The sequence below is a fragment of the Equus asinus genome, chromosome 17 (assembly GCF_041296235.1).
Source record: "Equus asinus isolate D_3611 breed Donkey chromosome 17, EquAss-T2T_v2, whole genome shotgun sequence".
Classification (NCBI taxonomy): Eukaryota; Metazoa; Chordata; class Mammalia; order Perissodactyla; family Equidae; genus Equus; species Equus asinus.
The window spans coordinates 14,724,160-14,796,248 of record NC_091806.1 but is presented as its reverse complement, the minus strand read 5'-3'; the positions used below and the strand labels follow the sequence as shown (position 1 = coordinate 14,796,248).

Genomic DNA, 72,089 nt, shown 5'->3' with positions numbered 1-72,089 from the left:
TAGGTCCTTGTTGCTTCAGTAAAGTAGGAGGAACACCTGACTTGAGATTAAACACCTGGGTCCAGATTCAGATCCAGATGAGTGATTTTGAGAAAGACACTTAAACTTACTTAACCTAAATTCCCTCAAATATAAACTGGAGATAACCTGCCAGCCTCAGAGAGTTTTTGTGGGACTTAAACATAATAATAAAACTGCAAGGATCTGTCCCATAAATTTCACTCTTATTAATGATTCTTTGAAAGAAATCTTTGAGGGTAAGCATCATTTGGAAATATTCTTGTATCCCTGGTGAAGACAGCTATTCATTATTTCCTTAAATAAATGAATAAGTAATGACTAAAAGAATGAAGTTATATTGGGTTTATGATGAAAATACAACTGTGTACTGTTTTTCAAATCTTTTAAATAGAGTGAGATTTCACATATGACCCATGAGTCTTTGCATTTTTAGATGAAGGTAAGAGAAATATCTTTCACCTTTGGTCCTCCAATTAGAACAGAATTTGTCAACATTACCACTGTTGACATCTTGAGCTAGACAGTTCTTTGCTGTGGCTGTCTGTCTTGTGTACTATGGTATGCTTAGCAGCATCCTTGACCTCAACTCATTAGATATCAGGACCACTCCTCCCCACATTTGTGACAATCAGAAATGTCTCCACACCTTGTCAAATCTCCCATAGAGAGCAAAATCGCTGGAAATGGGAGTGATTGAACTAGAAAGGATCAATATAATAGAGCTCTAGTCTCTTGAGGAACCTTCAATATTAAAATTTCCTGTATTTAAGAAGCCTTTCCAGCTACCCAGGTGCTCACATTTAGTTACTAATTTGATCTTTCTCCAGAATCTGTATTGTCTCTTTCAGAGACCCTGAATGTTAGGGCTTCAGGGGAACAGAATTATTCTCAATTTAGCATGGATAACTGTTAGTCTCCATATCCTAAGATAAGGACATATTTTTCATATCTAAAGACTGATTGTTTCTGTTTATTAGCGAAAAGGACATCTGCTTTACATTCAGCTTCACAAAAACTTGAAATGTTACATTTCTCTTTTGCTCCCAATGTTAGTTCATTGATAACACCCCTGGTCGTGTGGGAATAATTGAGGTGCACTGAGCACTCCTCAAACATGTCTGAAAAGAAACCATATAAAAGTTTCTTTTGTATTTCTTTAAGTGGTTTTGTTTTACATATTTAATCTGGTCACTTCCTTACTTTTTAACTATCGGAGTCGATATGTATTTCTGATTCTCTTACTAATAGCATCTCGATTTTCTGGTGGGGACCCAGCCTTACTTATTCTTGGTAGGTCTCTGTCTTTGCACCTAATGGGATTTGGGGAAGTGGTCATGGCCAGTAATCAAGAGACCCGGTGATTGGTTTCTGGGTGGACCTAGTAAGCTGGTGACTTAACTGTGCAATTTTGCTGGAATTACTGGAAAAGAAGAGTTTCTTTCTGCTGAGATTAATCCTTTGGGCAGAGATAGAAGGTCAAAACTGCTCATAGTTCTTTTTGCCAAGATATATATATACACACACATACACACACATACATATATATATATATATATTATTTCAGTATTATCTTTTTTCGTTAGGCAACACATTGTCTATAAATCTTATTTCCAAGTCTCAAATCATGCCATGGACTTCAAATCTCCATAGAATTGCTAGTACTGTTTCCTTCACTGTGTCTCATTCACTATTCTATAATTGACAAAATTCTTTATCATGAGTTCAGATTGTCCACCTTTTCTCTGTTTTGTACCTAGAACACTTCCTGGCAAAATATATTCAAGAGCAAATATATTTATTGACTGAAGATTCTCTGATCTATTCTGGCCTTGGATGGCCGAATTCCTTTTGAACATAAATACATATATAGCACATATCAGAGTCATTAACTTCATTCATCCATTTACATGTTTACTTTCAAGATCATCCAATTCTCAATAGCTAGACAGATACATTTTTTCTTCTTTCCAGTTAATTCCACCATCCTACCACACAGAACATTCTGATAGTTGTTTGACAAGTTGCTTTTAGCTAGTTAAGTCAAATTAGATAGAAAATATCAAAATCTAACATTACATATAATAACCTACTATTTTAAAGCCAAAATATACTTTCTGAGACATTCTCAGGATGTAGAAAAATACATTGCATCATTTCATTTTTTGTTTAATCAATTCCTCAGTAGAACTGCTTAATTGCTCACATATCATTTCTCACTGGGATTTGAATGTTAGTGTGTGTGTTCTTGGCATCTGAGGTGAGTTTGGAAGGCTAATCTCAAAAGAAAAAAAGCAAAATATAAGAGGTCTTGAATTATTCTGAGGAACAACATCAAGAACTGTCCAAATGTATTACAGAAAACGTCGCAATGGGTAAATTTTTTAAATTTTAACTGTCAAAATTTATCATTCCAGTGAAAAATAAACTCATGCTGACAACAGTGTAGTAAGAAGGTGAGTGAAAGAAAGATAGTGATGTTGTAGTGTTCTTAACATAATCCTAGGATATTAGAGCTGGATAGGATTTTAAATGCTCATCTTCTTATACTCACTTATTTGACACATAAGAAACTGATGTTTTGAGAATAAACATGCCTAGAGTGACATTTTTTAAATCCTCCAGGTATTTCCAACAAAAATAACAACAACAACAAAACACACTTATATGATATTTGTAAGACAATTCTCAGCATGATTGGACTCCAACTCGGAATGGAAATATAAACACAGTTCTCAGGATCTATCATTTCTCTTTGAAAGTTGAGTAGGCTTAGACATAAATTATAACTGACTTAAATTGTATATTCTTTATTTTATCATATAGTAATGCTTGGTATCAACAGTTATCAATACAACTGAAAGGACTGGGGTGGGATGAGGGAGTTGATTTTAAGGGAATAGAAAAAAAGTTTACAAAAGTAGTGACTAAGACTCAATATACAGAACTTACTGCAGCAATATATAAGTTTGCTGAACTCTTTCAGAAATCTCCATCTCCATTCTCATTTGTCAATTGCATAGAACAGATGATTTGGTTCCTCTTGGGACTCATTTTATTTTTTTCTTGTATTCTTTTCCTCTTCAATTGTTCCATTTGGCTTTCACATTTCATTTATGAATCCTGAAACTTTCTTTCAATCTTGAAGCATGCAACACTCTTGAAAGATTATTACAGGTAAATATTCTTATATAATTTGATTTCTTTATTACCTTTAATTCTGTGACTGGAAATAAAGGGTTTAGAGGAAAACAAGCTCATCAAACAAGTGATCGTTCCCCGTGACTCAGACTCCAAGCTTTTTTAAGCATTGCACTAAAGATAAGGCTCTTTCTTTGTTACTTTCCTTACAATAGTCATTTTTCATAATTACCAAAAGAGAGATAGTTTTTTATAATCACCAAAGAAACATTTCCATCCACCCTTTCCTCACTAACCACTAGACGTAATTTTGTCTTTCCCTTGCTTTCACAGCAGTGGCCATTGCTCCACTCCTAGGTCAGTTGGCAATCTTGTCTTTCACGTTTGTAGACATGTATAGATGGACTGGCACTCAATGAGGGTTGATATTTTCTAAGGAGGAAGCCACATGTATTTCAGGAAAAGAGAATTCCAAAGAGTTGACTGGTAGCTTAATGATGCTTTCTTTCTCCATTAACCATTTGTTTAGAGTAAAAAGGGATCTTGTTGATAACAAATTAATGCATATTAATATCTAGTGAAGCTCAAACTTTTCTCAGTGGTTGAAAGATAATAGCTAATACTTATTGAATGGTTGATATATGAAAAGCACTCTTCAAAATACTGTATCATTACAAATATTCCTAAAATACGCATTTTACATGTCAGAAAATTAAACCATAGAGTTACAAAGTTTTGCAAAAGTCATGCACATATTAAGTGGTAGAGCCAGATTTAGACCAGAAAATCTGACTCCAGGGTCCAGGCTTTTAAGCACCAAAACATACTGTCTCTGTAACTGTGTCAATAGAAGTAAACCTGCCAATTCTAGCAAATACCATAAATGAAAATTTAAGTTAGTTTTAAACTAATATTCCTATGTCAAATTTAGCACATTGATTTTTTGGAAAGTAATGATATTATTTGCTCCAATCTTCTTCCTAAGTTCCACCACATCAGACATATTTTCATCTCTGTGAAGGCAATGTTTATTGGGGAGTGCTTTAGCCCAGTGAGGCAGGATTTCCAATCAGTGGCCCTTGCACTTTGATAGCAAAACTATGCAACACTGGACTGATTAATTGGCCTGATCATCAGGTCCTTTTCAATATAATTGAGAGACTTTAAATTCTTAACATATTTTAAAAATCTGTGAGAATTAAATTAAATGTGAAAGTACTTTGAAAATTACAAGATAAAAAAAGTTAATGCTAGATATGCACATTTACCCAGAATTCACCTAACTTATCTAGAAACAGAACAAAGGTAGAAAATAAACTTTGAGCAATAATCCAGTATCCACAATCATTATTGTGTCTGTCTATCATTGTACGTACTCAAGTAATAACTTCCCAGATAGTTACACTCTGCTTATTAACTCTAAATATATGGAAAGTTTTAATTAAAAAAATTTTGTTCTTTTAAAAACTTGAAATAAATTGAGGAATAAGCAAGAGGGTAGGATTTTGATAATGTCATCAGTTCAGGTTCTGAGGTGGAGGATATGAAATAAACGTGGAAATATATGTCAAATCAGAAAGTATTTAAATTCTGAGCTTGTAGGGGACAGAGAATCCTTTAAGGGTTTAAGGAAGAAGAAAACATAATACGAAATCTATTTTATACAGGTAGCTCTTAAAGTGCTTTACGGATAAATTTTGTAGCATGTTTCAAAGTATAGTGGGAATTGACTGGAGGGAATGAGGTCAATTAAGAGGTTCAGTTGAGGAATAAGAGGGAAGAAATTAAATAATGGAATGTCAGTTATGATAAAGAGGAAATGTTGGATATCTGCCACATGTCTAAGGTTGAATCAATGGTTCTTGGTTGGTTTTTATGTAGATGAGGTTTCTTATTTGGACCAGCAATGTAGGTGGTAAGGATGTATACCAAGATAGGGGTTATAGAATGGACATAAATTATAGGAAGTGATACCAATTAAATTTTGTTTTAGGCATGCTGAAATGTACCTGTGCCTTTTTGATAGCCAACTTTGAGTTGCACAGATATTCTCAGAATGGGTCCATGAAAATTATCACTTTATAGATGGTATTTTTAAAAAGGGCACAGAGCGGCCAGCTTGGTGGTGGTGGCGTAGTAGTTAAGTTCGTCTGCTCCACTTTGGCAGCCCAGGGTTTGCAGGGTTGGATCCCAGGCGCAGATCTAACATTGCACAACAAACCATGGTGTGGCGGCATCCCACATAAAATAGAAGAAGAATGACACAGATGTTAGCTCAGCGAAAATCTTTCTAAAGCAAAAATAGGAGGATTGGCAATAGATGTTAGCTCTAGGCCAATCTTTGTCACAAAACTTTTTCTAAAAAAGGCATAGAATTATGTAGGAAGAGTATACATGGTGAGGGGAGAAGGACGTCAAGAATATAGTCCTAGGCAAGTGGCACCACCCATGAAGAAGGCTGAATATTGAGCATATTGAGCTTAGGAGTGAAATCAAGAGGGGAGTATAGAAGTCAAGAGAGGATGGAATTTTAAGAAGAAATAAGAGGCCAAAGTTATCACATGGAATAGAGAAATAAAGTTCATTACATGTTGAAAAATCTTCAGCTGTGACAGCTAGAATGTAGTTTGGGATGTGGAACAAAAAGGGTTTTAAGTTTTTGGGACAAAAATCCTTCTCAGTAGAATGAAGTGAGAAAGTGGAAACCAGTATAGATGCCTGTAAGAAAACATTGCAATGAAATGAAGGAAAACAAATGGAAGTGGATACAGGGTAATATTTTTAGAGATGAAATCAACTTAAACTTTGTTATGTGCTGAAAGTTTATGACAGAAAGGTTAATAGTGATAGTGTGTTTCTCAATTGACACCGACAGTCAAAATGGGATGCACAATCGAAGCGATTAATCTCAGAGGGAAGGAGTATGTTTTCACCAGAAAAAGAAGAGAAGAAGAGAGGGAGTCACTGGTGAATCCAAATGTTCATATAAGATTCTCCACAAAATAGAAAATAGGAATTATTCTCTGGGAGTGAGAAGAAGATAATAGAAGGAGACCTTAAAAGCATAGTGAAAGTTTGCAATAGTTATTAAATGTGGGAAATAGCTATGAGTGATATGAAGTATTAAAAGAACACTTACATATAGAGAGATGGATAGATCGATCGATAGATTGATAGATGACATATCTGTATACATATATCACATAAATTCTCACTTTTATGCAAATATAAAATGAGTATGTCATTCGTTTTACTTAATTCATTCATTAATTTAACTGTTATAAATGGTACAAAAGACAATTCAAAGAATCACAGCATTATAGATCAGGAATTCACAAGTAAATTTACAGATAGATACAAAACTGACTTTTTCCACTGTGAGGAGGGAAATCAGCTGTCTCCACACTGGACAAAATGGGCATGTCTATAGACAAGTGTCCCTCACATTGCTATCAGTTATCTAGAAGGTACAGATTTCCAAACTAGAGCAAGGACAATAAAAGGCAGAGATAACTCATAGAACTAGGTTTGTGAGCCTTTTTTCAACATCTTTTACAATTTTTCACCACAGAGGGCATGGAAACTTTCCTGGATATCATTATCGTATTTCCTGGGTTGAATTTCATAAATTTGCAAGCATGAGGATTTCTTTTGTTGTACTCTATAGCTTGGATTCCAGATAAAATAAAATAGATGTCTGAATTGACTCAGAACTGCTATTTGGCCAAACTTAGAAGAGTGAAGGAACAAGATAGTGGGGATATTGAGCTTGTAGAGGGAAATGCATTAAAACATAATATGAGGAGAAAGGTACTATCATTCTCCTATCATAGATGATGAAACTGAAACGCAGGGATGAGTTAGCCTGCCCAAGGTTTCTGAATTACTTAGTGACATACCTAGGATTCAGTCACTTATATAACTAAATTAGAAGCTTTCTTCTTTCTATTTTATCAGTGGATTTCAAATAACTCTAAGGCATTCCTTGTTCCTCAGAGGCAAAATCACATCGCAGGTTTAGAAATTAAGAACTTCTGCTCTTCTATCTATACAAGTCTTTGCCTGGAATACCAGTGCTTTTATCTGTTGTGGAAATGAACAAAAACAACACAGATGGGAGCAGAGGTTATTTACTAAGTGTTTGCTGTCTAGAAATATGGTTAACCACTATCATCTGACACTGGTGGAAGATGAGAAAGTTGAAGAAAGTAAAAGTGAAGCTCAGGATTAGAGTTCAGCAACCGGTTTAATGGTGGTGTCATTTAAAGTGAAAAACAATAGCTTTAAGTAATAGAAGTAGTGAATTATCAATACAATTTTAAAAAGTGAAAATTTATGCCTTACGCTATATGAACTGCAGATATGCCTAGGTGCTATCAGGATGCCCAAGTTGATTTAGAAGTACTGTTTTATTTATTTTGATCTTTCTCTTTTTTATTTTTCGTTAATGCTGAGGTTAGTATTAATATTGCCACCATCACTCTGTCACAACTTCAAAGTCCAGGAGCACTGCAGAGAATGGAGGTGAAGAATAGCACTGTGAATACTGAGTTCTTTCTCCTGAGATTTCGTGACCATCCAGAAGTTCAGAGTGTTCTTTTAGCTGTTTTTTTTTTTTTAATCTATTCTGTTATCCTTATGGGGAAACTTGGGATGATTTTATTAATCATGATCGGTTCCCACTTGCACATCCATATATACTTTTTCCTCTGCATATTGTCCTTCATAGATACATGCTACTTTTCTGTCATTGCCCCAAAATTACTTGTGGTCTTGGTTTCCAATAAGAAGACCATTTCTTACAAAGTCTGTGTTGCACACTTCTATTTTTTCTGCTCTCTGGTTGACACAGAATCTTTCCCCTTGGCTGCCATGGCTTATGACCGGTACATAACAACTGAATCCACTGCTTTATACTGTTATAACGTCCAAGAGGATTTGCTGACAGCTTACAATTGGAATATTTGGGGGGTGACACCATGAGCTGAATTATTAACACTACTAATACTTTACAGCTATCTTTGTGCTCCAAAGAAATTAACTGTTACTTTTGTTGTGTCTCCCCACTCTTCTCTCTGTCTTGCACAGACACTTACATGCATGACATCGTTCTGGTGGTCTTTGCTAGTTTGGTGGAGGCTAACTGCCTTCTAACAGTTCTTCTCTGCATCATAGCAGCTATTGTTACAAGTTCTGCTGAGGGAAGAAGAAAAGGATTCTCCACTTGTGCTTCCTGGAAACCAGACTGTGGTCACTATTTTCCATGGAACCTCAATCTTTATTTGTGCTCCAGGACTGATCATTCCTTGAATATGGACAAAGAGACCTCTGTGATCTATACATTTATAGAACTTATGTTGAACCCTTTAATTTGCAGTCTAAGGAACAAAGATGTCAAAAATTCCTTTAGGAAAGTGATTAGCCAAAAATTGCTTTCTTAAGAAAAGATGTAACTGAGTTTGACAATATTTAAACCCGTCTGTTTCTTGAATTTTGATTCTAACTGATGGAAAAGTCAGTTTAATATGGATGTTCCCTAATTCTGTGCATAATGAGGCCTCAACCACAGAACAGGGTCAGAGTCTAACCTCAGAACCAGGTCCTCTTACACCACTTGTATTATGTTTAATGCTTTATTGTTTTAAAGTTGACATTTTTATCACTCTTCTTCAATGTTGCTGGATGTGTAATTAGTATTGTATATTGAGGATAACTTGACATTTTCTACGGAGGATAATCCATCTAACAAAGGAAAATCAAATATGCTTGCACCATTTAAATCTGTAATTCCACTTTTAAGAATTGAACCTATAAAAGTTCACCACTTTCAAAAGTATCCATTGCATCATAGTTTGCAGTAGAAAATGATTGAAAATAAACTAAATGTCTATTAACAGTGGACAGGTTAAAAAATAAAGTCGAATTTTTCAAATATTTATTCCAGGGCCAGATTTACCCTGCACATAATGTTCTAAATCTCATATTCTTACTCCTTTTTTCTCTCCATCCTAAATTATTTTTTTGATGAGGAAGATTAGTTCTGAGCTAACACCTGTGCCAAACTTCCTCCATTTTGTATGTGGCACGCTGCCACAGCATGGCTTGATGAGCACTGCGTAAATCTGTGCCCAGAGTCTGAACACACACATTCGGGGCACCAAGGCAGAGCATGAGAACTCAACCACGACCCCACTGGCCTAGACTCCCAATCTAAATTTTTAACAAAGTTACTCCCAATACTGGATAAGCCATTGACATATCACAACCTTCTTTCTGTGACAGAAAATAGATGCAGTTGACTGAGATGCTTTTTCAATTAATTATTCCATGTGAATACATGCACCTTGTAGCTTAGCTGTTCAAATTGTACTCACTCTAAAAAACCTTCCGCAAATACTAACTCCTATATAATTTTTCTGACCACACTTCAATTATAGATAACAGCTCAAGTTCTAAACCTCACTAGAATCTTAAATGTGCTTCTTTTAAGACTGTCAGCTTTTTCTGTCTAATCATAAGTTATTTGTGTCTGTTCTAACCCTCTACTAAATATATTCATTAATTTTTATCCTTTATTTGATCCTTTGTCTCTTTATAACAGTATCTTCCCTAGTGTAGATAATGAGTAAATTTTTATGAAATAAGTAAGAGTAAGTTTACTTTGAATTATTTATAATTTAGATTATATGCCTAGAATAGGCCTAGTGTATATATGTCTCCTGCAGTTTTTTTGGTTCATCCTCCAGAGGAGTATTCTATGCACACATGACTATTACCTAATATTATGAAGTATAGTGAGATTTTTTAAAACTATTTGCATTTATCAACTAAATAAAAGTCTAGCCCTTAAAATATTTTCTCAACAATATATTCAGAGTGAAGTCTCTTGATTGGTAGGCCAAATGTCTGTGAAAATGTCTGAGGGAGACTATCATCTGAGAGCCAGAGGTTGGAAGTGAAACCAACAAATGGTGGGATGATAGCTTGGTCAGCTTCTGGGGCATGACCCATAGAAAAGGTATGGATGGAAAGACCAAAGTAAGTCTTAACATAAAGATGAGGCTGAATAGTGAGAGAGAGAATGAACTAGAGATTAAAGCCTTCCGATGATAACAATGTATGTTGGGTTCTAAACCTAGACCATAGTTCCATTCACCACGATGGAACTAACTTTAGAAGAAGAGTTTTGTCCATACAGATCAGTAGTGAGGCAGGGCTCTGGAAAATATGGGCTTTCAGTAAGGAAAAATGGAATGGTAGCTTGAGAAGGATAAGAACCAAGTGTTTCTACCTAAACACTGAGCAGGAAATATACTTTGAAGTACATGGGTTTATCACAACAGATAGATATTGGATCATTTGCAGCTAACTGTGCCATTTCAGCCATGGCCTTGGAATAAGAACATACAAAATGATATAAGATGAAGTACTCTCATGTCATGAAGCTCCAAACATGACATGAGGCTAGGATGGAATCTGACAGACTGGGTGAGCAGGCTCTAAAGTTAACATAGATGGATCCTGGAGACTCCCTTTCATCGCATGATGCCATGAATGATACCATGTTTTCCTTCAGCACTAGGAGTTTTGTACCTGATGGGGAGTTAGTTGTGTAAGGTCTGAGAGCTAACAAATAAATTATATTATAAGCATTTAAACTGAGGACAGTCTTACTTCAAAGTCTCTCCCATCTTTATCATTTTCTTAAAATGAATACAAAACAAACCCAAAAAACCTTTGTTTCCTGACCATTTATAAAGGCTATTAAGTCAAAGTCTTTAAAGGAAAAAGTAAAGAAAAAAAGGAATATTGTTTTCTTACACATTTATGTGAAACATGGTCAGTGAAGTTAATTTAACATAACCATAATAGGTTTAACTTTTATAGATATGATTATATTTAATACAGTTTTAATAAAAGATGTTGAGTTGGAAAGAGGCTTGGACAGTGATTGATAGCCCTCATTTGTGATATATTCTATGAATAACAAATATATTATTGATATTGTGAAAGAAATTTTTATGAGATAATGAAATGTTCTTGCTAATACTGTTCACTTCATAATGCAAGAAAATAACCTGTTGAAAATTGCATGTTTTTAATACGTTGTTTCACTCCTTATGTTTTTCACAAGTGGATTAATTACTAATCTGAACAGCATATGTGATTAACTTAATTAGGTTTTTGGAATAGATTACAGAATTACCTAACATCCAACCACTCAGTGATGACCACTATTAAAATTTTGCTTAGAATATGGCCCCAGTTTATTTCACAGATACACAGACAGCCAATATAAGTCATTACAGATGGAATTCTATTAAATATTACTTTTCACATTTTTTCCCCAAGGAACCTATATTTATGTCAATAACTCATTTACCTCAATAACTCTTCCTTTAAAACTTAAACTGTATCAATAAAGCATTTCATTTTTTTTGAACTAGTATAATACTTCAAACACATCGAGGAGATGCAATTCTGTTTTCCAGCGGCTTTTGGAGAAGGTCCAAGTCCTTTTTCCCCAACTTCTGTTCACACAGTTTCTATACCATTTTCAATACCAACATATTTTTTCTCCAGGGTGAGGGCAAGAAGGGAAATACGCAGGCTGAAGTGAACTCTGTGGAGTGCAATATAAATCTAGAACTGATAGTCCTGGGGATGTCCTTTGATATAACTGAGGCAGAATGTTGAGGAACAGTCTGAGAATATTTTTACAGCAACTAATCCCTGTCCTAGATTCTGATTTCATCCTAGGCCAAAAGACAACAAGTGCAGATGTATTTCATCTAAAATGAACATAGTTGAATAAAATTAAAGAAGGGAGTTCTTTTTCAGTAAATTTACAGAGGTTTATTTTTGCATCAGATCTTCAGGCCACAACATTCATTGATTCAATAGATAGTTTTGAATGGCATACTGTAGCTGAGCATTATAAATAATAATGCAAAACAAATGGTAAACAAGACAGCCAAGTGCTATCTGGAACTTATAGTCCAGGGAAGGAGATTTCTTTTATACCTATTTATTCATTTACTACTTACTGAATTCTAAGTATTATGATGGAACATTTACAGGGTGATACTAGTATATAGGAGAGATACAAACAAACATAAATTAATCCAGTAACACTCCCTTCTGGCTGAGCAAGTCGATTAAACACATCGTTTAAAAAATATATATTGAAGCCTAATGGAGGGTAAATTGAATTGACATGAGGGTTGTAATTTTTTTGCCCATTCTATCTCACTGGGACATACCCATGAACGCAGAAGGGAAGTATAAAATGATCCTCTTTGCAAAACAGCAAAGTAAACCTATTAGTACTCTTCCTTAGTGTTGAGAGATAATTTAGATAAATAACGACCGCTCCCTACACTTGATCTAGGCACAAAGATAACTAAAAATAGTTATCTATAAGGTGTATCTTTGAGACTACACGAATGTATGTCGAAGTACCTGAACTTTAGCTCTCAGAATCTTTAAATGTATATTTTTGGATGAAAATACAGTTTCACCCAGAACATACTTTAGTGTTAATTGCTTTTTTCAGTACACCTTTCACATCCTTGTTCCTTAAGCTGTAGATCAGTGGGTTTAACATAGGGATGACAACTGTGTAGAAAACAGAGGCCATTTTGTCTGTGCCCATGGAGTATCTTGAACTGGGTCGGAAATACATGAACAGGAATGTTCCATAAAATATAGCAACAGCGGTTAAGTGGGAGGCACACGTAGAAAAGGCTTTTTGTCTCCCTTCAGCTGAGTTCATTCTAAGGATGGTAGTTATGATGTAGCTGTAGGAGAGCAGGACAGTGACAATGCTGGACCCTACAACACAGCCAATGAAAGTGAACATTATCATCTCATTGATGGATGTATCTGAGTTGGACAGGGCTAGTAAGGGTGGGATGTCACAGAAAAAGTGATTGATTATATTAGAATTGCAGAATGGCAATTGAAATGTACAACAGGTATGGATTGCTGAATCTACCAATCCAACAATATAGGCAATGGCCACTAGCTGGGTACCGACTCTCCTGGACATGGCAACTGTATAAAGAAGTGGATTGCAAATGGCTACATAACGGTCATATGCCATGGCAGCCAACATGAGACATTCCACATCTGCAAAGGCCCCGAAAGAATACATCTGAATAGCACATAAACTATATGGAATTCTCTTTTGCTCAGATAAGAAATCAGTCAGCATCTTGGGAGAGACAGTGGAGGAGTAGCAGACATCACAGAATGACAGATTGCTCAGGAAATAATACATGGGTGTGTGGAGTCTGGCGTCCACATTGACCAGCAAGATCATCCCTAGATTGGCAATCAAAGTTATGCCATAAATCAGCAGAAAGAGCACAAAGAGCCCCTGCTGCACATCCTGTCTGTCAGAAAGCCCCAGGAATATGAAGTCAGTAAACACGGTGCAGTTCTCAACAGCCATCATTCAGGTCTGGAAATCCCTGGATGTGAAAGAAATAAAAGGATGTGGAGGGTAACATCATCTTACTATCTTACTAGTTAAACTGCTGGTGCTTTCTATTTTTCAGTAACTACAAAAAGCAGCAAATCATGCTAAGTCTATTTTAGGTAAACTGACTCTCCTGGAAATATATCCAATTTAGTATAAATCAATAAAATAATTATAATAACATTGCCTGCGTTTGTATAGCACCGTAGAGAGTTTGTGGGAAAATTTCATCAAAATTAAATCAGTATGTTTCCGTACTAACCTAAGTATTATGTATGATCATTTTTGCTATTTTTATCTAATGTTAAGATTTGATGTCCTCAGGGTCCAGACAATGGTTCTTGCAATTGATCCGTCCAGACAGCACACATCTTATGACAAGTTTGTTATTTTTTTCAGTGGCATAGGAATGTTGTTATATACTGTAATAGAGAAGTATATTTAAGTGAGAGGTGCAGGTAGTAAATATATTCCTTTGTTATTCCCTCATAATCCAATATTATAGAGTAGGCATGTCTATGGCAGGTTCCTAGATAAAATATGACTCCACTTGTCTACTAAACTCTCAGGTCTTAGGCGGCCTCAATATACAAGGGATAGAGACAGTCTATGACCAGAAGCCAGTGAACCTATTCATCAGCAGATCACATGTGTAGGACACATGATAAAAGTCCTTATGTGTCCATAGTCCCATGATGTCAGAGAGAGTCATATCTGAACTGTGTCCCACCCCAATCCCTAGAAATTGTGATATTGTTATATTGTTTTCTTTAATCATCATTTCCCTTACGTGTTTCTGAAATCTGCCTTCCTTTGGTTTCAAAGAGATGGTGGTCCTTGGGAGGCCAAGTGAATTCTATGTTCCATTGCTATATTTTACGCAAACAAATTATGTTGTATATAATGTCATACATGACCTTCTCTGTTCTATGAGGATATAAGAAAAGTGGAGTTGAGGGTAGACGAAGAACAGAAAAAGAATATATGAATAATGATCTAGCAATCATTGTGCAAGTCTCCAAACCTTTGGCCTAAATTCACTTTAATATCTGTCCCTGAAGATGCAGCATTCAAAAATTGCTTTCCTTTAAAACTAAAAATATTTTTAAAACTATATAAAAGTGCAGGGAAAATATTTAAAATGATAAAAATGTCCAACCGTTTTCAGAAACCATACTTACATTTTATCATCTCCCTGCTGTCTATGTATATATGAATATAATATAAATAGATCAAAAAAAGTAATTGAAATAAAAGTTGTAGAATATTCCATACCCTCATTTTCTTTTATAACACGCTTACAGTCAAGAAAGGATAAAAGAACTAAGGAACTATAACATATAAATCAGAGAATCAACAAAAAACATTAGTACCTGGCTCAGAACTACTCTTTTGTTGCATGCAGTTCTGTCTATGGGAGGGTTTAGCATTGTCTCCTGACTGACCTGAGTTATATAACCATCTTTGATCTGGTCCCTGGGTGTTGAACACTTGCTCTCTCAGGAATAAGTGACAAATGTACTAATATGGCTTATCATCGGATCTTTCATACAGTGCGGGTGATTATGAAAGAAATACAGAAGATTTTGAAAAATTTTTCTTCTGTCCCTCTCTGCCTTAGTGCCTAATACTGTGCTTATTTGCCAATAATAAAATGACTCCAGTCAATAGTGCATTTTATTTCTAGCTCACCAACTCCTTTGTAAGCATTATCTTTTAATTCCATAAGTTACAAAACAAATACACAACCCACTCATGCTCATAAACTTACACAGACAAACATACACAAACACTCTCCATGAAACACAAAAAGTTTTTTGTAAATAAAATTTATGTTGTAAATAAAAATTTTTACAAACAAAATTTTGTAAAAACAGTAAAAAGACTGACTGTATTCACACTGCCTAGGGATAACTTGACTTTTTCCTATATTATTTAATTTTTACTTTTTTGGATTTTTGAGGAAGATTAGCCCTGATCTAACATCTGCCACCAATCCTCCTCTATTTGCTCAGGAAGACTGGCCCTGAGTTTACATCTATGCCTATCTTCCTCTACTTTATATGGGGTATGCCTGCTAGAGCATGGCTTGACAAGTGGTGCGTAGGTCTGCACCCAGGGTCCGAATCAGTGAACCCAGGGCTGCCAAAGTGGAACATGTGAACTTAACTGCTGCACCAGCAGGCTGGCCCCGATTTTTACTTTTTAAATAAAAATGATTCCAGAAAAAAAAACATATTCATATACATATACATACTGATGCTAATAGCCACTTGGTTTATATACAGTTCTTCATACCATAAAAATTCTGATATGTGTATAATTATACCTAATTAATTTATCGTAGCCAGATGTTTCTTTAAAATGGATTCTAACAAATGGCCTTACAGAGCAAAGAGATTTGAATTTAAATAAAGGCATTTTTGACCTTTTTACCATTCTCAGTTGTTTTATACCATCTAATTATCACCACACATTATCATGTTTACATATAGTGTCTCATGCGTTCTGAGTTGTCTCTAACAACCTCATACTATGAAACAGAAGTTGGAATGCAGGGTGATATGGAAACTTCTAGTCCCATACACATTGTTTACTTGAATCCATAGAAATTGCTAACAATAGATTCCTGAATATAGTGCAATGAAACAATTTGTCTTAAAGATAGCTCTCTTAAATAATCTCATGCAATGCTAAAGTGTATTTATGTTAAAGTGACATTTGAAAATTAACAAAATTAATGACCCAAGAACTCCTATATTTATGGAAGAACTGAGAGAGCACTCAATTCCCACTTCTAAACCAAGGCAGAATCACAAAAGTGACTGAGGATAAAAGGGTTGGCATATTGGGAGTTAAGCCGTTTTATTTTTCTTTAGCTGGGCATTTGAAAATAATGTCGGTGGGACAAGAAAGTGAAGAGGGCAGCTGCATTGCACAGTTCCAGAAACCAAATAGAAAATCAAGAAATTGGTGCTCTTTTATGTTGTGCAAGCTGGAAGCTGTGGCCACAATCTCTGTATTGTCCATTTATTGAGTAATACTTTATCCTGTGTGTGAATCATTGCTCTACTTTTACCAGTGCCGGTTGGATGTGTTCTTTAAATGCCTACAGTTGATTGATATTTCAAGAAAGTGTATAATAATCATGAACATTAAGCTGTACAACTTGAGTCTTAATACAGTTAATTTATTACCACAAAATCTGTAAATACAAAATTTGTGTAAAAAACAACAGAAGTAAGGTGTGCAAGACGTAAGAGGTTATGCATTTAAATCTTTCAGGTAGTTTCATATTTCTTCTGAAACCTCACCTGGAATAAACAGAAACATAGATTTTGCAGTTATTTTTGTTTCCAAATCATGCCTTTGCCTAATTTGTTGTTATGGAGTTTACTGCTGCTTTCTATAAAGACGGATTACTCTTCAGGCAAAATCCAATGAAATTAATGTCTTTTTAATTTTTGGAAAAGTGATTTTAGTGATAATTGTTAATGCCTTTTCATAATGTGTTGCTGCTATTTATGTAATGACTCCAATACTAAAATGCCGAATGTAATCCTGTGGGAGATATTGTTGATGCAAGTCTCAAACCACCTAACTAATTGCCGATAATTTTCCATCAGGTAAACCTAAGAAAATGACATATTCCTGGTACCTAAGAGCTTTACTACCATTGCCCACTTCTCTGGTGCAAATTTGAAAGAGACAGAGTCATCTTTGGTCACCTTCTTCTGATTCCTTTCCATACTCATTTTCCCTCAGGTCTTTCGTGGCTCCAGGGATGCCAAATTTCTTCAGGCTACACTCTGTTTAGGCAAGATTCAGACTTTATTTTCATAAACATGGTTTCCCCTGCAGACCACGTAGTCTAACTCTCACTCCCGATTAAATCTAGAGCATGAGTAGAAATGTACTGCTGAAAATTGGATAACCTAACTTACTTCCCAAAGAATTTATGTTTTAATAGAGAATAGCTGGTGCCACTGATAACTCTAAACATAATGCTACATAGGTATCTATCTACTTATAAACTCTTTCCTTCAGAAAATAGTCGTATAGCCCTGAGTCACGGGCCATTATGAATAAGTTCAGTTCTGATAATGGTATCGAAGAAAACCAGGTTCACTAAATCTCCTTATTCTTACAAACAATATTAGAAGCGCTCATGGCTTGAAGAAGACATCTTTGATTTTAAAAAAAGCAGCAAGTTCTAATAACAAAAGAGATAGTTATTCTACGAAATATTTTATGAAAGTTGCTCCTTTTATTTTACAAAAATATCCTGAACTTTAATATAAGACATTACTACAGTTGAAATTTTGTAATAAGAAAGATCTGAAGTTTCTTATAAACTAATAGTGTATAAATTTTGCTTTTGAAAAAACTTTTTGATATCTAATGCACGTATAGAGAGTGGTTAAATAAGTATACAGCTAGATAAGTTTTCCACAAAAAGAAATACCCCTGTAACCAGGACCCAGACCAAGAAACAGAATATTACTAGAATCTACAATGCCTTCTACATCATTCTCTTGTCACTGATCTCCTACTCTAAAGGAGTACTTTCTTTCTTGACTTTTACCACGATAGATTAGTTCCTATTTTCTTACCCACACAAAAGTGGATGTATACAGTATGCACTGCTTCATTCCACGCCAAACACTTGTGCTGTCCATTCATGTTGAATAGATGCAATTGCAACACATTCAATCTCACTGTTGTATAGTGTTCTTTTGTACAAATATATCATTATTTATTTACCTACTTTCATGTTGATAGGCAGTTGTTTTTCCTTTTCCTGTTACCAATAATTTTAGTGTGAACATTCTTGTACATGTCTTTTAATAAAGATAGACACTCGTTTATCTTGCTTATAAAATAAGGAGTTGAAATTATTTATGAGTACCAGTGTACACAAAATTTTGATTTAGTAAATATTTAGTCATACAGTTTTCTACGAAGTATGCCAATCTACACTTTCACTATCACACTTTCAGTGTGTGAGTCTTCTGGCTTTTAAACATCTTCACCAACACTTAATGTTGTCTTCCACTTTAATTTTAGCCATTATGTATAGTATTTTACTTCCCTGGTGACTAATAACGTTGGATATCCACTTTTGTTTTTTTGAGGAAAATTAGCCCTGAGATAGCATCTGCCGCCAATCCTCATCTTTTTGCTGAAGATGACTGGCCCTGAGCTAACATCCATGCCCATCTTCCCCTACTTTATATATGGGATGCCTACCACAGCATGAGTCGACAAGTCGTGTGTAGATTTGCACCTGGGATCTGAACGAGCAAGCCATGGGCCACGAAAGCAGAAAGAGCAAACTTAACCACTGCACTACTTGGCCAGTCCTCGATATCCTCTTTTATGAGATGTCTTTTAATGTCAAAATGCAGAATAGAAAGGCAGTTAAATGAGTTCAGCTTGATGGTTCTGAGGGTCCTGCAACTCATGCTCAACCTATAAGCCATCATTGCCACTTCTATTTGGGGTCAAATGGCCTAGAGATGTAATGTTTTCCATTGATATGAATATATCCCCACCCATCTGCTATTTTTTAATCACCCCAAATAGAAATGAGTATATGCATTGATAGATTTATATTAACATAGGTATAGAATATGGTAGCTAGATGTTTAATAAAGAACATTTATTTTGAGCCTCGCTTTGGACAAAGTGGAAACTGAGGCCCAAAGAGGAAAAGTGATTTGTTGAAGGTCACAGTTACAGTGAGTTGAGAGTAGTCATTCAGACCCAATTATGCTGTCATTGCTTCTCCAGTTCATAGATGTTTCTACAGAAGATTTCAACCTAGGTTAAATTTGCTGCCTCATCAGAAAGAGCCACATACTTATTGATTTAGTAAGAATTATTACTGTTTTATTTTTAAAACGTTGCTAAGGAGCTTTTCACCAGTATGGAGCTAGTTGCTTGTTTCATTATACATAGATCTAGTTGTCATCACTGGTTGAGTTTATGTTTAGGGATATCAATGCCTGAGCAGAAATAAGGAGCAATGATAAAAAACTGATCTATAACACTGAATCATTACACAAATTACTGAGGGATGCTATATATTGAGAGCCAGAGATGGGAAATGGAATCTACAAATGGTAGGATGATAGTTTGGTCAGTGACTGGGGCCTGACACATAGAGAATATCTGGCTATAAAATGTAGAGCAAGTGCTAAATCTGAAAGTGACGTAGAGTAGCAAGACAGAGTATAAACCAGTGAGGAAGACCTTGTAATAGTGAAAGTGTTCGCTGGTTTATGAATTGAAATCACAGTTCCATTTACTGCAGTGAATACTATCTTTAAAGTTTTGCCTACGCATATCTGTGGTGAGGTAGGGCTCTGGCCAACCTAAGCTTTCAATAGGGAAAAACAGAATGGCAGCCTGAGGGTGACGAGAACCAAATGCTTCTTCCCAAATACTGAGCAGGTAATGTTCTAGAAAGTGCATGGCTTCAGCACAACACATAGATATTGGTTTCTTCGCAGCTAAGTGTGCCATTTCAGCCATGGTCTTGGGATAGGGCTACACAGAATAAAATAAAATATGGTACACTGGGTTTCATCATCTAAACTCATTTCTTGGCCATGTGGGTTCTGGGACTTAGATTAGTAGAGCAGTTTCAAGCATCTGGCTTGGACATGAGAATGGTATGGCTAGCATGGGAATCCATGAAGTAACCTCTAGTCAACTCTAAGAGTGAAGGCAGGGTCAGGAAAGGTATGTCCTAAGGTCGCTGGGTAGAGAGCTTGTAATATGACTTGAGACTAAGATCTGCAACTAGAATCTGACGGATTAGGTAGGCAGACTCTAAAGTCAACAAGGATCCATACTGGAGACTTCTTTTCATGACAAAAATGTCATGAACGATACTACCTTTTTACAGCAGCAAGGATTTTACCCCTGATGGGGAATTAATAGACTTTGTATGATCTTAAAGCTTTCTTCATTAACCTCAGATATATATATATATTTCCTTATAATGCATATGTTAATCCCATATTAAAGAGATGGGGAAACAGACTCAATAAGATTAAGTAATCTAAGATCACATAGCTAACAAGTAAATGATAGTGCAGGTTTCCCCTGCTATCCAAAGGATCACTTTAGGCCACTTTGCTTTTACGAAAGACCTATATTAATACCTATTTACACTAACTTGAAGGAAATTGAAGGGGATTTTTACTTTAATGAAAAAAGGCAAAAAGCAAAAACAGCGTTCAGCACTTGTATTGCGGGGAGCCATTATGGAGGCGGCAGGCACCCAGAGCAGCGAGAGCGGCGCCGCCATCTCCTTCCCAAGGAACTACTCTTGACACGTCAGCATCAAGCGTTATAGCTTTGAGCTGTGTCTGTGAGTATCTGTGCTTTATCTTGAGTATTTTGTTGGGTTACTATTTTGGGTCTGAGAACGCTCAAAAAAGTTTCCCACATAAATTAATGATAAATAATTCTTCTATTAATGCCATTTCGTCTTACAAAAATTTCACAGGAACACTCTACATCAGATCGCGGTGGAAACTGGTGTACAGATTTGAGCTCAAGTCTGTCTGAATTCAAAGTCCAGCTTTTGTTTTGAACTCTCTCCCTTCTTGATTATTTTCTTAAACAAAAACGAAACAGAAGCAAACACAAAAATATCCTGCTGTTCTGACCATTTTAAAGTCTATTAAATCCGTGTTTTTAAAGAAAAACTTATAGAAAAAATAGTAAAGGATATTGTTTTTTCCTTAAGCATATATATGGAAGATGGCCAGTGAATCCAATTTTACATAACATGAATAGGTTTAGTTTTGTTATTTTTTTTAAAGATTTTATTTTTTTCCTTTTTCTCCCCTAAGTCCCCCAGTACATAGTTGTATATTCTTCGTTGTGGGTCCTTCTAGTTGTGGCATGTGGGACCCTGCCTCAGCGTGGTTTGATGAGCAGTGCCATGTAGGCGCCCAGGATTCAAACCAAAGAAACACTGGGCCGCCTGCAGCGGAGTGCACAAACTTAACCACTCGGCCACGGGGCCAGCCCCATAGGTTTAGTTTTAGAGATATGAATATATTTACTGTATTTTAAGAAAGTAGATCAAGCGTAGAAGGGCTTTGGTTCGTGATATAGAGGTCTTAATGTATGAAATCGTCTATGAACAACAAGCACATTATTTGAGATTATAAAGAAAGATATCTAAGAGTAAGAAATATTTTTATTTGTCTTAAAACTCTGTTCAATTAGTAATTGAAGATAGTTAACTTATTGAAAATTGCTTGTTTTTATTTTTTATTTATTTAATTTTTTTGAGGAAGATTAGCCCTGAGCTAACTGCTGCCAATCCTCCTCTTTTTGCTGAAGAAGGCTGGCCCTGAGCTAACATCCGTGCCCATCTTCTTCTACTTTATATGTGGAATGCCTACCACAGCATGGCTTGTCAAGCGGTGCCTTGTCCGCACCCCAGATCAGAACTGTTGAAACCCGGACCGCCAAAGCAGGAATGTGCGCACTTAACCGCTGTGCCACCAGGCCGGCCCCAAATTGCTTCTTTTTATTGTGTTGTTTCCTTCTTATGATGTCTGATGTATATAACACTCAGCACATTTTATGCACTAAAGGGATATATAAAATTAGAGAAGGGGATCTAAATGAAAAACCTGTATAACCCATTACACTCTCCTCTCAGGAAGAAAAAAGAGTGTCTCTATGTTCCTTTCTTGACAACGACCTAAAATAAAATGAATAATTTTGTCAACCTGAAGTATTGTTATGGTTTTCATAATTGAATTAATTGTTGATGACAATGAGAAAAATGTAAACATTTAACTTAAGTTATTAGCACATATATTAAGATAATCTAACATTCAGTTACTCAGCAATGACCACTATTAAAATTGTGTTTAGAATAGGATTACATTTAATTTCACAGATACAGAGAGCCAATATAAATCATTACAAATGGAATACTAATGTAAATACTGCTTTATTCTTTGCATTTTTTTTAACTAAATACATATAAGTTAATAACTCTTCCTTTCAACTTTAATTGTATCAATTGGGCATTAAAGCTGCTTTTTTTTTAAACTTTAAAAAGTTTAATGCTATGAACCCTACAAGAGAGATGGAGCTCTCTTCTCCAGGCCTTTTGAGAAAGAAGGTCCAGCTACATACCGCTAACTTGCATTCATGAAGTTTCTGTACATTTGTCAATTGCCCCATATCTGCTCTCCAGAGTGAGGGCAAGAAAAACATCCACAACTTGATGTGAAGTCTGTGAAGTGCAATATAAATCTAGAGTGGCTGATCCTGGGGATGACTACTGATAATAGTGGGGCAGAATGATGAGGAATAGAGGATCCAAGAAGTTCCCTACATTAAATGATCCCTGTTACTGATACTTATTCAATCTGACCAAAAGACAAGAAGCACAGAGGGATATCATCTAAGATGAACACACTAGAATAAAACAAAATAAAATAAAGGGAGTTGGGTTTTTTTTTTTTCGTAAATGTACAGAGGCTTTTTTGCATCAGTTTTATAAGGGACACTCATTCGTTTAGTCAATATTTTTAATGGCATCCTGGAGCCAAACATTGTAAATAGCAAAGTAAAAATATTGGTGAACATGATAGACAATGACCTTGCATTTGTGGAAATTTGAGTTAGGGCAGAAGTTTTTAACTTATTCATATGTATTCATTTAGTACTTGTATACTTCTAAGTGTTATGACAGAACATTTATAGAGTGATATTAGTACTTAGGAAGGATAAAACAAACCTAATTTAATCCAGTAAGGACCCCTTCTGTCTGAGTAAGTTTACTAAACTTTATAGTTTAAAGGGATAATTGGAGCCTTAACAGGGTAAGTTGAATTGACAGGCATGGAGGGGTTGCTCTGCCTATGCTATCTCAGTGGGATAAAACCAAGAACAGAGAAGGGAGGTCTAAAAGGACCCTCTTTGCAAGCTAATTTATTACTACTCTTTCTTAGCTTGGAGAGATGATTAAGATCAGAAATGACTACTCCCTACACTCAACTTAAGCACAAAAATAGAGAATGCAAAAGAACTAAAAGATGTATTGGCGACACTGCAGGAATCTATGTCAAAGTAACTGAATGTAACTCTCAGAATCTCTAAGCAAATTTTTTTAGTGAAAACACAATTTCACCCAGAAGATAATTTAGTGCTAATTGTTTTTTTCAGGGCACTTTTCATATCATTATTCCTTAAGCTGTAGGTCAGTGGGTTTAACATAGTGATGACAACCATGTAGAAAACAGAGACCATTTTGTCTGTGTCCATGGAGTAACTCAAGCTGGGTCGCAATGCATGAACAGGAGTGTGCCATGCAATATAGCCACAGGGGTTAAGTGGGAAGCACAGGTGGAGAAGGCTTGGCGTTTCCCCTCAGCTGAGTTCATTATAAGGATGGTAGTTATGATGTAGCTATAGGAGATGAGGACTGTAATGATGCTGCAACCCAGAGCACAGCTACTATAAGTGAACATCACTATTTCATTGGTAGTTGTATATGAAGTGGACAGGGCTAGTAAGGGGGGGACGTCACAGAAAAAGTGATTGACGGTATTAGAATTGCAGAATGACAACTTAATCGTGCAAACAGTGAAGATTGCCGAATACATCAAGCTTTCAATGTACACAGTGGCCACTAGCTAGGTACAGTTTCCTGGACATGACAATTATATAAAGAAGTGGATTGCAAATGGCTCCGTAACGGTCATATGCTATGACAGCCAACATGAGGCATTCTACACCTGCAAAGACCCCAAACAAATACACCTGAATTGGACATAAATTATATGGAATTGCCTTTTGCTTAGATAAGAAATCAGCCAGCATCTTGGGAGAGACAACAGTGGAATAGCAGGCATCAAAGAACGACATATTCCTCAGAAAGTAATACATGGTTGAGTGAAGTCTGGAGTCCATCTTGATCAGCAGATCTTCCCTAGATTGGCAATCACTGTTATGTCATAAACCAGCAGAAAGAGCACAAACTGGCCCTGCTGCACATCCTGTCTGTTAGAAAGCGCTAGGAATAGGAAGTCAATAAACACAGTGCAGTTGTCAACAGCCAACACTCAGGTCTGGAAATCCCTGGTTGCGAAAGAAAGAAATGGAAGTGGAGGGTAACATCATCTTACCATTTTAATAGTTAAACTGCTAGTGTTTCCTATTTTTCAGTAATTATTAAAAGAGATAAACAATGTTAAGACTGCATGAGATAAACTAACTTCTTGGAAATATATCCAATTTAATGTAAATTGACAATGATAATGATAATATCACTTTTATTTAACATTGTACAGAGTTTGTATCACAGTTTCATTCAAATTAAATTATGCTCTTTCCACACCAACCTATGTAGTATTGATGATATGCTTTGCTACTTCTAGCATACTGAGAAATTGATGTCTCTGAGTTGAAGCAATACTTCTCAATTTAATTGGTCCACAAAACCCTCATCTTCTGACACAGTTGTTATTTTTTTTTCAAAATTGCAAAAATGTTGTTATATCCTGTAATAGAGAGGCATAGTTCAATAAGAGATGTAGGTAATGAACATATTTCTTTGTTTTTCCCTTATCATCCACAACTGTGGAGCAGGCAGATCTCTGGCAGATTCCTGGACATAACAGGCCTTGGATATATCCAGCCTCAATTAACAAGGGATAGAGATAGATGTCATCCAGGACTCACTGGAGCGGGGAGGATTGTAGTTGTTGGACAAGAGAGTGGGAGGGTCTCTATGAGTGATGCACTACAGTGCACAGACAAGCATGTGCCAGGCCTAACCTGGCTCGCACAAAATCTATTCACCAGCAGAACAGATGTGTAAGACACATGATTAAAGTTCTCTTGTGTCCACAGTCCCATGATATCAGAAAGAGTCATATCTGAAGTGTACCCCATCCCAATCCCTAGAAGTTTTAATATTGATTTACTTTTTCTTTGATGTCTGTTTCTCTTAAATATCTCTGAAATTTGTCCCCCTTTCGTGTAAAAGAGCTGATGGTCGTTGGAAGGCCAATTGAATTATATGGCCCACTGTTTATATTTTACCCAAGTCAAATATGTTATATATAATATTATCTATGACCTCCTCTGTTCTCTACAAATATAAGAAAAGTGGAGCTGAAGGTAGATTAAGAACAGAAAAAGAGTATCTAAATAATGCTCTAGTGATCATTGTGCAGGTCTCCAAACCCTTGGTCTGAACTCGTCTGAATATCTGTCTCTGTATAAAGATTTAAAAAATCCTTTCCTTGAAAAGAAAACATATTTAAAAAATGTTAAAGTGAAGGTAAGATTAAAAGCAAAAACTGGCCACATACACGATCCATACTTGTATTTTAAAGTATTGTCTGCTGTCTATGTATATATGTATTTAAAATAAATAGCCTGATGAAAGTGATTAAAATAGGTTTGTATAATATTTTATACCTTCCTTTACTTTTGTAACACAGTTTCAGCATAAAAAGTGTAAAGTAAATAAACAAATCTAAACTATAAATAATAAAAACAACAACACGTTTTTATATGTATTCCAGAACTACTGACACGTTTGTTTCATGCAATTCTACCTTCCAGAGGGTTCAGCATTGTCTCCTGGTTGATCTGGATTATATAACCATCCCTGGTCTGGTCCCTGCATGTTAAACACTTGGTCTCCCAGGATTAAGTGACAAATATGATAATACGATTTATCATCTGTTATTTCCTACAGGATGGGTGACTAAGAAAGAAATAAGTACTTTTTTTAAATGTTACTTTTGTACCTCTCTACCTTACTGTAGCCCAATATCATACTTATTTAACAATAGTAAAATGACTACGGTCAATTTGTGAGCATTGCTTATTTCTAGCTCAACAATCCTTATACAGGCATTTTTTTTAATTTCAAAATTAAGGAAAGAAATGCAAACCCACTTATGCTCACACACTTACACAAATACACCTACACAAACACTCTCCCATTAAACTTATTCACAAAATAAACATTTTTGTAAATACAGACAAAAAACTGACTATAATCACAGTGCATACAAATAACTAGACTCTGTTGCCTATGTAAGCAGATTTTTGATTTTTAAACAAAAATTATGTCAGAATAAAGATATTTTATATATTTAAATGAGTGTTTTGAATAGAGGCAATGCATTCCTTTCTATTGATGCATGTTAATTTATGCAACCTATCCTCTGCTAATGGTCACTTAGATTATAGACAATCTTAGTATCATAAAAACTCTGATATGAATAAAATTATACTTACATAATGTTTCCTAGTCATTTCTTTCTGTAAAATAAATTCTAAGAAATGACCTTTAATAACAGAGAGTTAACAGTAAAAAAGGAGAATGGAGGCCTTTTTAGGATAGATGTTTTATATTATTTAATTATCACCACATCTCATATATTTTATATTATCATTTATGTCTTCAGTTGTCTCTGACAAATTCATTATATAATACAGAAATTGAAACCCAGAGCTGATAAGTCTACTTGTAGTGTCTCTGAGACCGTAATCTACCTTGACTTCATAGAAATTGCTCACAATAGATTCCTGAATACAGTGCAATGAAACAAATTTGACTTAAGACGTAACTCTCTTAAATACTCTTATGGAATGTTAAAGTGTGTTATGTTAAAGTGATACTTGAAAATTCAAAAACTTAATGACCCATAGACTCCTAGATTTCTGAGAGAACTGAAAGACCATTCAATTTCCACTTCTAAACCAAGGTAGGATCTCAACAGGGATTAAGGGCAGAAGGGTTGCCACATTGCGATATAATCTGTTTTATTTATGTCAGCTGGGCACTTGAACTTTATTAACTTGATGTGAAGTGAAAATGATGCGCCATTCTAAGAAACAAATAGAAAATAAAGAAATTGATGTTCTTTGACATTGTAGAACCTGGCAGCTTAGAGGGATAATCTCCATAATGTTTGTTTACTGAGTGATATTTTAGTATGTGTGTGAATCATTGCTACACAATTACAAGCATAGGTTGCTATGTGTTCTTTAAATGCCTACAGTTACATAATGTACAAAAAATGTACAACAACCACAAACATTAGCTCTACATCTTGAGTCTTAATGTAGTTAACTTAACTGCCACAAACCCATAAGTGAAAAATTTGTGTAAACAACAAAGAAGTAAGATGTGCAATTCATGTACCAGATTATACGTTCTAATATGTTTCATATTAATTTCACATTTCTTCTGAAAAATCACCCTAATTAAACAGAAACACGCATTTTTATTTATTTTTGTTTACTTATTTGTCTGGTTTGTATTATGGAGTTTCTTCCTGCTTTTTATAAAGCTAGAATGCTCTTCAGGCAAATTCACTTAAATTGGTATCTTTTTAATTTTGGGCAAAGTGATTTTAATGACAATGTTTAATGACTTTTCATAATGTGGTGTTATTATTTGTGTGATGATCCCGATACTAAAATATCAAATTTAATCCTGTGGGAGATATTGCCGAGGAAAATCTCAAACCATCAAAGTAATTGTAGTAATTTTCCATCAGGTAAATGTAAGATAATGATATGTTTGTGATATCTAAGAGCTCTACGACCTTCTCTACTCCTCTGGAGCATATTTGAAGTAGAAGAAGTCTTTGATCACTTTCCTCTGATTCCTTTACACACTCATTCTCCCTCAGGTCTTCCCTGTCTGCAGCCATGTCAATTTCCTCAGTCTGTACTCAGTTTATCAGGATTAAGAATCCATCTTTATAAACATGACTTCCCTTCCAGATCATGAAGTCTAACTCTAACTGACCATTAATTCTGAAGCATGGGCAATAGTACCTCCTACAAAATAGGTTAATCTAAATTACTTCCCAAAGGATTTGTTTTTTAATAGAATGACTTTCTTTAGCTATGGGAGGAAGAGAATTAAGGTAGACTTTAAAGCACCAGAGAAAAACAAGTGAGAAAAAATTCTAAATCTGCATGGCTTTTCTGGTATTGCTGATGCCCCTAAACATAATACTATGTAAGCAACTGTCTGCTTATAAACTTCTTCCAGAAAATGGTTGCCTGGTCCTGAGAATTCAGTGCATGATAGTGCTACCGAGGAAAACCAGTTTCACTAAGTCCACCTATTTCAGGAAATAAGAAAAGCAGTGCCTGTGGGTTACTGAAAACGTCTCTGTTCTATAACCAAGGTTGCACTTTTTACTAACATAAAGGATAATCATGGGGCTGGCCCGGTGATGCAGCAGTTAAGTGCAAACATTCCGATTTAGGGGCCGGGGTTCGCAGGTTCAGATCCCAGGTCGGGATATGGCACCGCTTGGCACGCCATGCTGTGGTAGGCGTCCTACATATAAAATAGAGGAAGGTGGGCACAGATGTTAGCTCAGGGCCAGTCTTCCTCAGCAAAAAGAGGAGGATTGGCAGCAGTTAGCTTAGGGCCATCTTCCTCAAAACAAAAAGAAAAAAGGATAATCATTTAATGAAATACACTGTGAATGCTGTATCCTATATCAACTTTACAAGAATATCTTGAAAACATGTTTTATATAAGAAACTTGTCAAGATTTAAAAATTAATAATAGAATCCTTTAGTTGATTACAATATGATAGCCAATCATGATTGTTTTTAGAGAACTTCTTAAAGTTTTGTATCTATATAAACTATGTATATATTTTTTAAACAGGTGAATTTTTGAAAATTAAGAGTCTTTGTATCCAAACTCTAACCATCTGACCATAAAACAGAATAAAATGAGCATTTCACAGTCTTTCCGTGAGGCCTAGCAAAAATTGATGCTTTATAGGATAGATAGTTTGACATATATTTTAAAAACTATAGAGAAGTGAAATCATTAGGTTTTTATCCTTTAATATCTAGATTCTTTCATTCAATAGTATGTATATGTTAGTGCCTAAAAACATAGGTTTCCTACCTGTCCCACAAGATGGGCCAAATAAAAATTGGAACTCCAGGCTTATGGCAAGGAAAGGATTTTTATTTTGGGTGATATCAGCCAGGAGATGAGAGTGAGCCCTCAATTTGTCTCATTTCTTCTCATATCCCCAAAATATGGGAGGCCTGGGGTTTTAGTTTTGTGAGGAATGTGGCTGCTTGTAGGAGGGGTAGGGGGAGTCAGTGGCCTTGCTGGTCAGAGCTTTCCCACCAGCCTGCATTCTGCCTTGGGATGCTGCTGGTAGAAAAGAGGAGGAGATAATAAGGAATCCAGCTGGCTGTCCTTTCCTGTCTGTCTGCTTGGTAGATAATGATTCTGGAGCCAGGAAGCCAGGGAATAAGTAGGGAATGAGTGCTTGGGTTTTAACTCCATACATGCTGGGTTTAATGTAGAGGAAGTGATGTCAGCGCCAGTATCATATATAATATTCCTCCATGCTGTTGCATGTGATAATAGTTCATTCTTTCTCTTTGCTGTGAAGTGTCCCAATGAAGAAATGTATTATAGATTATTTCTCAAATTCCAAATAATGCTACATTGATCATTTTTTCCACAAGCTTTGGGTGTACATACTCACTTATTTCTATTGGATATAAAACTAGGAATGGAATTTTAGGGCCAGCTGTGATAGATACTGTCATGCAGTTTTCCAAAGCTGAATGTCAATTCTGACTTCTGTTGTTAATGTGTGAGAGCTGTAGTTGTTCCACAGCCACACAAGCACTCGATATTAATATTGTGAATCGCTTTTATTTTAGCTACTCCTCAGGTGAGTCATAGTACTGTACTATGATTTTAATTTTTATTTTCCTGAACCCTAATAAAGTGTATAACCATTCTGTGTAGTGTATGTTAAAGGCTGAATGCAGAATGGGTGGCCATTTAAAAGAGGTGTGTTTAAAAGTATTTGAAATTCCACAATTCACACTCTAGCCGATATCATTATTGCCACTGAAGTGAAATCAGCCTAAAGATACAATTCAGTTCTTTGTGTGAAGATGAAACCACTGTTTCGTTTTGTTTGTTTGTTTGTAAATATTCCCAATAATGGGAATATGTTTACACAGCATTAGAACCACAGATATATAAAGATGGATTATAGCAACTGGAAAAAACTTAGATATACTGTAGTGTGTAACCCTACTTTACAGAGAGAAGGGGACAGAGGTATAGTGAGGAAGAGCGATTTGTGAAACACCATGGTATTTATAATTGCATTGGGTGCCTCATTCACAGCATATTTCTGGAGTTGAATTTGCAGAGAGGTTAAATTTTCTGCCTCTTGCTTTAACAGAAATTCACATATACTGGGTTATATAGCTTACTACTGCTGTGTTCTAACAAATGTAGTTATACAGCCTATCACTAGTATGTATCTATCTGTTTACCGTGTTACAGGTTGTTATATTTGGGCATATGGCCCTAATCTACCATCACTATGTCATTATTATCTTTAGAGATTTCAGTGCCAAGGCCATAAGAAAGGAGTCCATATACAGAAACAGGCTTAAACATTACCCACTTCACAAAGTCATTGGCAATATCCTGTTTGAAGAAAAATATTTTCTATCACTTCCTGGTGGATGTGTGAAAACAGTGTTATGTAATAATGTTAAGAGTGGAAGGGGGGCCGGCCCGGTGGTACAGCGATTATGTTCACATGTTACGCTTCTCGGCCCATGGTTCAGATCCCGGGTATGGACATGGCACCACTTGGCAAGCCATGCTGTGGCAGGTGTCCTACATATAAAAAGTAGAGGAAGATGGGCACGGATGTTAGCTCAGGGCCAGTCTTCCTAAGCAAAAAGAGGAGGATTGGCAGCAGTTAGCTCAAGGCTAATCTTCCTCAAAAAAAAAACAATGTGGATGGGATGGATGTGTATTAACTTAGATGACCTAGAATACACCAAAGATTTTGATATTATGTTTTCTATATTTCTGTAGAATTCCAACATGGAAGGGTTAGTTTAGGCCATTGGCCCCAAGTTTCTATTTAGTCATGAATGAGAAGGAACAGAATACATGACCCCAAAATATGCCACTTTGTTATTTGGATTATTTAGAGCAGAAGACAAGCAAGGCCCACTCACGAAGAACTGTTTACCTTCCCATTAACTGCCTGAAAGAATGTATGAGGGGCCTGAACCAGGAGACAGCTAATACCAAAATATTGATCAGAAAGACTGTAACCGAAAGTTTGGTCTCTGAACCCGATGCCAATCCAAATAACGAGAACAGAGTCTTGAGTGGAAAAGGAAAGGTTTTTACTATGCCAGGCACAGGGAGCAAAGCAAGGGCTCGTGCCTCAAAAATTGCTAGCTCCCCGATGAGGACTAGGTAGGGATTTTTATTTGGGGTTTGGGGGAGGGCAGGGGGGAACGTGTAGCTTGTGCAGCTCGGTGCTTTCCCACCAGCCTGCTTTTGGCCTTGAGAGGCTGCTTGCAGCCAGGCCGTGGAAGGGTGGGGGTGGGGGGGAGTGAGATAAGAGGATGGCAGGTGGGCGTCCTTCACCATTGCCTCATCTTCCTGTTTGATGTGGGTTCCAGCTCCCAGAGTTAAGGAGTTGAGGTCTGGGAAGCCTCCGCTCCTTGATATTCTTGAGACAGCAGCTTTCCTGGCAAACTTCAAGGACACATGATTAGCTAAACTTTAGTGTGCCTCCAACTGCAGGCCACCTGGGCTTTTAACAATTTGTAACTCCCATTTAGTTGTAAAGCTCAAGGAGTCCAAGTTTAAAGAAACAGGTATTTACATATGAGTGGAGCTAGAGAAGCAGGAAAGGGGGTGGTGGGTTTTAGTTTTAACCCCGTATATGCTGGGTTCAGTGTGGGGGAACTGATATCAGGGCTGATATTAAGAGCCTGTAACAAGACTTCTCTAGATGGCATGGCAAATGTTGGTTTACCAAATATTTGCTCTTCTTATCTTCCTGTGAATTGTCTTCCCCCCCTTTGAAGCTCCAGACCCCTACCTCTTCTCCTTAGTTCTGGATGACATATAGGTAATTGACTGACTCTCTTTGGGTCTTACATCTTTGGGCTTCCCATATATGTGAAATCTGTTTTTCTCCTGTTAATCTGTCCTATCTAGATTGAATTATCAGAGATGCCAAAGAACCTAGTAGGAAAACAGTGAAGTTTTATTCCCCTCCATGAATCTGCTATACAGTATTCCCAGCAAATGATTTTGCAAACTCAGATGGCATAAATTCAGGGAGATGAAATGAACAACTGATCCATTAGATTTCTTCCATTTTTAGACACATTTATTGAGCTTAAGGTAGCACATTTAAGAGAATAAAATTTCCTTCTTGTTAGTTTTCACTCTTTACATGTTTGTAAAGCAGCCGATATGAAGATCACACCAATCTTTACATGATATTAATGTCATATGTCACATGGAAGGAAGATGGCATGTGTATAACTTTGGAATAGTGGAAATCCACTGACTCTCTGATTGGTTGGACTTTAATATATTTCAAACAATATTTTCTGCTATATTGTGTTATTGAGAAAGATTAACAAAAGAGTATGGGTAAGTTGAAACAATATGATATGGGGGGAAACCCTTAAAACTTTTCCTCAAAATAGCATTAACCATATATATATTTTTCACTATTCTGTCACTGTGTCTCCTTTCCCAGCAAAGGAGCCTCTGAGGCTTTACTTCCATTCCACAATTCTTCACATAAGACATTTACATTTACGTAAAGGGCAAATTCCAATGGATAATTAAGAAGGCCAATGAATCTCCTATGGTCCTTCAAATATGCAGCCATACCCAAGTTTTCTCAAAAGCTGTACAAGTGTTTAACACCAGAAAGTTTGAGCAAAGCCAGATGATGCAGAGTACATCAAGAAAGTGCACAGGTGAATGCTTTTTACTTCCTGTGTAATTAATATGAATGTCTTTACAGATTAATTAACTTAGTAACCACAATAATTATTTGTACTTCCTTAAAATCTATAAAATAAACATACAAGGCACATATCATGCCCTCATTTAATTTATTTTGACCAACATTTAATAAACACTCGAAAATATTATTGAATATGTTGATTTTTATTAATTATTTTTTTTTCTTTTTTGTGTCCCAGACACAACACAGGCACTGGGATGACAGGGATAGAGCACTGTGTCCATTAGTAAAGAATGCTCATGGTCACATATTGGAGTTAATTGTTTAATCAATACAGTAAGAGAGACGATGATGTCTTGAGTAGAGTATTATTAGCAAACCACAAAGATAGAATTCAACCACCACTGTGAAGAGGGAAGATGGGAAGAACTGACTGGAAGTTATTGGGTTGAGAATGTCAGAACAAGGATGTACTTTACCAGGACCCTCCACTTTGTTCTTTATCCTTCCCATGTTAGACTTCATATCCTCTAAGAAGGCATTGTCTACCTGATGCGGGGTCGGTGAGCCGAGGAGTCAAAGAAAGATTTCTTAGACTCTCAAGATCTGGCAGTAGTGCTCTTTTATTTAGAGAATAGTGTGGAATAGCATGGGGACAGGACCCATGGGCAGTCAGAGCTTCTGCTGCTGCCCTGAGTTGAGGGTTAGGGCTAATTTTATAAGGCATGGGTACGTGACTTATTTTTACTGGAAAAAAGAAAAGTTGATGTAAAAAGTCATTAAATGATTTCAGTGCAGATGGGGTCTGGTTATTGTGCGGTCATATAACTTTAGATACGAATCTGGTCATATAGATCGGCATGCAGGTGAGGATGCCCCGGGCTTCTCTCCCTGGGGCAGTCCTAATTCATACCATAAAAAAAGTCCACTGGGTCATATAGTTTGGCATGTAGGCGGTCACCTTGGGCTTCTCTAGCTGGGGCAGCCTTAATCCACATCATACCCACCTCAGGATCTGTAATTCCCTGCCTCTCTGTCTAGGATCCTTTCCTCTCACCACCATTCATTGTATCTCTATTCAGTTTATATCTGAACTAAATTTCAAAGAATCTTTTGTCTGCACCCTACATTGAGACATTTTGCTTGAACTTAGAGTATCTTGCCTTTTTATTTCACGTTGATATATACTTTATGATAAATTATTTGTAAGATTAGCTAATTTATGTTTCTGATTTCCAGTACATTATAGGATCCACTAGTTAAGAAACTACTGCAATCACCAGCAAATGCAAATCACCTAGAAGCACAACGGGTGCATTCTAAACACTAATAACCCTTAGTGTAATTAAATTAATACATAAAATAAACATCAAGCAAGTGAAAAGTTGGAAAACTAAGATGGTGATTAGAAAGAAGGGTCATGCTCATTGCTTCATTAAAGAAAAATAATTGATTTTATCACTGACATGATATTGCATATAAGTTAACAAATGAAGATTATTATAGTACTGCTTTTTGAATATGGCATCATTAGTCTTTATTGAGACACGAAACATGTTTTATAGAACTCCTCTATCACCCTTCCTCATTGGTTTGCTGTAGTGTTTATAACCCACTTGTTTTCCTGATCTTTACCAGATGACAAATCCCTTCCCATCCAAACACAAGTGATGAAAATAAGTGGAAACAGCAGGCTACAATTTGTAAATTTGCATATTTTAGGATTATAAATTGACTTCTCCATTACAGTGAAAATGGAAAGAAGTATAAATGCTCCTGAGAGATATATGCTTCTGTCTTGTATTTCTGTATGCATTATGTATGTGTGTGTCTGTTGATATAAGAAAATTTGAATGAGGGTGGTGGTATGATTTTTTATATTTTCCTAGACTTATAATATTATGGTAGGTGGTCCGTATGCAGTTGGATTTACATATATTTGTATTTGTAATGTGTTATCTATATTATTATTTGAAAAATACAAAAACAAATATTAAATTTATGTATACAACATCACTTGCACAATGATCAAAAAGTAGTGATTTACTTATAAACCTTTATTAAAACATCAATAAATAAAATTTTTACTATCCTTATACAAACATCAAATGAGGTCAGTGAAATTCACACAGCTTTAACAAAGAAATATCATATTTGGCCATTAGATTACAGAGTTTATTTAAGTGAATTGCAAAGTAAAAATGATTTATCTACAAAATCTTCAATACTTGATTTCCAATTTTGCAAAAGTGTAAAAGTCTTTCCTCATTGCGTTCTTTAAATTTAACCATTTAGAAACCTACCTGTTGAGTAAGTCTTTCTGATCTTATCTCTGATACATAAACAATAGGCAGATTACATTCTATTTTGACCCCGTGACTGCTGGGAATTAAATCTCTAAAGTTTTTGCATTCTGTGTTATGAGAACATGATTAATTAGATTTCTGGTTCTATATTTTCCACTGTGAATGCTACAACAATTCTAGCAAATCCTAAACTTTTAATTTTGACTCCATTCACCAAATTGATCAGTCATAAATTTACCATAATTTATTTTAAGGTTATGTTTCATGGCTATCATGAATCTATACCCTCCTCATGTGAGCCAGATGTCTAATAGAATTCGGATAGATCCTCGACTTAATGATTTCCATCTGCTGTTTCTGGTTTATACCGTTTCCTCCATTTCTGATATCTCGTTTGCCTCCCATTTAGAAATATTGTAATCTTACATTTTAGTTTTCATTAGTCATTGTCTGACTGTTTTTTCCCCCAGGTACATGTCAATTACCCTCATTTCTATAATGTGTTGACTATGTAGGGGCAGAAAAGTTTTCCCTTCTTCCCACTAGGTTCTTTCACTGGCTTAATAATTAAATTGATTTAATAAGAGATTAAAAGGAGAAAAACAAATTTAATTTCATTTGCATAGGAGCCCCATAAAAATACGAGACTCAAAGAAGTGACCAAAGCTTTTAAAACTTGTATAAAAAAGAGACAGTAAATTTGTAAAAAATTGACAAGACTAAAGGATTTAGGCTTCAGATAGTAAATTAGTGTAGAAGAAACAAGGTGTGTTTATGTAGCCTTCTTGGTCCTCAATTCCCTACCTCTGGTGATAAGGATGGCTTCTACCTTCCTGGTACAGCAAGCGTAACTTTCACATGAGACATTTATTTCCTGCTTTTAGGGATGAATTTAAATATAGACCATTGCGGATATCTTACCAATTGTGGGACCAGCCCCATGGCCAAATGGTTAAGTTCGTGTGCTCTACTTCAGTGGCGTAGGGTTTTGCTGGTTCAGATCATGGGCATGGACGTGGCACCACTCATCCAGCCATGTTGAGGTGGCATCCCACATAGCACAACCAGAAGGACCTATGACTAGAATACATGATTATGTACTTGGGGGATTTGGGAAGAAGAGGAAGAAGGAAAAAAAACAGAAGATTGGCAACAGATGTTAGCTCAGGTGTCATTCTTTAAAAAAAAATTAATATAGACCATTGTGAATATCTTACAAATATTTTTGTGTTTTCCCTATATTATTTAACTTTCCTCAATGCACAACATCATATATTTCAAATATTATCTTGTGTTGCCTGAGCTGTCTCTAACAACCTCATTATACTGGTAGTGAAAGTGAGATCTAGAAGTACTCAGCAAACTTCTGGAGTTTCATAGGCATTATGGTTTTGACTCAAATAAATTGCTCTTACTAGGTTCCTAGTACAGTGTAAGGAACATCAGAGCCTTGTACTAAGTGAGATAAGTCAGACAAAGAAAGACAAATACTGTACAATATGACTTAAATGGCATCTAAAAAAACCCGTCTTATAGAAACACAGTGTGGAATGGTGGTTCCCTGGGTCTCAGGGTAGGGGAGTTGAGGAGATGCTGATTGAAAGGTAAACACTTGTAGTTATAAGAGGAATAAGCTCTGGAGATCCAATGCACAGCACTGTGATTATAGTTACCATACTGTATTATATACTTCAAAGTTGCTAACAAACTAGATCTTAAATGTTCTCACCACAAAAGGGAAATACTAATTATCTGATGAGGAGCATGTGCTAGCTAATGATATGGTGGTAACTGTATTCCAGTATATAAAAGTATGAAATAAACTCTGTATTGAACAATTCCTAGAAGCACAAGAAAATAATTAAAATGGTGCCCCTGGAGTTGTGCAGCATGGCGGCCGTGGGGATACTCTCTGTATTGACCATGTTCTGAGTGACATTTTAAAATGTGTGAATCATTTCAGGATGCTGACAAGCACAAATTTCCATGTGTTCACTAACTTCTACTGCTGATTGCAATGTACAATAATACATTCCTGCTGTATACTCTGCCACGTGATTAACATTTCTTTATCACAAAAAAAGTAAATTCAAAATTTGTATATACACAATTTACTAAATGATAAATATGAACCAGAGTATACCTTCAAATACTCCAGGTAATTTGTTTCTTCTTAAACCACACTGGGAACTAGATAGAGGCATAGACTTTTTTCAGGGTCCTATAAAGCTAGACTAGACCTTAGGCTAAAAGGTTAAAATAAAGTATTCTTGATATGGGGTAAGGGCATCTTAGTGATATATTTCAATGCTTTTATGCATTTTACTGTGTCTATTTGTGTGATTATGTTGATGCAAATATACTTTACTCTTATATGAGATATTAAGAAAACAAAGCTCAAACTAAATAAGTGTAATAAATTGTCACCTGTTCAACTGAAGACACTAACGCATTTGTGTTACCCAAGAGCTTTAGTACCATTATCTACTTCTCTGATACATCTTTGAAGGAATGGAAATTGACCTTGGTCACTTTGTTCTGATTCCTTTCTAAACTCATTTTCCTGTCAGGTGCTTCTCTGTCTCCAGGGGTGACCAATCTCTTCAGATTTCACTTTGTTGAGGCAAGACCTAAATTTAGGTGCCTAAACATGACTTCCCCTGAAGACTATTTAGTATAACTTCCCTCCAACACTTTCCTTAAAACCTGAGCCTCAGTGGCTACATTATAATCAGAAATTGGATAATTAACCTCCCAAAGAGATTTGTCTTTAATTGGAGCTGACTTTCTTATATCATGGAAGAAAATGACTTAATTGGAATTTAAGACATCAGAGACAAGCGAGAAAAAAAATCTATGTCTAATATGTTCCTTGGTGCCACAGTGCATCTAAATGTAATACTATGTAGGCAACTGTTTACTTATAAACTCTTTCTTTTAGAAAATAGTTGTATGGCCCTGAATCATGGACCATTATTAGAAAGTTCAGTACATAATAGTGATACCAAGGAAAACCAGGTTCACTAAGTCTCCTTGTTGCTGGAAACATTATTAGGAGTGCTTATGGGTTGAATAAGTCATCTTTGTTTTTTAATAGCAAAATGAAGAATTATCCACTGGAATACTCTGTGAAAGTTACACTTTATTGTGTATAATGAATTTCTAGGGTTAAAAATTTATAATAATAAAATCCTAAAGCTTCCTGTAATCTGGTTTCTTATAATCTGCTCTTGGAAAATATTTTTGATGTGAAAATGAACAGAAAAAAACATTTCTGTATATATGAATCTGTAGAGAGAATCTTTACGATAATTATATACATAAATCAAAAACTACTTCTGTAACCAGAACTCAGACCGAAAAATAGTGCGTTACCAGTGTCAACAAGGCCTTCTATATGCTCCCTCCTGAGTTATTGATCTTTTACCACCAAGGAATGTTTACTTTTTTGCGCTTTGTCATGATAGATTAGTTTTATACTTTTTGAACCACATGTAAGTGGATGCTACAGTATGCACTGTTTCATTCAACATCATGCTTGTGCAATCCATTCTTACTGTCACATGCAGTTGCAGTACATTCATTCTAATTAATTCTAATTAATTCTAATGTGCAGTTAAGTTCACATATTCCACTTCTGTGGCCTAGGGGTTTGCCAGTTCAGATCCCAGGTGCAGACATGGTTCTGCTTGGCAAGTCATGCTCTGGTAGGCGTCCCACAAATAAAGTAGAGGAAGATGGGCACGAATGTTAGTTCAAAGCAGTCCTCCTTAGCAAAAAGAGGAAGATTGGTGGCAGATGTTAGCTCAGGGCTAATAGTCCTCAAAAAAAAAAAAAAAGTGTTTCTTAAATTCAAAATGCAGAACATAAGGTCAGTTAAATGGGTTCAGCTCTATGTTGTTGAGAGTCCTGCAACCCCCTGCTATTTATCTGTCATCATTACCACTTCTATTTCAGAGCAACTTGGCTTCAAAATGTAATTTATTTTTTGGTTATGAATATATTCACACCCATCTGTCATTGTTTTTTAATCTCCCCAAATACAGAAGTAGATTTGTACATTACTCCTTGATAGTATCAAATCCATATAGAAACAGACTGTGATAGCTGCAATGTGCAACAAAGATTATTCAGCTCAGACCCTTCTTTCGGTAGAGTGGAAATGAAAGCCCTAAGGGGAAAAGCGATGTGTTGAAGGTCACAGTTATTGTGAGTCAAGAGTAGATTCAGACTGATTTTGTTGTCATTGTTTCTCTAGGTCATAGCACATTTCTAGAGTTGACATCAACCTGGATTAAATGTGTTGCCTCTAAAGAAACAGCCACACACTTATCAAAATAGTGAGAATTAGCATTGTTTGCTATAACACATTATGCTAACCAGCTTTTTGCCAATGTGTAGTTAATTTCTTGTATCATTCTATGTATAACTTAATCTGTCATCACTTCTTGTGTTGATGTTTAACAATACCAGGGCCTGGGCAGAAATAAGAAGCTATGATGAAGGAATTGACCTACAATATTGACTCATTATAAAGACATCGATAATATCTTACTCGACAATAATATTTGCCATCAATAAGTGGTAGGTATACTATGACAAACATAAGAATTAGAGAAATAGAAAGTGAAGAAAATGGTTAGTATTGAATTAAATGAAGTAAAATATATTAAAATATTTCAATACTAGCTTTCCTTGACTTTCTTTGGAAAATCCACACAGAAATATCTTGCAGTCATAGTCCAAGACCCTAGTTGAATCATGAGTTTCCCAATGTTTCCATTAAGTGATTATTCATCCTTTGCTTTCACAAATTTAGACACAAGATCTCACAACTTATAAAAATCGGTCAATTCCACTTGGAGACATCCTTTTATTGAACTTAAAATACATCATGTAATAGACAATGTTTCCTTGTCTTTAGTTCACACATTAGAATTATATCTGCTTATAGGAGCAAAGATCCAGATGAAATCTGATTTCAAATACAGTATAGCTGTCTTATCAGAGCGCAGTGTGCTACTTGGATGGCATCTTCATACTTCTGAGACTGACGCCCAACTTTTCTTGGACTTTAGTGATTCGATCCCACTCCTGCCATGCTCTTGTTCAAGATAGAATATAGTTCATAGGCAAAATTTCAAAAGCACATAACCCAAATTTCAAATGGGTTGATTGTGGAGATATTATGACTAAAAGGAGCATCCCCCATCATTTTTTTCTACCTCTATACTTCCCCCTACCATGTCTCAAAATCCCAATAAAACTACCACCCTGGAGAGCAGAGGAGTCTCATTGTCCTTTGTTCTACTTGGGGTATACTGCCCATTGGAAATGTTTTCACACAAAGACATTTAACAAGGGAACATAGATAGCCTTAGATATTGATGACTTTTAGCTTGTGTAATTGTAGCAAACATATGAGTGCCCTTGATTCTTGTATGGTCTTTCAGATGCATGTCCTTGCCTTGTTTCTAAACAAGGCACTTCTGGTGATTAAATCATCAGCAAACTAGAGCAGACCTGTGTAAAGTTATCAAATATCTTGTAAATGTTCAGATAAGAGCTCTTTGGTTTAATTATTTTCCAAATAATTTATGTGTATGTCTTTAACTTTCCATTACCTGTAAGTATCCACACCCAGTTTTTGTTCTTACTTATAAGATACAAAAATGAATTCAAGGCACATACTAGATCCCCAGTGATTGTTTTAGCCTTATATGTAACAAACATTCAATAAAAATTAACTTTTTATAGTGTCTTTCTTTCAGATGCTATGCTGTTGCTTGAGTAAAGAGATAAAATGCAAAGCCCTAAATCTCAGAGTTAAAAACCCTACACTGATGTAAAGAATTTAGGAAACAGAGCCATATAATCAACAATATTCTGAGGCACAGGGTGCTGTGTGAACCAAACTGAGAGTGCTGGAAGGGAAGAAAGTCCCACGGAGGAAGTGACTCAGTTGTAATTTGCAGCACGTGGGTTGACTCGTCAGGTCAGTCCCCTTTGCCCTCTATATCCTAGCCACAGTGGTCTCCTTTAAATTCAAGAGAAATGGCATGCTTCTGCCCACATCAAGTCGTCTCTAATTGTTGATTCATCTCCCTAAAATTCTTTCTCTACCAGCTCTCAGTTAATTTCCACTTATCTTTTAGATCCCAGATTGACTCCATTTCCAGGAAGCACTTTTTAACTTTGTTCACTATATGTGAACAATTTGTTTTGGGTTTATAGTGACTAGTCTTTCTACATTATGGGAGAAATATAGTTTATTATAAATAATTTGAATGATTATTTGATTAATTTTTCACTTCCTTTAGGTGATAAGCTTCATTAGTACAAAAGCCACTGGAATCACCATGAAATACACAACACATAGAAGTGCAACAAACACTTAGAAAACTCTTAGTAACTTTAAGAAAAGTAAATAAGTGCAAAAATAAAAGATTTAGAAAACAAAATTTTGGCAAAATAGGAGTTTAGAAATTTTCCACAAATAGGGAGTACAAAATATTCAAGATATAAAATTACACATGGCATATTTAGGGAATGACACATATTAGTGTGGCAGGAACACTGTATAAATACTTATTGGATCACCCCATAGTAGCAAAAACAATTTTGATTTTCATGTGTTATACTGCAATATTGGGAGAAAATGTATACATATATATACCTTTTCAGTGAAACCACTTTATATTTTTAAACATTTTTATGTGTTATAGTGTAAGATTGAGAGAAAAACATACATCTAAATTTTCAATGGGACCACTTTTTATTTTTAAGTTTTTTCAGAGCTTCTTTCACATCTTTGTTCCGTATGCTATAAATCAGGGGGTTTAACATGGGACTCACAAGAGTGTAAAACAATGAGGTCATTTTGTCTTGATCTAGGGAGTAAGAAGAACTGGGCCTGAAATACATGAATAGTAGAGCTCCCTGAAAAATCGCAACAACAGATATGTGAGAGGTGCAGGTGGAGAAAGCTTTGAACCTCCCCTCAGCAGAGTGGATCTTTATCACCGCTAGGATGATATAACAATAAGACACAAAAAGTCCTGAAAGAGTAGTGAGTTCAATCAAGCCAAAAATGGTAAATATCACTAACTCATTGTCCTGTGTATCTGAGCAAGATAGCAAAAGTAGAGGAGGGATATCACAGAAGAAATGGTTAATCTCATTTGACCCACAGAAACATAAGCGTAATGTTAATATTGTATTTATCAAAGCATCCATAATTCCCATCATGTAAACCCCAAGCATGAGCACGGAGCAAACTCTGCTGGACATGTTGACTGTATAGCGCAAGGGGTTGCCAATGGCCTTGTACCGATCAAAGGCCATCACCACCAGCAGTAGACACTCAGAATCTACAAAAGTACAAAAGATCAACCACTGCAGAGCACAACCATAGAAGGAAATTGACTTGTTCTTGGCAATGAAGCCTACTAGCATCCTGGGTCCAACTGCTGTGGAACAGCAGAGGTCACTGAAGGAGAGGTGGCTGAGGAAGAAATACATTGGTGTGCAGCTGGGAATCCATTCTAATTAAAATGATCATCCCAAGGTTTGCAACAAGAATAGTGAGATAAACTATTAGAAACATGGCAAATAGGGTCACTTTCATCCCAGGGTTATTGCTAATTCCTAGGAGAAGGAATTCATTCAAGGAAGAGCAATTTTTCCCATCCATTCTTCTTTCTTCTTCTCAAATTCTACAGAAATGAAGAAGAAAAATGGTAGGTAAAAGTTTTAACTCTTCTTGACACAAAAATGTAATCTACAAGTCAGAAAGAATTTATTTCAGTACATTAAATTCATTATTGTCAAAAAATAGTCCAGTTAAGTTTTATTGTTATGCTGTTCACAAAAGTAAAACTGTCTGGCATACGATTTTGAGAAAGTCCGATTCTCAGTTTGGATGTCATCCATGAGGTAGGTGGCTTGTGTGAAACTTCATTGCTCTATCTCAGCAGTCAGTCATGAACTGAGAGCTCATTAGAGGTCAAATATAATATGAAAGAAACACCTAAATTAAAGACAAAGCTGGAATATATAGCCTTATATTTGAAAAATAAATATCCAATTAAGCGTTAAAGTGATTCCACTGAGTTCTTCAAGAATCATGATTTGGTTAAGAGTGTGTATTAAATTTAGACATAATGAATGTATCTCTCATTTTAAAATAATGAACAATATGATGGTACTCTTCTTACTCTATGTTGTTTTACTGTTTATTGAGACATTAGATATATTTTGATAAACTTGTCTCTAGAAATATATTACTGCTTTGACACATTATTATTACTTACATGCAGGAGTGTCCTGATGCCAAAGACCATGTCTCTTGACCAGCAAAAAGAAATCTTAAAAACAAGTGGAAACAGCAGAATTTAACACATATGTTTCTGTTTCCTAAATTTCAAACTTCACTTTTTTATTAAAAATAGACCTTGGAACAGAAATAATAAATATATCTTTGATATATAGGCTTCTGTGTGTATTTGTGTGTGTGTGTGTGTACATGTACCTATGTCCCTCTCTCTATCTATATGAGAATTGGAATGTAAGTGATGATCTGATTTTGTTTTGATTTCAGTAAATATGGTATGCGGGTCATATCGGGTTGAATTTGCACAAATTAATATTTGTATTGTGATATCTCAATTATTACTGATAAAAAACGGAAAAAACTCTTAAATTTGCATATGTTCTTTCAACAGTGATTAAAAAACCCAATGTTTTTATCTTAATTTTGACTGAGATAGAAGTAAAAATGTTAATTTACTAAACAAAATGAATCTGAATCATCCTGCTTTAATAAGAAATATCACTTTTTCTCATTAGATTTTAGACTACTAAACAAAGGAAATAAATTTAAAAATATATTCATTTACATTATTCTAAATATTTGATTCTTCATTTTTCCAAATGTAAGGGTTTTTTTCCTTCATTCTTTAAATTTGGTGACTCAGGTACCTACCTGTGATGAGCAAGTCTTTCTGTGCTTGTCTCCGGGAGCTGAACAATACAAGCAGATCACGTTTTATTTTTACTTAGTGACATTTGGGACTTAAATCTCTGAAGCCTCTGTCCACACATGTCTGTATTATGCAAACGTGTGATTAATTAAATTTCTAAGTCTATATTCTCCCACACGAATGTTGCAGTATTTTCAGCAAAACGTAACATTTAATTCTTCACACTTGCACAAAATTGATCAATGTCAGGAAGGTAAAATGATTTTTGCATGTGATTCATTGCTACCCTGAGTCTATACCATCTCCCTCCAGTCAAATCAGGGATGTAATGAAACTCAAGGAGACCCTTTACTTAATTATTTAATCTGTTGATTATTACTTGTCTTGTTAAAATTTTTAATTAATACATTTATTAAATAATATGATTATTTTGTTTATTTCTCTAATTATTTTCATCCTATGTATTTCATTTCAGAAACAATCTCCTCCAGCTTTCCAGTGAGAAATATAATTTTTCAAAGATTATATTAAATACTTTTTACTTTAATTAAAAATCTGTGATTCTATTCCTATAGCACATGTCATCCAACGGGATTTCAAATATTTCATGACTGTATAACATCCACTATACTTAGCACATTTTTTCTTGAATTATGTTTTTCCATTCATATATGTCTTTTACTACATTGTAAGCTTCTTAAGAATGACAGCAGCTTTTGACTAATTTCTATATACACTGCAACCTTAGCACCAGGACTTGCAAAATATTGTCTATTCTAATATTTATATCTAAATATATATATATATATATATATATTGAGGAAGATTAGCCCTGAGCTAAGATCTGTTGCCAATCTTCCTCTTTTGGCTGAGGAAGACTGGCCCTTAGCTAACATTCGTACCCATCTTCCTCTACTTTATAGGTGGGACGCCTATCACAGCATGGCTTGATGAGTGGTGCCATGTTCACAGCTGGGATCCAAACTGGCAAACCCCGGGCCACCAAAACTAACTTAACCACTGTGCCACCGGGCCAGCCCCCTGTTCCTAAATATTTTAAGTGTGTATACTGGTGGATAATAGACAAATAGTAGAAATACAGAGGTTTATTGGGACTGCTTCAACTAATAGATCATACATGCATGTGTGCATGGAAGAGGCTTTAATAAAAACCAGAAATGTATTTGCTTCTAAAATAATTTAGTTTGCTTTTATTAAATACAATTTTTAAAAGTTGAAAAATATTGGAGGGTAATTTTGTGTCCTTTCCAAATCCTTCCCAACAGCTATTATGCAATGCTCTATGATCCGTCAACCTTTGTCTGGCTTTTTGGTCCCTGGTTTGATTGAGCTCCATCAGCAGGAACGAGAACTAATCAACCATTCGCACAGACCTGACTGGTATCAACTTTCTACTCTCCTTTTTGTAATTGAATTTTACATACCTTCTTAATCATTATTTTTTGCTCTCTGCGTGGATGCAAACAATAAGAAAAATTCACACACACCTTTATATATTTAATTTGAATACAGACAGTTCCCGACTTACATTGGTTCGACTTAAAACAAGTTTTTGATTTTAAGATAGTGTGAAAGCTATACGTATTCCGTAGAAACCATAGTTTGAATTTTGAATTTTGATCTTCTTCCAGGCCAGCAATCTATGATACCGTGCTCTCTCATGATGCTAGGCAGTGGCAGTGAGCAGCAGCTGCCAATCATATACGTGATCATGGGAATAATCAATCTATACTCTACAGTGTTCAAGTGTGTTCAAGGTGTACCACATAATGATTTAATATATTTATACATTGTAAAACTTATCATTACCACAATAAGTTTAGTTAATATCCATTATCTCATGTACTTACAAATATTTGTGTGTGTGATGAAAATTTTAAGATCTACGGTCTCAGCAGCTTTCAAATAGAATATAGTATTGTTAACTATAGTTACCATGTGGAACAAAACATCGCAAGAACTTATTTATCTTATGACTGGAAGTTTGTACATTTTGACCATATTCACCTATTTCCCCTATTCTTCACCCGCATCTCTGGCAACCACCCATCTGTTCTGTTTCTATGAATTTAGTTTTTTTTAGATTGAACACATAGGTGAGATTATACAGTATTTGTCTTTCTCTAACTTTTGTCAATTAGCATAATGCAGTCAGGTTTTATCCATGTTGTTGCAAATGGCAGGATTTCCTTATTTTCAATAGCTAAATAATATTCCATTTTGTGTGTCTGTGTGTGTACGTATATATACATATATAAACTCAAATTCTTTATTCATTCATCTGTTGATGGAGACTTAGATTGCTTCCATATCTTGACTATCGTGAATCCTGCGTCAATGAACATGGGAGTGGAGATATCTTTGATTTCCTGTTTTCACTTTCTTTGTATATAGACTGAGAAGTGGGATTGCTGGATCATATGATAGTTCTATTTTTAATATTTGAGGAACCTCCACACTGTTTTCCATAGTGTCTGTACCCATTTACATTCCCGCCAACTGTGCACAAATGTTCCCTTTTCTCTCAACCTTGGCAACACTTGTTATCCCTTATCTTTTTGATGATAGCCATTCTAACAGGTGTGAGGTGATATCTTGCTGTGGTTTTGATTTGCATTACCTTGATTGTTAGTGATGTTTAGCACCTTTCTATGTACTCGTTGGCCATTTGAATATCTTTTTGGAAAAATGTTTATTCAGTTCTTTGGACCAATTTTTAAGAGGATTGCTTGTTTTTTTTTGCTATTGAATTGTGTGAGTTCTTTATATATTTTAGATATTAACTTTTTATCTGATATATGAATTACAAATATGTTCTTTCATTCCATAGATTGCCTTTTCATTTTGTTGACAGTTTCCTTTGCTGTGAAAAGGATTTTTAGTTTGGTGTAGTTCAACTGTTTATTTTTGCTTTTGTTGTCAAATTCAAAAAAGTACTAGCCAAGACCAATGGCAAGAACTTTACCTTCTATGTTTCATTTAGGAGCCTTATGGTTTCAGGTCTTACATTCAAGTCTTTAATTCATTTTGAGTTGATTTTTCTGTAGCGCGTGAGATAGGAGTCCAGTTTCATTCTTTTGCATGTGGCTGTCTAGTTTTCCCAGCACCATTTATTAAAGAGACTCTCTTTCTTTATTGTGTATTCCTGGATCTATTGTCATAAATTCATTGAGTGGATATGTATGAGTGGATTTATTTCTGGGTTTTCTATTATGTTCCATTAATTGATGTGTCTGTTTTTATGCCATACCATACTCTTTTTTTTTTTTTTTTTGGAGGAACATTAGCTCTCAGCTAACACCTGCTGCCAATCCTCCTCTTTTCTGCTGAGGAAACAGGCCCTGAGCTAACCTCCATGTCCATCTTCCTCTATTTTATATGTGGCACCCCTGCCACAGCATGGCTTGACAAGCAGTGCTCAGGTCCTCACCTGGGATCCAAACTGGCTAACCTTGGACCGCAGAAGCAGAATGTGGCAACTTAACTGCTGTGCCACTGGGCCAGCCCCCATACCATACTCTTTTCATTACTATAACTATGTGATGTAGATTGAAATGAGGAAGTGTGATGCCTTCAGATTTGCTCTGCTTTCTCAAGATTGCTTGATTATTAGGAGTCTTTTTTAGTTCCACACAAAGTTTAGGATTCTTTTTCCCATTTCTGTAAAAACTGCCATAGGAACAATGATAGGGATTGCATTAAATATGTAGATTGATTTGGGGAGTACGGACATTTTAACAATACTAATTCTTCCAATGCATTCTCATGGAATATCTTTCCATTTGTTTGCATCTTCTTCAATCTCTTTCATCAATTTTTTTATAGATTTCAGTGTATAGGTCTCTCACCTCCTTGGATAAATTCTTTCCGAAGTAAATGGGAAATGGAATTTTTTTCTTAATTTTTATTTCCAATAAATCGTTATTAGTGTATAGAAATGCAGCTGGTTATTGGATGTTGACTTTGTGTCCAGAACTTTACTGGATTTGTTTAGTAGTTCCAACTGTTTTTTGGTGGAGTCTTTAGGGTTTTCTATAGGTAGTATCATGTCATCTGCATATAGGGACTGTTTCACTTCTTTCTTCCCCATTTGGATGTCTTTTACTTCTTTTCTTGCCTAATTGTTCTGGATAGAACTTTCAGTATAATATCGAATAAAAGAACAAAGTTTAGGCATCCCTCACTTATTCCTCATCTTTCAGGAAAAGATTTCATCTTTCCCCTGTTGAACATGATGTTAGCTGTGGGCTTGTCACATATGACCTTTATTTATATTGAGGTAAGTTTCCTCTATTCCTAGTTTGCTGAAAGTTTTATCATGAAAGGATGTTGAATTTTGTCACACGTTTTTTCTGCATATATTGAGGTGGTCGTATGATTTTCTATTTCATTTTTTAATGTGGTGAATAAACTAATTGATTTGTAGATGTTGATCTATCCTTGCACTCCTGGAATAAATCGCACTTATTCATGGTGTACTATCCACTTAATGTACCATTGAATTTGGTTTACAGACATTTTATTGAGAACTTTTGCATCTATGTTCATCAAGAACATTGGCCTTTCATTTTTTCTTTTTTTTTTGTAAAAAGAAGAATCACTTTTTATTGTTTTTATAAAAATGATGCATGCTCATTTATAAAAATTCCACATAATACAAAAAGAAAGCAACAGTTCACTCAAAATAATTCTCTAAATATAATTAATGTTACATTTTTTTAATTGCAGTAACATTGGATTATAACATTATATAGCTTTCAGATGTACATCATAATATATTTCGAATTCTGTGTAGATTACACCATGTTCACTACCCAAAAACTAATTATAGACCATCCCCTCACATGTGAGCCTAATCACCTCTTTTGGCTTCCCCCCGGCCTTTCATTGTAGTGTCTTTATCTGGTTTTAGTCTCAAGATATGATGGGTTCACATATTGCCTCCTCTTCTATTATTTTGGAAGAGTTTGAGAGGGATTGGTATTAATTCTTTAAATGCTTGATAGAATTCACCAATGAAGACATCAGGGCCTGAACTTTTCTGGAAATTTTGATCCTTTTCTTTTTTTCTTTTGAGGATGATTAGCCCTGAACTAACTACTGCCAATCCTCCTCTTTTTGCTGAGGAAGACTGGCCCTGAGCTAACAACCATGCCCATCTTCCTCTGCTTTATATTTGGGACACCTATCACAGCATGGCTTTTGCCAAACGGTGCCATGTCCACACCCGGGATCCAAACCAGGGAACCCCAGGCCGCCAAGAATCAGAACATGTGATCTTAACTGCTGCGCCACTGGCCCTGCCCCCATGGAAGTTTTGATTTCTGACTCAATCTCCTTAAGAATAATTGGTCTATTCGGATTTTCTATTTTTGCATAATTCAGCCTTGGTAGATTGTATATTATAGAAATTTATCGATTTCTTCTAAGTTGTCTAATTTTCAGTGTATAATTGTTCACATTACTCTCATGATCCTTTGTGTTTGTGTACAATCAATTGCAACGTCTCTTCTTTCAAATATAATATTATTTATTTGAGATCCTTCTCTTTTTTTCTTGGTAAGGCTAATTAAAGATTTGTCTATTTTGTTTTTCTTTTCAAAACATAAGCTCTTAATTTAATTGATCTTTCCATTGTTGTTTTAGTCCCTATTCCATTTATTTCAGCTCTGATCTTTGTTATCTCCTCCCTTATACTAAACTTTGGCTTAGTTTTTTCCTACTTTTCTATTTCCTCGAGGTACAAAGTTCTCTCTTTTTTTACTTAATGTAAGCACTTCTCACTATAAACTTCCCTCTTAGAACTGCTTTTGCTGCATGCCCTACATTTTGGTATGCCATGTATATATTTTTAATTTTCTCAAGGTATTTTTGAGTTCTCTCTTAATTTCTTCTTCAACCATTATTTGTTTAGGAGCATGTTGTTTAATGTCCACACATTTGTGAATGTTTCAGTTTTCTTCTTTTAATTGATTTCTTGTTTGATACCATTGTGATGCTTCACACGATTCCAATCTTCTGTGGCATTCCTGAATGAAATTCCTGTTGGCTATCAGAGTCAGGTGATCTGGGAACATTTTCCTCAGGTGGTAGCCACAAAAGCTGGGGTGCAAACATGTTTACAAGCTCCTCCCAAGGAGATACTGGGGACTTGGGGTGGTCAGGAGTGAGAGAGTCGGGGAGGCATCTGCAGACTTTCCTGCTCTCTTCAGAGGAGCCCAGTCTGCCCCTAGATGCATGCTAAATTTGAAGCCTTACCTTTAGGCAGCATCTTTTAAGATATGAAAATAGAAACCTTACAGGAAGAGACTAAAAGATGGGCTTTTCTGCCCCCTATCTCTGCTGTAAGACCTGGTATATTAACTACAGCTAATGCTGTCTTCTCTTAATAACTGTTTTTTTTTTTTTTTTGCTTGCTGCACTCTTATGGTTCTCCTGGGTGCAATATCCATTGGCTTTCAAAGTTATGGAATTTGGATGCGTGTCCTTCTGGTGGGAATCTTAAAAGATGCAGTACTAGATGTGGTGTTCAAACCCTCTACTCCTCAAAGAGAAGCTGGGAGCTAAGTGTGTCTTCCCAATTATATGTGTCTGTGTTGGGAGTGGGGGTTATGGCAAAGTGTCTCTGATCCTTCCTTACCTATTTCAATGTGGACATTTTCTCATTGCTCAATGTGTAGGAGTCACTTAGCAAGTTTTTTATTATTATTATTTATTTCAGAGAGAATTGTATCATGTACAATTGTTCTTTTCATGTGTTCATGGGAGAAGAGCCATTCAGGAGCCTCCTATGTTACCATATTTAAAAACTGTCCCTTATCTCTGAAAATATTGTATTTGAAAAATAATGTTAGCCATCAGTCATTGGGGATATATGAGAAAGATGTAACTTATAGTGACTAAGAAAGGAGGGGAATCATGATGATTGAATAAATGAAACCTTTTGATATGTTATTTCCTATATAAGTAGAACATCAAGAATGTCATTATAGGCCATCTTCCCAAGGTTCTACTTGAGTCTTGATTCTCTAAAAAATATTCCCCATAACATGTTATCCAATCTCACAACTTTAAGGAGAATGGCCCAAAATTAATCAGTTGATTCTATTTTGGGAATTTCATGTATAGGGCTTAAAATTTCCTTCTCTTTAGTTCACCCTCAAGAAATCTGATAAAACAGCGAATATGTAGATCAAATCATATATTTTTATGTCCTCTAAATTAGCAGCAAAACCTGACACCCATTTTTCTTGGACAATATATTTCAAAGAATGTTTTCTAACATATTGGTGCTCACAAGTAACATTTCCAAAAGAGCAGTGTTAATTGTGAAAATATGGTACAGGTGGAAACTTTTAAATCCTTTTATCAAAAAAAAAATCTCCAAAGATTTTTCTTTTAGCTTGATGCTGTGCAAGTGGTCACAGTGTCCCACAAATGCCCCTTTGAAAACTAGAGAAGCTTCTCGGGCTTTTACTTCCATTCTGAAATGTTTTCACAGAAAGGCATTTTACAATGGCAGCTGGAAAATCTAAGACATTCAGTGGCTTTTAAAAACTTCTACAATTGTAAAGAATAATAAAGAGGATCCTTTAGTCTTACATAGTCATACAAATATCTACCTTATCTCAACAACTTGGTTCAATGCTTTAATCATCAAAAACTAGAGTAGACACAGACAAAACAAACAAACATCAAGAATTTACGAAGAGAAATGCTCTTTACTTCTGGTGTAATTAATATGTAGGTCTTTATGGATCTATTACCTTAGTATCCACAACACTTAAGTAGTTTCTTAAAAGTTATAAAATATGTAAATATTCAAGCCATATACCATGCTCTCAGGCAATTGTTTGTTACTGACATCTCATAAGCACTAAAAAGTTTTTTCTATTTGCTCAGTCCTTAATGTAATTTACCAAGGCACTTTACATTGCTCTTCACAACCTACCCATGTTGGACTTCTTTAATTCTAAAAAGGTATAGAACTGTCTACATCAAGACCTCTGTAACTGTCAGACCCTCTGCCTAGAATCCTTTCCTTTTCCCAGCTTTCTTATTTTTTAGATCTGAGGCTGAATATCTCCATCCAGGGGAGCCTTTTGTCTGCACACTAGATTTCAACATTTTTTTCATATTTTTAAACTCCTAGTTTTTTACTTCATCAAATTTTGAGCCTTATTATGAATTATTTGAGTGCTTAATTAATTAATGTTTGCTTGTTCCTCTAGATTATAGGATTCATTAGTATGGAAAATGTCGGATTCATCATGAAATGCAAAGCATCTAAATAAACAAAAAGCACTTTGTGAAAACTCGATAAATTTTAGTATACTTCAAATAATGCTTGGATGAAAGAATGAGCAAATAAAAATATGCCAAAATTAGAAAAGTCAGCATATTTTACACTGTGAAGGATTATCATAAATTCAAGACCATAGTGAATCACAATATGTTTGGGAAACTGGAATATTTTCTTATGGTTGGCCTTCAGTACAGATACTCATTTAATTAAATATGTGAGAAAATTATGTTTCTCATGTATCATATTATACATTATGAAAACAGCAGTCACTAATTGTGTGTGTGCATGTGTATAAATGGATAACAAAAATTTTAAATCATCTTTTATTTTTCAATTTTCCTGCGGCCTCTTTCATATCCTTGTTCCATAGGTGATAATTCAGAGAGTTTAACATGGGAATCACAAGGGTGTAAAACAGCGAGTTCATTTTGTCTTTATCTAGGGAGTAGCATGAACTCGTCCTGAAATATATGATGAGCATAGTTCCCTGGAAAATTGCCCTTGCAGTTAAGTGGGGGTACAGGTGGAGAGAGTTTTGAACCTCCCCTCAGCAGAGTGAATCTTTAAGACTGATAGGATAATATAACAACAAGAAATAATAACCCTGAAATGACACTCAGTTTAAAGAAGCCAAAAATGGTGAATATTGCTAACTCGTTGACCTGTGTATCTGAGCCAGAGAGCAAATGGAGAGGAGTGATATCACAGAAGAAATGATTAATCTCATTTGACTTACACAAACGTAAACAGAATATCAATGTTGTATGTATGAGAGTATCTCTCATTTCCAGCAAATAAACCCCAGCCTTGAGCAGGGAACACATTCTACTGGACATGTTGACTGTACAGAGCGAGGGGTTGCTAATGGCCTTGTACCTATCAAAGGCCACCATGGCCAACAATAGCCACTCAGAATCTGCACAGGTATAGGAAATGAAGAATTGCAGAGCATAGCAATAGAAGGGGATTGATTTATTTTTGGCTAAAAGGCCCACCAACATTTTGGGCTCAATTGCAGTGGAATAACACATGGAGTTTACACAGAGGTCACAGTAAGAGAAGTGGCTGAGGAAAAATATATTGGTGTGTGTAATTGGAATCCAGTCTAATTAAAATGACCATTCCAAGATTTTCCAAAATATTAGATAAACAGCTAGAAACATGATATTCAGGGCCACTTTCATGCTAAGTTTATTAGTAATTCCCAAGAAAATGAATTCTGTTGAAGAGGAACAGTTTTCTCTGACCATTCCACTTCATTCTTGTCTAAATTTATAAGAAAATAATCAAGAGAGGCTGGCCCCGTGGCCGAGTGGTTAAGTTCGCACACTCCGCGGCAGGCGGCCCAGTGTTTCCTTGGTTTGAATCCTGGGCGTGGACATGGCACTGCTCATCAAACCACGCTGAGGCAGCGTCCCGCGGCGTACCACAACTAGAAGGACCCACTATGAAGAATATGCAACTATGTACCTCGGGGCTTTGGGGAAAAAAAGGCAAAAAATAAAATCTTTAAAAAAAATTAAAAAGAAAAAAAAGAAAATAATCAAGAAAATGATAGATATATTCTAACTCTTCCGGACATCCACAAAATATCTGTAAGACAGTAGTTGATTTCTTTCTGTAACCATCTTTTAATGCTGAGAAAATTACCCAGTCTTTAAAGGGGCATTGCTATGCATGTGACAATCATAAAAAATGTCTGGGATAGGAAGTTAAGAAACTTTTATCTAAATCTCGATGTCATTCATGAGATATGTGACTTTCTACAAGCTCTTTAATTTCCCTGAGCATTTCCTTTCTTATCTGAAGGAAGGGATTTGGATGATCTTATATTTCATTATGCATTCAACATGATATGGAGGAAACATCCATGTGAGAGAGACCAGGTTGTAAGATATAGGATTAAGAATTTCTATGCTTGAAAATACTCACATAGACACATAAAAAAAATGATTCCAATTTTTATGTTCGTCAAAAAAACGTAACTTATTTAAAGACTGCATTACTTTTAGAAACAGTGAGCATATCACACAATAACAATAATAAAAATTATTATGTTACTGTTTCTGGTCCAAGTTGTCTTTAGTACGTGATAAGACATGAAATAAGTATTACTGATCCTTTCTATAAAAGTGTATTGTTGCTTTGCCACAATACTTATTACCTATTTGTGAAGTGGACTTGTGTCAAGGTGAAAGCTTTTCACCGAAGAAAACTGCTAAAAAGAGGTGAAAACAACAGAATTTAACATACACATTTGCATCTCTTTGAATTTTAAATGGCTTTTACATTAAAAAGTGGAGATGGGATGAAGGACAATAAACGCCTTGAGGTATATAGGCTTCTCTCCTTGTTTATGTGTGTATTTGTGTGTATGTCTCTGTTAATATATAAAATAGAATGCTGATGATGGATTTTTTTGGACTTAAGTAAATATGGCATGTGGTTCTGATGAGGACTTTTAGGCTGCTTACTTTTAAAACGGTTTATGATGAGGATTTTTAGGCTGGTTAGTTTTAAAACTACAGATGAGATTCAGGCTCCAAGGAGTGGAATTTGCTTGCCCCTTTGTTGGGAAACATTTACATTTCTAAGGGAAACCTCTATCTGTGAAGATGCCTCCCTCTCTGTGCCCCGAAGAGGGGGGGATGGTCTTATCTCTAGAGGCTCTTGGTCAATGCCAGAGGCAAGAACTTAAGTTGGTTACTGTCTGGCAACCTCATGTAACTGACCCCCCCCCCCCCCAAATCCTCCTTTGTCTTTAGCCGAGGATAAAATTCAAGCAGCGACTTCTGCCATTTACTCAATCCGATTTGATTCTTGTCTAAAAGTCATGGGATCACCCAATGACCAGACCATACGGGCACTGATACCATTTTAACTTTTTTTCATGTTCTTTCCTTTGTCTTGTAAAGAGATGAATCATATACCTATGCCTTATAAAATTAGCCCTAACCCTCAACTCGGGGCAGCAGCAGGAGCTCTGACTGCCCGTGGGTCCTGTCCCCACGCACCAGCTCTGCCTGCCCATGGGTCCTGTCCCCATGCCAGCGGGGGCAGCAGCAGCGGCTCTGCCTGCCCATGGGCTCTGTCCCCATGCCAGCGGGGGCAGCAGCAGCAGCAGCAGAAGCTCTGACTGCCCATGGGTCGTGTCCCCATGCTACACTATTCTCTAAATAAAAGCGCACTACTGCCAGATCTTAAGAGTCTAAGAAATCTTTCTTTCGACTCCTCGGCTCACCGACCCCGCATCACTAAAGGCTTGGACCTCTGCCTATAGGTTCTAATTGATCACTCAATTAGTGTTAGCTTATCCCTTTCCTCTCTGAAGAGTAGGAATAGGACAAGAGAATGGGTATTTTTATTTTTTAATGGGTGAAATTCTAAATTGCATTTCATAAGATGTCCATTTGTAATGAAAGCATGTTCAGAAAATTTATTTTATTTAGTAATTTTTTTAAACATTTCTCAAATTCTTTCACTACCATCATTATCACAATAAATAAAATTTTTGTTACATTCCCAGTATGGCCATATTATGCTAAAGCAACTATCTTCCCCTTTTTTGGTGGCAGGGGGCAGGATTAGCTCTGAGCTAACATCTGCTGCAAATCCTCCGCTTTTTGCTGAGGAAAACCGGCCCTGAGCTAACATCCATGCCCATCTTCCTGTATTTTATGTGGGAGGCCTACCACAGCATGGCTTGACAAGCAGTGCATAGGTCCACACAGAGATCTGAACTGGTGAATCCCAGGCTGCCAAAGTATAACGGGAGAATTTAACCACGGTGCCAATGGACCAGCCCCACTAACATCTATTTTTCCTTAAAGAGTTAACTTGCAGTTTACTAACTCTGTCACTAAACTGTCTCAAATCACAAAATAAGTTTAATCTGCGCCTATAGGTAGAAACATCATGATACAAATGAAAAGGAGAAATAAATTCTGATTCGAGCTCACCATAATGGGGATTTTTTTAAACAGCTAGAACTTCCACAGTGATTGAAGTTGTGAAATTTTTACCCTTAGAAACAGTTAAACTGAAGATATCTGATAATTTTTCAGTCTTGATTTAGAAGTGAATCTTTGCATTGGATGTAAGTTTTAACAAGAATTCCACTAAGATTCTGTAGATATAGGAGTCAACAAATGCATTTTATGCTGTGAAACAAATTTAGTCTGTAATGTAATTAGTGGAGTTCCGCTAATAACAACTAGCCCGCAAATATCATTGTTTTAGTGAAACTGTCGTGCGTAGTGTATGTAAGACTAATTAACTTGATCATGAGATCCTGTATTTAGTTCTCTGGCATAAAATGGTTGTCTATAAGCCCTTCCATCTTCTCAGAAAACACCCGCTGATACTAAATTCTACAGAAAGCTCCACTGGGCTCACTCTTCAATGTCATTAAAAAAATATCAATTTTTAGTACTGATACTAACAGGTAACTTTTTGAGTTTCCATGTGGTTTTTGAAATTATTTAAATAGCAATAGTTTTATTTAATTATTTATTTTTAATTACTTTATTGAGGTCACATTGGCTTACAACATTGTGTAAACTTCAGATGTGAAGTAAGCAAAGGGAGAAAGTCAAATACCATATGATCTCACTCATAAACAGAAGTTAAAAACAACAACAAACACACACTTTGAGAGAGAGATTAGATTGGTTGTTACCAGAGGGGAGTCAGGGAGGTAGGAGAGTGAAAGGGTTGCTTAGGCATATGTGTGTGGTGATAGATGATAATTAGTCTTTGAGTGGTGAACATGATGTAATCTACACAGAAATTGAAATATAATGCTGTACACCTGAAATTTATGTAATGTAATAAATATTACTGCAATGAAAATATAATAATAATACTGCAAATTTCAAGCTTACATCACCATATTTCAGTTTCTGTATAGATTGTGTTGTGTTCACCACCAACAGTCCTGTTTGTATCCATCACCATATACAGGTGCCCCTTTACCTCTTTCGCCCTCCCCAACCCCCTTCTACTCTGATAACTTCTAATCTCCTCTCCTTATCTATGTATTTGTTTATCTTCTATATATGAGTGAAATCATATGCTATTTGTCTTTCTCTGCCTGACTTATTTTGCCCAGCATAGTACCCTCAAGGTCCATCCATGTTGTTGCAAATGGCAGAATTTTATCTTTTTGTAGCTGAGTAGTATTCCATTTTCTTTATCTTTTCATCAATTAATGGGCAGTTGGGTTGCTTCCACGTCTTGGTTATTGTGAATAATCCTGTGATGAACATAGGGGTGCATATATATTTTTGAATTGTTGATTTCTATTCTTTGGATAAATACCCAGTCACGGAATAGGTGGATCATATGGTATTTCTAATTTTTGAGAAATCTCCATACTGTTCTCCATAGTAGCTGTACCAGTTTGCATTCCCACCAGCAGTGTATAAGGATTTCCTTTTCTCCACATTCTCCCCAACACTTGTTATTTCTGGTCTTGTTAATCACAGCCATTCTGATATGTTCAAGGTGATATCTCATTGTAGTTTTGACTTGCATTTCCCTAATAGTTAGTGATGTTGGATATTTTTTCATGTGCCTGTTGGCCATCTGTGTATCTTCACAGAATCACATACAAAAATCAGTTGCATTTCTATATGCTAACAACGAACTAGCAGAAAGAGTATCCAGGAAGGTAATCCCGTTTACAATTACAACAAAAGGAATAAAATATCTAGGAATAAATTTAACCAAGGAGGTGAAAGAGTAGTACACTGAAAACTATAAGACATTCTTGAAAGAAATCAAAGAAGTAAAGAAATGGAAAGATAGTTCATGCTCATGCATTAGAAGAATAAACATAGTTAAAATGTCCATATTACCTAAAGCAATCTACAGATTCAATGCAATCCCAATCAGAATCCCAACGGCATTCTTCATACAAATAAAACAAAGAATCCTAAAATTTACATGGAACAACAAAAGATCTTGAACAGCCAAAGCATTTCCTTGAAAAAAGAATACAGCTGAAAGTATCAAAATTCCTGACTTCAAAATATACTACAAGTCTATAGTAATCAAAACAGCATGATGCTGGTACGAAAACAGACACACATCAATGGAACAGAATTGAAAACCCAGAAATAATACCACACATCTATGGACAGCTATTTTTTTGACAAACAAGGCAAGAACATTCGATGGAGAAAGGAAAGTCTCTTCAATCAATGGTCCGGGAAAACTGGACAACTACTTGCAAAAGAATGAAAGTAGACCACTATCTTACACCATGCACAAAAAATAACTGAAAGTGGATTTAAGATTTGAATGTAAGACCTGAAATCTTAAGACTCCTAATAAAATATAGGCAGTACACTCTCTGCCATCAGTCTTAGCAGTATCTTTTTTAATACCATGTCTACCCAAACGAGGGAAACAAAAGAAAAAATAAACAAATGGGGCTACATCAGACTTAAAAGCTTCTGCACAGTGAAAGAAATCATGAGCAAAATGAAAAGGCGACCCACCAACTGGGAGAAAATATTTACAACTCATATATTTGAGAAGGGGTTAATTTCCAAAATATATAAGGAACTCATACAACTGAACAACAGTAATGAACAACTCAATCACAAAATGGGAAGAGAATATGAATAGACATTGTCCCAATAGTTATATTTTTAAATATTTGAACAATTTCCAAAGGGCATCCACAATAAAGAGGAACCTTTGCAGGATTCCAGGAGTCATTAAAAACAACCTCAATACTACTGAAAGTGAAGATTGCCTATTCAAATAACTAAACATATTTCTATTATAATCACCAATGTTTAATTATACCAATTAATATTACCAATGTGTAATTGTATTTTAGGAAAAAATTCACAATAGCAATAACCCTGTTAATTGTTCCCTTGGTGTCCCTTGGAAATGAGCCTGTTTGGAATTCTTCAATTATCTGGTCCCTAATGCCATGAGAATACACATAAAAGTCCCTGGTCCTATTGGCAAAATTATTCATCTAGGTAATTGGAAAACAGCTCCTTCCTAGGTAAGTAGCTTCTGTGGTTTCTAGACTGGCTTTAATGTTGCAAAAATTGGCTTCTGTGGGTCTGAGGGCAAGAACCACTGATTGTGTCCAAAGAATTGGGAAACCACATATCAGCATTGTACCCATAAATTCATTTATCTTGTGTCACTCTTTCTTATGTAGCTTCTACAAGGGCATGAAACACTTTTGTTTAAATGAGCTTTTTTCTTACAGAATAAAGAACTAAACCATGGCTGGCTACTTGATAATCTGAATTAATTTATTTTCTATCCAAAGATAGTTTTTGTTGTATGTATATATTTGAGAAGAATTTAGTGAATCATAGCATTTTGATTGGGTCTTTTTGTCTATTCTTTGTTTTTTTTTTTTTAGTTAGGAAGATTCCCCCTGAGCTCACATCTGTTGCCAAACCTCCTTTCTTTTTGCTTAAGGAAAACTGGCCCTGAGCTAACATCTGTGCCAATCTTCCTGTATTTTGCATGTGGCTTGGTGCCTCAGCGTGGCTCACAAGTGATGTAAGTTTGTGCCTAGGATCCTAACCCACGAACCTGGGCCACTGAAGCAGAGCATGCCAACCTTAACCACTACACCACGGGCCAGACCCTGTCCATTATATTTTAAAGCAAGGATCCAAAATTGTCTGTCTTCTCTTGCCTTTACCTTCAATGGCTTCCTCTCTTCCCTCTCACATTTCTCTAAATGGAATTATTCAACTATCAGAAAGGATGATCAATGTGAAGTTCTCAAGAACGCGTCTTGCTTCTTTAGTAAGTAAATGAGATGTTCCTTCCTCCCTTCAGCACTGCTTTGCACCTCAACCTGTCTCACAGTGGCCACACTATTAATATTCTAACCACCTTCATATTTCTTCCTATGAACTTTGTCTTCAAACCCACCTGAGTTTGAATTGTACCTGTTAATTACCAGCTGAATGACTTGGGATATTATTCTAAGCCTCAAAGTTCCTATCCAAAATATGAAATTAATAATAAGGATATATCTTATAGTGAGACAATGTATAATAAAACTTGGAGTCAGGAGCCTGGGTTTCAATTCTGTTGCTATTACATCTTAGCTGTTAATTTCTCTGTGCCTTAGTTCCCTCATGTGTAAAAGAAAGGTGATAGTGACAGTAACTGCATCATTAGTTTTTTGTGACAATTAAATGAATTATATGTAAAGTATTTAGAATATTGCATTGCATGTAATAATCATTATATAAATGATAGCTATTATTCATAAAACTTTGCCACACAGTGCCAGTCAAAAGCTAAGGATAAAAGAAAGTGGTGGAACAATTGAAACTAATCTTTCTTGTTTGCTTTACTGTGTGCCAGTCTGTCTAAAATGTGACCACATGGAATGATAAATAGGTAGGTAAATAAATAGATAATAAATAGGTAATTTTTCTAATTTAACCCACACAGAAACCTTGTGAGATATTTATTGTCATTCTTATACTACAGTTTAAGATATATACATATTAAATTGTGCAAGTCACACAGCCCACGTGTGGCCAAAATGAGATTCTAAACAAATTCTTACCAACTCTAATGTAAGGTCTTATCTTTTTAAAATGCCTTGATTACTATTTTTTTTCTGAGGAAGATTAGCCCTAAGCTAACATTTGCAAATCCTCCTCTTCTTTTCTGAGGAAGACTGGCCCTGAGCTAACATCCATGCCCATCTTCCTCCACTTTATATGTGGGACGCCTACCACAGCATGGCTTGCCATGCGGTGCCATGTCCGTACCCGGGATCCAAACCAGCGAACCCTGGGCCACCAAAGCAGAACCTGCGCACTTAACTGCTGCACCACCAGGCCGGCCCCTTGATTACTTTCAAAACAGGCGACATAAGAATAAATTAACCACTGTCTTAATGTAGTGTCACATCTCATTCACACTCTCTGAGGCAATGACATAAGACAGCACATTAACCCTCGTGATTCCCTTAGGCTTCTCTGTGCCTATGTCATTCGGTGGTTTCAATGATTAGGTGATATACAAAATGAAGTTCTTAATACTGTCACTTTTATAATTGAGAGACTGCCCCAAGACCATTTTGTTCCTTCCTGGCCCACTATGGTGAGAGTAACACAGCTCAATGGATGCTTTGCTTGTTTGTTTTGTATACTTCCATGTCCATCCTCTAAGGTTAAGATAAAATATTTTGTACTTCAAAGGCAGGTTCAAATTGCTCCTTTTTCTGGAGAAGTTTGGAGACTCCAGAAGCAGGAATTGACAGACTTTTTAGACTCAAAACTCTAAATTATACTAGGGTAAAAATCAATGGCAAGTAACTATTTTTGTTTGTCTATAACATAATCAGTGAGGAGGCCATATAGAATAATTTTATTTAGTTAGAAGTCAACTTATGACTAAATATTTTGCCTTCTTTAGTTAGTCAACTAATAATCACTGAGCACTTACTAGAGGCCAAGAATTACAATAAATGCCAAAGATAGAGAAAGAACCAGTTGATTAATTTAATCATCTTATTTTAGTATCTTGATTAAGATTTATAAAATTATCCTAAACTCTTTCCTATCAAAACTGTACTCAGTGCTGATGTTTACTCACATTTGTTATTAATTAATTAATATCACTTTTCTATTATATTTTTAAATAATTAACTGGTATATGTTTCATTACACCACTCCATCTGCTCTGCCAACGGAATGGCATACCACTGTCTATTAAACCTGGACAGAAAGAGCAAAATGTTCTATGATTATCATTCTAAGGCGTGTTCTGTAGGACACTTTATTTTTATCATATATATATTTTTTCTTTTCTTCATATCATCCTCAGTCCATTAATTAACTTCTTTTAATCTTCTGGGCCAGCTATTGTGCTATATTTGTGGTAAAAATAATGATAAGCAAAATCAGACATGATCCTTGCATGCAGGGAGCTAACTCTCCAATGGAAGAAATAATCATTAATCAAAAAAAAATAAAATAAAACTAACAACCATGAAATCTGACCTCTGCTAAATTCTGAAATATATTTCTCAGAGGTCATATTTGAAAGGAAGTTTGGGCTTGGAGTTTTTATTTGATTGCTTTTTTGTATATTTATTGAAACAATAAGATAACCTTATCATTATATCTAATTATTTTTCTCTGTCCGTCAATATAACATTTTAGGATGTTAGAAATCTTATGAAATGAAAACAACACAGACTACGGAATTCATAGAAGGAAACTACACCTTGGTGACTGAGTTTATTCTATTAGGATTTCCAACTCGCCCTGAACTGCAGATTGTCCTATTCCTTGTGTTTCTGACATTATATGGTTTGATTTTAATGGGGAACATTGGATTGATGATGTTAATCAGGATCAATCCACACCTTCAAGCCCCTATGTATTTTTTCCTTAGCAATCTATCCTTTGTAGACCTTTGCTATTCCTCAGTCACTGTTCCCAAAATGCTGGTCAATTTCCTCTCAGTGAACAAATCTATTTCCTATTATGGTTGTGCCCTGCAGTTTTATTTTTTCTGCACTTTTGCAGACACAGAATCCTTTATCTTGGCTGTCATGGCCTACGATCGCTATGTTGCTATCTGTAACCCTTTACTCTATACAGTTGTGATATCTCGGAGTATCTGTATATGGCTGATTGTCTTGTCATACATTGGGGGCAACATGAGTTCCCTGGTCCATACATCTTTTGCTTTTATTCTGAAATACTGTGATAAAAATGTCATCAACCACTTTTTCTGTGACCTCCCTCCGCTACTTAAGCTATCCTGTACAGACACATCAATTAATGAGTTGCTTCTCTCCACATATGGCAGCTCAGTAGAAATTATCTGTTTCATCATCATCGTCATCTCCTACTTTTTCATTCTTCTCTCAATCTTAAAGATCCGATCGTCCAGTGGGAGGAGGAAAACCTTCTCTACGTGTGCCTCTCACCTGACTTCTCTGGTGATCTATCAGGGGACACTTCTCTTCATTTACTCACGGCCTAGCTACCTCTATTCTCCCAACATGGATAAAATTATTTCAGTGTTCTACACCATTATCATCCCAGTGCTGAATCCATTGATTTATAGTTTGAGAAATAAGGATGTGAAAGATGCGGCTAAGAAAGCCATAAAATCAAAGGTAGCTTCGTTGTGAGATACAGCATTCCAAGATTCATCTGAATCCCCAATTACAAACTCTAATTGGAAACCTGCAACAACCTTACCGGAACACACGACTTCTTACAGAAGAGATTTTACCAAACAATTGGTTTTTTACACAGCCAAATGCATTTCATTATTCCATGATATAAGAAAACATTTAAAATTTTCAAAACTGCTGCTAAATAACACACTGTTATTCAATGATTACTAGCTTGGAGTTAATGCTAAAATAGGTTGCATCAGGTTTTCTTAAGAGATATAGTAAATACCTCAGAAGGGTGTGTGTATGTGTTCATGTGTAGAATATCTCATTCATAAGGGTAGATTACTGGATGAGGGAGGAAGCCAGATACCCTTTGTTCAAATGCCAGCTCTGTACCTAGCTAGTCAGTGGTACTTTGAATAAGTTACTCAATTTTTATATGTCTCAGTTAACTTATCTGTAAAATGGAAGAATATAGAACCTACAGTACTGATTGTTGGATGGTTAACTGAGTAAATGCTGAGAATAGTGCCTGCACCATTTTGAGCACTTGACAGGTGTTAATTATATATTTATATACTATCTAATAATTAAAGTGTATATTCTACACTAAGATGGTGAGAGTCAAGAATGTTAGGAAAGTAATAAGACAAATCAAATACATTAAATGCATTTTAATAATATGTTGATAACATTCTACACCCATGCTACTTCAAGTGATTTGGAAAATTTTTCTAAGTATCTGCTTAAAGAATATAGGTTAATTGCAAGACAAAATATTTGGTTTTTTCTCTTTTATTTTTTATACACCAAGTATTCCTGAGAGTACGAGACATTCTCTGGCATCTCAGAAACACAGTCGGCTATGTAATGTATCATCTGTATCCTCATGGGAAGATCATTCCCTATGCCATGGTGGAATACCACAGTGGAAATGTGCGTTTGAAAGTGAAAATTGGAGAATGTGTATATTAAAAAATGTATCTCAGTAGCTGACATTTTTGCTGTACCTCATTTGTTATTGTTAGTTTTTACTGTGATAATAAACATTTACAAGATTTCACCTGAGAATATCAAAGTTTAAAAGTATGTTTAACCACATGTTCTATTTGTTGTAAAAATCCACAAAACACAGTCCAAATCGCTGTCAGTTTTAAACTTTCCTAAGAATCTTTTCTTTGGTTTTCTGACCAAAAATGGTTCTTCTGAGCATTTCTGTTGTTTCATTTGGTAAGATGAGAACACAGTCATGGCTACATGAGCACACCAACATTCTGTAATATTAAATTATGTTTCAAATTTACTTAGCCAAGGTTTACTTGGTTAAGCTTATAGAGAATCACACAGCAGTATCAGATGCAGTACAGCTTTTCACGCCCCATAATCTCTCATCATATGCCAAATGCCAACGTCTATTAATGATAATGTCTACATTGTAATATTACAGCTACATTGTAATATTCAGCTGCATATGAAAATCTTATTTTTGCTACACCACTATCTTTTGATACTCAATAATTATATCACAAATTATTATATCACTTATGGGAAAATATAGCTCTTTTCAAGTAATGGAATAGCTAAAAGTAGAGCATATCTATTTTTTTAGCATTCACTGGTGATTCCAATATACAAGTTGGAGAAGCATTGAGGTATATGAAATCTTGACTCAGTTGTGCGGGCTTAGTAAAGGCTCTGAAGGCTGCTATCATCTGCTGATCTTCCCAGATGGCCTACACCTTTCATTCCACAGGTAGCATACTATATTTCATCACCCTGAGCTCACCGAATCTTGCCAAATTTTCATCATTGTATGGTAGATAGCAAGGCCTGAAATTGTATTTTAGATATAGCACTGTCAGGATTTTCTGAGGACACTCCTTTACCTACAATTTGAGCAAGGCCTTTCCTGTGGTTTTTGCTGAAGCTTGTAGGGTCTCTGTGCTATTATTCAAGCCCACTTAAATGTCATTTCAGTAATAGAAGCAGAACCACTATAAGTATTGTGGATATAGGAGATATATGTCCAAATTTCATGCAAATCCTTCTTTTTACTAATTCTGCTAATTTTACTAACTTAGTAATTCTGAAACCTTACTGGGAAGATGCTTTGGGCAATTCAGTTCCCAGTCATAACCAAGTTATCAATAAGATCCCAAACAACCCACCTCTTTTCAACTTGCCACTCACACACATCTTGTTTTACCATATTTATCTTTCAAAAAAGACAGCAGCAAAAGTCTACTTATTTTTAATAGATGAATATAACTTAAAGAAATAGAGGATATAGAAAGTATCATATGTCATTTTATCCATATGGATAATTTAGTACTCTTCAACTAATTCACACACCACCTTTTATATCCTATAACTTGGTAAAATATTGAGATAGAACTTGAGGCCTTCTTATTGTATCTTGTGTTGGGAAGGAGGGAAATGGGAGAGGACTGGAATATATTTACAAATATATTCACATCAAAGCAAAAGAAAAATATACCCATAAATCCTGCAGCTTTGGTTTCAGTTACTGGTTACATGACCGGTAGAGAAATCCCTTTTTTGCTTGTTGACTAAGTAGCATGAGAGTCTCAAAGTGACCAGGCAGCAGGTGACCAGGCAGCAGTCTTGGCATCTGTTTCAATGGAACCATTTTGGTGTTCCCTATTGTAAGAATTACTTTTTTCTTTCTTTCTTTCTAGGAACATGGAGCATAAAACCTTAAATTTTGAGGATATGAAGCAAAATCCCTGTTAACGGGCCATTAAGAATAATAGTGAGAGATGCTGCCTCATTTTCCACCCTTTGATGCCCAGACTCAAAATCCTAGTAAGGGGGGAAAAAGCTTAGTAAATATACTACTGATTTAAAGCATTTGCTGTACTCTGAAGAACATGATCCCACCCCAGAAAGTGTTGGCACCGAACTGGTGGCATAATGGAGTCTAAAAAACCCTTTAAAATATTCAATCAAGAACTAGCCCTGGTGGGCTAGTAGTTCAGATTTGGGGGCTCTCATTGCCAGGGTCTGGGTTCATTTTCCAGTTGTGGAACCATACTACCCATCTGTCAGTTGTCATGCTGTGGTGGCAACTCACATAGAGAACTATAAACTAACAACTAGCATACACAACCATATACTGAAGCTTTAAAAATATCTTCAATCAATTCACATACTTTAGGATATGGAGAATGTTGTAAGACTAAGGAATTTTTAAGCATAAGTACATTGTCCTATTTCCTGTGCTGTGAAATGAGCTACTTGGTTTGAAGCAATGTTGTATGAAAGAATAAGATGATGCAAAAAGAATTCCATAAATCCATAGATAGTAGTTTTGACAAAAGAATTTTGAGCAATAATGATAAATGCACATCAAGAGCAACTCATCTTCTATTGAGAACAAAGTACTGATTCCTCCAGGAGAATGAAGTCAAATGCAATCAATCTGTGAGAGGCTGGCTGGACCCTCAGGGACTGTGCCATGAGGTCTGATGCTTGTATCCACTGTTGGCAGGTTAGGCATTGGAGAGTGGCTGTGGCCACAGCAGCCTTGGTGAATGAAAGCACACACCCTCCTTTCACTACTTCTTTAGCTGGTCTCATATGTAAATATTTGTTTCTTTAACCTCTGACGCCTTCAACAAACACACAGAAGTCACAAATTGATAAAAGCCCAGATGGCCTCACGCAGGGCTCCCAATGAAGTTGTAACTAATCACAGATCCCTGAAGTATATTATAGGGAACGTAATGTCCAGAGAATATCAAGAAACTAAAGCTTCCCTTACCCCAACTCCTCAGTTTCCTGATGCCAGAGTCTACCATCCACCATGGAGATAAACAGCCAAAGATACCCATCTGTGGAATCCTTTGTCTCCTCCACTGGAAGCAGCCCCAGACACAGGCCTATGAGAAAATGCTGACAGGCAAGGCCACAGCACACCCCTCCTCTAGAAACAGACACATTCCCAGGCTTAAAAAACCCTACCTATTTCCTAACAGAGAGCTAGTAATTCTTAAGGCACTTGCTGTTGCTTTGCTCCCTCTGCCCAACAAAGAAAGTACAGCCTTTCCTTTCCACTCAAGACTCTGTTCTCATTATTGGATTGGCATTGGGTTCAGGAACTGAATTTTCAGTTACAATTTATTGCTTTTGGGATTCCTTCACAGTCTTTCAGTACTGGAAGTATTCTTGTGAATCATCTAGATGAATTATTTCTGGTAAGGAAACTAAGCAACTGAGAATTGGATGAATCAAATACTTAAAGTTAGTCGGACAAAGAATTGAGTTTAGAAACAGGCTTTCTTTCTTTCCAGAGGGTCGATTTAGAGAACAGTATGGTATAATTTGATGAATATGCAGCTATTAGTTAACAGAAGGTACTAGTTTTTTCTCTTTCTGCCAAATATCCTTTGTTACACCATAACCACAATGAAAATATCTGTCACTCCTTGAAATTTCCTTGTGCTCCTTTTTCATCTCTCTTTTTCACTCCATGTCAAGCAAGCACTGCTATGCATTTTGTCATTACAGATTAGCTTGCATTTTATATAATTTTGTATAAGTGGAATTGTACAGTATATACTCTCTCTTACATCATTCCCTCCATTCACCATAATTATTTTGAAATTCATGCATGTTGTTTCTTGCTTCAATAGATTATTCTGTATTATTTATGAGGACTATTCTGGTGAATTGATACACCCCAATTTGTGTAACCATTAATCTATTGAAAAATATTTAAGTTGTTACCAGTTTTCTGGCTGCCACAAATAAATAAGCTATAAACATTTGTGTACAACACATTATATGAACATATGATTTAAATGCTACTGGGTAAATACTCAAGAAAAAGATGATTGGATCACAGAGCAAGTATATGTATAACTTTCTTTGAAAATGCCAAATAGCTTTTCAAAGTGATATAACATATTATGCACCCAATAGCAGTTCATGTGAGTTTAGCCTCTGCAAATTCTTCCTTAATACTTGGTATAAGCAATATTTTAAATTTTAGCCCATCTAATAAGTATGTCATAGTTTCTCATTATTGCTTTGATTCATGTTTACCTAATAACTAATGGTGCTAAGTATATGCTGTTGATCAAAGCAGTTAAAAGACAACAAAAATTCAAAAGCATAATAAATAAGCACTCTCTCTATAAGGAAAGTCTTTGCAGATGTGTAGAGTCATGTTTAATCTGCCCAAACTATCATCAGCCAATTGTAGGATTCCAAATTTCATATTCCAGATTCTTTTATTAATAGATTTTACATTTTTAGTTAAATTCATGAGTGCATGTGTGAGATCTCTTTTTATTTTTTTGTGGTGCACATACTTAGCAAAGCCACTGAATGAAGTAACACTTGAACAGCACACATATAGAAAGAAGAGTGACAGACATTGCAATCTCAGGTCATTGTGAAAACTATATATATATATATATATATATATATATATATATATATATATTTTAGGAAGATTAGCCTTGAGCTAGCATCTGCTGCCAATTCTCCTGTTTTTGCTGAGCAAGATTGGCCCTGAGCTAACATCCGTGCCCATCTTCCCCTATTTTATATGTGGAACTCCTGCCATAGCATGGTATGCTAAGCAGTGTGTAGGTCCCTGCCCTGGATCTGAACTGGTGAATCCCGGGCCCTCAAGCACAGCACGTGGACTTAACCACTAGACCACTGGGCCTGCCCCTGAACAATATATTTTTTTTTTATAAAAAGCTTTAAGGGTGTCCATCTGTACAATATTTTCTCAATTAACAGATACTCTTTTGAAATTATTACTTATGAGCAGCAGCATGGCAGAAAACATTGTTTGAAATACATAAATCTAAGAAAAATAGAGTGTCAGTGGATTGCTATTAAATCAGGGAAAGTAAATATGTAATCTTATTAATATTCCTCCCTCCTTATGATAGCTATATATTAGAGTATCTAAGGACTGATTTGATGTACATATTGACTGTTTCATTAGATCTAGTTGATGTGAATTAAAGAATAGGAAATTTTAAACCCTATAAATGGAACTCCAAAAATAAAATTGACTGATTTAACTAATTGTGGGCTTCCTCTCCCTGCTTTTGACACCAGCTAGATAGTACAAATTTCAGAATGCCAAAATACTTATAAATGTGACCTTTTGTAGTGGCCTGTTATTCAAATTCAGAATTTCATAGACACTTCATAGAAGTGGGTATACAACTTTATTACTATTCAAGAAAATAAAAATAAATACATAAATCTAGAGAACGGCAAAGATGTAAACAATTGAAGTATCATGTATCAGTGCATATGTGAAACAACAGTTGCTCTTACACATTGAGAGTAGAGATGAAAATTGACATTTATTTTGTAAAACTATAATCTTATGTCTACTATAGCTGGACAAATAAGTGTCCTGTGGCCTACAAATTCTATTCCTAGATTTATATCAAAGTGAAATGAGTGACTACACCCACTCAAAGACATGTACAAAGATATTCTCCAGTGCATTATTTACAATAGTATAAAATGGAAAAAAACTCAAATTTCTATTAACACAATAGTATAGGAATTGACAAACTTTTTCTCAAACGGTTATATTTTGTATATTTTAGGATTTACAGGCCATAAACTCTTTGTCACAACTACTTAGGTTTACACATGTGTCAGAAAAAAAACACTTGGCCATATATAAATAAAATGGTGTATCCACAGTCCAGTGAAATTTTATGCGCTATAGTTTGCTGATTCCTGTTCTAGATTAGATAAATAAATTTATGGTAAGTTTGTACATTGGAAAACTACACAGCAATGAGTATGAATGAACTACCTCCACAGGTAATAACATGGAGAAATCTCACAAACATGTTAGTAAAATGAGCAAGACAAAAAAAGTGTAAGTGCCCCAGATTTTACTTCTATATACTTCAAAAACTTAGAAACTAACTTATCATATGGAACATCAATTTGTGACAGATGTGGGGATGATTTCTGAAATGCTATACATGCTTTTTTTCTCACTTGCTTGCATCTGAAGTATAAATGTCATTTTCCTGAAGACATGTTTTCAATTATTTATAACTCTATCCTTAAAAAATACAGAAATCCATTGGGAATTAAATTAAGTTATCCAATTTGTCATAATAATGAAGCTCCACAGCTCAGGTTTAAAGAGTTGGAGGGGTAGATTGAAGGGAATTTATTCTACATTGTCTGGAAGAAGAGCCCTCTCTAGAAAGCTAAAATTAGGTCCTGGTTGATCAAAATGTAACCTGAGGGATTTTCACATGCGTAAAGACAGGGGAGTAGTTGGGGGACAAAATTAATTTGAATGGACTCAAAAGAAAGGACCAAGAAAAATCCTACATCCTTAAAATATAGACTAGAGAAGTAAACAGTGATAGTAAACATCTTGAACAACACATCAGTTTCTTTTAACTGGTGGACAATATTTAGCAATTCGTTATATGGATTGGGCTTTGCCTCAACAATATCTCCCACAATAGTACATTTGGTATCTTAGTACTGTGAACATCTCACAAAGAATGACACTGAAACTTATTAAGGGCTTAAAAATGATCATTAAGAACCATTTCCCAAATTTAAAAATGTACTGATTTTTGCCTGATGAGTGTTCTAGCTTTATAGAAAGCAAGGGACAAAAACAACAAACAGAAAAAAAAATCAGGAAGTAAGCATATGTCTCTGCTAATTCCCAGGTGAGGTTGCTGAATTACCAGAAAAGTTCCTGAAGTTCTCAAGAGCATAAACTAGTACATGCCTAACGCATCTTACTCCCCTCTTCAAGTTTTGCATGTACTGTCTTAGTGGCAATTAAACTTACTGTATT

General features: G+C 35.6%; 2 protein-coding genes and 3 pseudogenes across 2 annotated transcripts; 1 reads left to right on the top strand and 4 right to left on the bottom strand.

Moving 5' to 3' along the window:
* Positions 1-12,676: 12,676 nt before the first annotated feature.
* Positions 12,677-13,615, bottom strand: LOC139040890 (olfactory receptor 5W2-like). The gene has a single exon (XM_070488608.1). The coding sequence runs from the start codon at positions 13,613-13,615 to the stop codon at positions 12,677-12,679; it is 939 nt and encodes a 312-aa protein (XP_070344709.1).
* A 10,200-nt stretch (positions 13,616-23,815) lies between these two features.
* Positions 23,816-28,371, bottom strand: LOC139040889 (olfactory receptor-like protein OLF2; annotated as a pseudogene).
* Positions 28,372-42,546: 14,175 nt separating this feature from the next.
* On the bottom strand, positions 42,547-43,483 carry LOC139040423 (olfactory receptor-like protein OLF2; annotated as a pseudogene).
* Positions 43,484-53,410: 9,927 nt separating this feature from the next.
* LOC106844118 (olfactory receptor 5W2-like) lies at positions 53,411-54,344 on the bottom strand (annotated as a pseudogene).
* An 8,948-nt stretch (positions 54,345-63,292) lies between these two features.
* LOC123278153 (olfactory receptor-like protein OLF1) lies at positions 63,293-64,255 on the top strand. Its single transcript, XM_044750593.2, has one exon. It carries the CDS (start codon positions 63,293-63,295, stop codon positions 64,253-64,255), a length of 963 nt encoding a protein of 320 aa, XP_044606528.2.
* Positions 64,256-72,089: the final 7,834 nt, after the last annotated feature.

Coding starts and splice junctions, on each gene's coding strand:
- LOC139040890 (XM_070488608.1), bottom strand. CDS start 13,615: ATGGCTGTTGAGAACTGCACCGTGTTTACTGACTTCATATTCCTGGGG.
- LOC123278153 (XM_044750593.2), top strand. CDS start 63,293: ATGAAAACAACACAGACTACGGAATTCATAGAAGGAAACTACACCTTG.